General features: G+C 44.7%; 1 protein-coding gene across 1 annotated transcript; it reads left to right on the top strand.

The window, feature by feature from the left end:
* The first annotated feature begins 38474 nt into the window (after positions 1 to 38474).
* LOC123048195 (L-type lectin-domain containing receptor kinase IX.1) lies at positions 38475 to 43582 on the top strand. Its single transcript, XM_044471346.1, has 3 exons — positions 38475 to 39426; positions 42021 to 42663; positions 42764 to 43582. Exons 1-3 carry the CDS (start codon positions 38475 to 38477, stop codon positions 43371 to 43373), a joined length of 2205 nt encoding a protein of 734 aa, XP_044327281.1. The 3' UTR covers positions 43374 to 43582.
* The last annotated feature ends 28507 nt before the right edge of the window (positions 43583 to 72089 follow it).

Below are 72089 nucleotides of genomic sequence, written 5' to 3'. Positions count from 1 at the left end.
ATGTATTGCTTGAGCCTCGTGGGCATATATATAGGAGTACATGGGCATCTTGAAGTACAAGGCAAGGTAGAATAATATCCTACGCTATCCTAGCTTTCCTAATAATCACGATACTCAACATCCCCCCGCAGTCACAACAGTAGCGACGCAGACGGTGAGACTGGAGAAGAATCCGAAGGAAAGCTGACGGACACCCCCCCATAATCGTAACGGTCGATGCATCGCGGAGTCGTGGCTGGAGTGGAAACCGACAAGGTTGCTCAAGCAAGGCGGTACCCCTTTGTACCGTTTGTCGAGGTAGCCGAGAGCGTAGGTGGTGTAGCCGTAGTCGAGGTAGCCGTGCGAAGAACGCCGTGGTCGGTGTCGATTCGGGGGTCGTCGGTGTCGAGGTAGTCGCCGTGGAGCCGCGGAAGAAGAGCAGCGGCGGCGGCGGCCTAAGGAGGCGGTGGCGGCGGCGGCTAGAGAAGGAGCGCGGCGGCGGTGCTCGAAGTAGGCGATAATGAACCCAACAGCGTGACAAAGACCGGCGCGGACAGTGACGTTACCGCACCAAGGGAGCCGGCGCGACGCATATCACGTGGAAGTCAACGCGCGTGGACGGCGATGGACAGCGTGCCGCAGCGTTACAACCCGAAGGGGCCACGCAACGGCGGCGGGCAGGTCGGAGCGACGGCGGGGAAGACCTCAGGGCGGTTGCAGGGATCGCGTGCCACGCTCGCTACGGCCCGACAGGGTGACGTAGCGGCAGCGCGAGGGTCGGTGCAGCCTCGGGGATGGCCTGGAGCAGACGGCCTCGGTGCGGCAGTTGACCGCGGGCCGCGGCAGTACGACCCGAAGGGGCGGCGCAGCGGCAGCGCGTGAGGTGGTGCAACCACGGGAACGGCCTCAGGGTGGCGACTGAGATCACTTGCCGCAGCACTACGGCCCGAAGGGGCGACGCAGCGGCGGCGCCGATCGGTGCAGCCACAGGGAGAACCACGGGGCGGCGGCGCTGCGGCCCGACGGGGCGACGCAGTGGTAGCCTGTTGCTCGATCGGCGGAGGGGCGCGCTGAACTCGGGGACAAGGCGGTGATGGCCGGCGTAGATCGACGAGCGGGCCGACGCGTGGACGACGGCCGTGAGGGCAACCTGTCGAGCGAGGCCGCCGGGTCGGGGCGACGGGCGGGCAGACGTGCGGACGACAGCCGTTAGGGGCCGCCTGTTGCGCGAAGCCGCCGGGTCGGTGAAGAGGCCGGCCGGTTACGCCGGTGTCGGAGTAGAGGCGCACGGGGTCAACGGCGGCGACGGGTGACACAAACCGATCAAGTATAGATCGGAAAACCAAAAAAGAGAAACGCCGATCAAAACGACCGGCGAGAGAGCGAAAACCCCCGAAGCAAGGGCTCGGGAAAAAGACTCTCTAGGGCAGCCGGTCAACACGACTGGCGGATGAACCCTAGATACGGGCGGCGCGGCCCCTAGGCTGACCGCCCCGGAGGCGGCGCGCGGGTGCGGAAGCGGCGGCGGTTAGGGTTTAGAACCCGGAAACTGATACCATGTTAGAAGGGAGAGAGATGGATTGCTGCGGAATATGATTTGATGGAATCATTTGTTCGGTGTATTGCTTGAGCCTCGTGGGCATATATATATATAAAAGTACATGATCATCTTAGAGTACAAGGTAAGTAAGAATAATATCCTACGCTATCTTAGCTTTTTTAATAATCACGGTATTCAACAGCCCTGAGGTAGTTATATGGCGATTTGCTAGTACCCCATATATGGGATAGCGTTGTCGAGGCATCGCCAGAGGAAGATTTTGATTTTCTCCGGAACCGAACCTTAAGTTTCCAGAGAATTTCCCAAACCGGGTGAGGTGTCGAACCCCCACCAGCAGTATGGTTATTTGTAGAAGGCATATTACTATCTTCCCACCGCCTGTAATAAGCTGAGCGAACGCTAAAAATGCCAGATTTTGTTAGATGCCATGCCACAAAATCTTTCGTTTCATTATGATAAATTGGAATTTGTAAAGGCAGTGCTGGGCGCCGGCGCACCGGCCCAACAGTTCGGCCGGTCGCACGCCAGCCGCCCGATGCAGCGCGCCCCAGCCGTTCGATCTGCATCTTCTTCGATCTCTTCCCGTGCTGGCCCCTCTCGTATAGACCTCCTTCCTCCGCCGCCCCCTCACCTAGATCTCCTCGCTTCGTCGCCCCGTGCTGCCAGGTGCCGTCCTCACCGCCGGTCGCCGTCCTCACCGCCGGTCGCTGCCCTCACTGCCGCTCGCCGCCGTCGTCTCCTGTGTTCCTCGCCGGCTCTGTGCATGCAACAGCTTGTACCCATGGTTGCAGCTCTCGCGACAACGGTCGCAGCTCCGGTGGCGCCTAGCACAACTCCGGCGTGCGTCAATTGCAGGTCGCAGCACCTCCGGCGACGAGCTCGCAAAAAAAAAGTACTCTCCCTCGGTTGCCGGTAGTAGCAAAACAAACGGGCGGATGTAGCAAAAAAAGGATTGGTTCTAACAAATTAAAGCTCGTTGGTGCCGCCTGTCATCGCCATTGTAGCAAATTAAATCAAATACATGGATGTAGCAAAATTTGTCTTCGGTTCTAGCAAAATCAAAACATGGTTGTAGCAAAAAACTCAACCGGAAAAAACATCACATTTGCACATTCCAAGCAAAGAAAACACTCGCCGATTTCAACAAAAATCAACGCCGGTCGTAGCAAAATTGAAAGCCGGATGCAACAAAAATTGCAGAAACGCTCAAGAACAGCTTCTGGTCCAGCTCGGGGCTTCGCCGGTAGTAGCAAAAATCGACAATGGTTGCAGCAAGAAAAACATAGTCACGATCCTCGGTATCCTCATGAAAAAGGATGTAGCAAATGAGAGCGTCGGTAGTAGCAAAACGCAAAACTATTGTAGCAAAAAGTGGTACACAAGGTTCCAGCAAACAAGCAAAGCAACAAAATTTTGTTTAGTTCCAGCAAAAAACGAAGATGGTGGTAACAAATTGCTATACTAGTTCCAGCAAAAAAAACAAACATAGTTGCAAAATCTGGGTTGATTCCAACAAAAAAAAATCAAATACAATGGTAGCAAAAATTAGAGCTGGTTCCAGCAAAAAGCCTTCGTGGTTCCAGCAAAAAAACTCGCCGGATCTCCAGCACTTGTCGCCGCCTCCACCTCCGGCAGCTGCTGGTTGTAGCAACCATGGCTGCTGGTTCCAGCATCGTCGGACTCTGCTCCAGCACCACGGCCTGCCCCCTGATGCGGCAGCCGCCGTCTTGAGCAGTTGCGGATGCAGCTGAGAGAGAAAAAACTAGGGCATGGTGTTGGGTCGACGGTTGACTTTGTGGTGCTCATGGGAGGAGAAGATGGGCGAGAGAGACAGAGAAGAGTAGGAGATAGCTCAGGCAAATAGAGGAAGAAGAAAACATGAGTGGGCGAGAGTGATTTGCGGGAGAAGATAAGGCGAAGGAGGAGCGGTTGCTGGACCCACAAAAAAAGCGGTGTGTTTCATTCGTGTACAGACGTGCGATCTGTTTTGATCGAACGCACGCCGCGGGACCGGCCAAACTCTCGGCCGGCGCGCCGGCTGCAAACGTTTTCCTTTGTAGAAGGCATATTACTATCTTCCCACCGCCTGTAATAAGCTGAGCGAACGCTAAAAATTCCAGATTTTGTTAGATGCCATGCCACAAAATTTTTCGTTTCATTATGATAAATTGGAATTTGTAAAATACGGTCGGCGTCGAGGGCCCAAAAGGTATCCCAGATCAGCACTTCATCCCACGTACCAGACACTGGATCAATAAGCTCGTTAACTTTTGTGAGAACACGGTTACCCGGAGGAGTAATGATCTTTTTAGAGCTGCTATTTGGGATCCAGCAGTCCTCCCAAATGTTTATTTTCATCCCATTTCCTGCCCTCTAGATACAACCTTTCTTGAAGGTTTGGATTCCTGCCCAAATACTCTGCCATACATATGAGGAACCCTTCTTCAAATCACAATTAAGAATGTCTCCACTAGGATAATAGTTTGTTCTAAGGACCTTGGCACATAGAGAGTCATACTGGTCAATCAACCTCCAGCACTGTTTTGCAAGCATAGCCAAATTGAAACTGTTTATATCCCGGAAACCCATGCCACCATTATTTTTTGGAACACACATCTTCCACCAAGCAAACCAATGCATTTTACACTGGTCTTCACCGTCACCCCACCAATAGTGTGATATTGCATCAGTGATTCCCTTGCATATTTTCTTTGAGAATTTAAATACACTCATCGCATATGTTGGGATGACTTGAGCCACCGCTTTTATCAAGGCCTCCTTATCACCATAAGAAAGTGTCCTCTCCTTCCACCCATTGACCATTTTTTAGATTCTTTCTATGAGGTGTTTGAAGCAATCCACCCGGTCCACTCCGATCATCGAAGGGAGGCCCAGGTTCTTATCAGAAAGAGACTCCATCATAATATCCAGAATTTGGCACACATCCACTTTATCATCAACATTTGTATTAGGACTGAGAAATATAGATGACTTGGCAGCACTAACCATTTGACCTGAAGCAGCACAGTAATCATCCATAATTTTCTTCAGGGTATTAGCATTAGCGGCATCTGCCTTCATCAAGACAAGTGAGTCATCAACAAATAATAAGTGTGAAATAGTGGGTGAATCATGGCAAACCTTTACCCCTAGTAGTCTCCCACTCTCTTCTTCATGAGCAATAAGCGCGGAGAGGCCTTCGGCACATAAAAGAAACAAATATGGGGACAAGGGGTCCCCTTGCCCGAGGCCTCTCATTGGACTGAAAGGTGTAGTCTCATTTGAATTGAATCTGACTTTGTATTCCGCCGAGGACACACAAGCCATAATAAGCTGGACCCATCTATAATCAAAACCAAGTTTGCTCAAGATAGCTTTCAGAAACACCCACTCAACACGGTCATAAGCCTTGTGCATATCCAGTTTAACTGCACAGGAGCCAACCTTCCCTTTCTTCTTCTTCTTCATCGTATGCACACATGCATAGGCCACAATGACATTGTCAGTTTTAATACGACCAGGGACAAAAGCACTCTGGTTTTCACCAATAATATCTGGGAGGAAAACTTTTAACCTTGCTGCCAGCATTTTAGCAATGACCTTATATACCACGTTACAAAGACTTATTGGTCTAAATTGCGAGACTCGTTCCGGAGACTCAACTTTCGGAATCATAACGATTGTAGTGGTGTTCCATCCGTCCGAAATCACCCCACTATTAACTGCTTGAAGAACCTCCCTCACCAGATCGTTCTCCACAAGGTGCCAAAACTTTTTGTAAAATAGCACATGCAATCCATCCGGTCTAGGTGCCTTCAAATCACCAATGCTGAATAATGCGTGTTTCACTTCCTCTGCATTGTAAGGTGCAAGAAAGGCCTCATTCATATAAGGTGTCACCTTCGGTTGTACTTTGTTAAGAACTTCAACATTTGGTTTTGTCACCCCTGATGTGAAGAGGTTCTGGAAGTAGGCATCAATCAAACTTTTCATCGTCTCATTATCCTCCCTCCAAGTCCCATTCTCATCCATTAGTCTACGAATGAAATTTCTTTTCTTTCTTGCTATGGCAAAGTTACTGAAAAAATTCATATTACGATCACCATACTTAAGCCAATTTGCCCTACTCCGTTGGACCCAATAGATTTCCTCTTTTTCCATTGTTTCTTCAATCTACACGAGTAACTGCCTTTGCCTGTCTGCTGACTCGTCAATGAGAGGCCCCAACCGCAAAGATTCCAACTCCTCCTTTAAAGACTTGAGCCGACGCTGAGGTGATTTTAACATAGCCTTATCCCAGGCGTGTAGAGCTGCATGGACAGCAGCAGTGCGTTCGGCAAGAGATGCCGAACCAACAGCCCTCTCCCAAGGCTTCTGTAACCTGAGTTAGGATCTCATTTTCTTTAAGCCACCGTGCTTCAAACTATTTCACCCCTCCATGCCTATGATTATTAGCATCCACTTCTCCATCTGTGTCCAACACAATAGGCCTACGGTCTGATTTTAAGTGTGGTTCATTGGTTATAGTGGCGTTTGGAAACAGACCATGGAAACTGCCATTATACACCATTCTGTCAAGTCTTTCTCTTATTCTCCTTCTCCTCCATGTAAACTGGTCCCCCGAGAACCCCAAATCATCCAACTCGCAATCCACCAAAGCATCTCGAAAGTCTTGCATCATGCACGCCGGTCTTGGGGCTCCCCCTTCCTTTTCATGTGAGTAAAGGATTTCATTGAAGTCACCCGCGACGACCCACGGTAGGTTGCCTTGTGCGTATAAACCTCGCAGGTAACCCCATGAGAGGTGCTTGTATTCCCATCAGGGCTCCCCATAGAAGCCTGTAAATCGCCATCTCTCCTCTGGTAAAGCGCCCACCTTAGCATCAATAAAGTTCTTAGTTTTTGCAGTGATTTCTAACACCACAGAGTTCCGCCAAAACAAGATGAGACCGCCAGTAGCACCAACACTTTCTACCACCTCCAACTGATCCATCTTCAACTTTCTCAAAAGTTTCCCTGCCCTTGCTGTGTCCAGATGTGTCTCGGACAAGAAAAACACATCCGCCCCCACTGCTTCTGGATATCCACTAAACCACGGCAATTCCAGCACAAGATTTTCATGGCGTGCAGTGATCCTCCTCGCGGGAGAAAAAAAAACCTGCTGTAATCAGAACGATACGGAGGGACGAAAAACCGATCACAACACCTTGCAAGGCAATGGAGTTGCACTGGGAAAGACAACCAGCTTCGCGAGACGCGCGCCAGGACGTGGAGCTATGCCGACGACTGACCATTCAAAACAACCAGGTAGCAGACCACATCAACCTAGAGAAGGCCAGCTCACAAATCTTCACGATTCATTCAACTTCCTACAAGACATGCTCCTCGGAAGCTCAGGAGCCAGAAAAACGAATCTACCTTGAGTTGCAAGATAGCAGTAACCCAGGGAAGAGATTAGAAACCAGCCATGGTGACTCTGGGACGCCATCCTGGGACAAGAATGTGTTGGGGAACGTAGTAATTCAAAAAATTTCCTACGATCACGCAAGATCTATCTAGGAGATGCATAGCAACGAGAGGGGAGAGTGTGTCCACGTACCCTCGTAGACCGAAAGCGGAAGCGTTTAGTAACGTGGTTGATGTAGTCGAACGTCTTCACGATCCAACCGATCCAAGTACCGAACGTACGGCACCTCCATGTTCAGCACACGTTCAACACGATGACGTCCCTCGAGCTCTTGATCCAGTAGAGGGCCGAGGGAGAGTTCCGTCAGCACGACAGTGTGGTGACGGTGATGATGAAGTTACCGGCGCAGGGCTTCGCCTAAGCACTACGACGATATGACCGACGTGTTAAACTGTGGAGGGTGGCACCGCACACGGCTAACAGATTGTTGGTTGTGCTTTGGAGTGCCCCTGCCCCCGTATATAAAGGATGGGAGGAGGAGGCCGGCGGCCTAGGAGGGGCGCGCCATAGGGGGAGTCCAACTAGGATTCCCAATCCTAGTTGGACTCCCCTTCCTTTTCCAAGAGGGGGAGAGAGAGAAGGAGGAGAGGAAGAAGGAAAGAGGGGGCGCCGCCCCCTCCCTAGTCCAATTCGGACTTGCCATGGGGGGAGGGGGGCGGCCACCCTTGCAGCCCTCCTCTCCTTTCCACTAAGGCCCATGAAAGCACAATACTTCCCCCCTGGGGGGGGGGGGGGTTCCGGTAACCTCCCGGTACTCCGAAAAATATCCGAATCACTCCGGAACCATTCCGGTATTCGAATATAACCTTCCAATATATCAATCTTTATCTCTCGACCATTTCGAGACTCCTCGTCATGTCCGTGATCTCATCCGGGACTCCGAACAAACTTCGGTCATCAAAACACATAACTCATAATACAAATCGTCATTGAACGTTAAGCGTGCATACCCTATGGGTTCGAGAACTATGTAGACATGACCGAGACACATCTCCGGTAAATAACCAATAGCGGAATCTGGATGCTCACATTGGCTCCTACATATTCTACGAAGATCTTTATCGGTCAAACCGCATAACAACATACGTTATTCCCTTTGTCATCGGTATGTTACCTGCCCGAGATTCGATCGTCGGTATCATCATACCTAGTTCAATCTCGTTACCGGCAAGTCTCTTTACTCGTTCCGTAATGCATCATCCTGCAACTAACTCATTAGTCACATTGCTTGCAAGGCTTATAGTGATGTGCATTACCGAGAGGGCCCAGAGATACCTCTCCGATACACGAAGTGACAAATCCTAATCTTGATCTATGCCAACCCAACAAACACCTTCGGAGACACCTGTAGAGCATCTTTGTAATCACCCAATTACGTTGTGACGTTTGATAGCACACAAGGTGTTCCTCCGGTATTCGGGAGTTGCATAATCTCATAGTCAGAGGAACATGTATAAGTCATGAAGAAAGCAATAGCAATAAAACAAACGATCATTATGCCAAGCTAACAGATGGGTCTTGTCCATCACATCACTCCTAATGATGTGATCCCGTTCATCAAATGACAACACATGTCTATGGTTAGGAAACTTAACCATCTTTGATTAACGAGCTAGTCTAGTAGAGGCTTACTAGGGACACAGTGTTTTTGTCTATGTATCCACACATGTATCAAGTTTCCGGTTAATACAATTCTAACATGAATAATAAACATTTATCATGATATAAGGAAATATAAAATAACAACTTTATTATTGCCTCTAGGGCATATTTCCTTCAGTCTCCCACTTGCACCAGAGTCAATAATCTAGTTCACATCGTCATGTGATTTAAAACCAATAGTTCACATCTTTATGTGATTAGTTCATCGCCATGTGACTAATACCCAAAGGGTTTACTAGAGTCAATAATCTAGTTCACATCGCTATGTGATTAACACCCAAAGAGTACTAAGGTGTGATCATGTTTTGCTTGTGAGAGAAGTTTAGTCAACGGGTCTTCCACATTCAGAGCCGTATGTATTTTGCAAATTTTCTATGTCTACAATGCTCTGCATGGAGCTACTCTAGCTAATTGCTCCCACTTTCAATATGTATCCAGATTGAGACTTAGAGTCATCCGGATCGGTGTAAAAGCTTGCATCGACGTAACTCTTTACGATGAACTCTTTATCACCTCTATAACCGAGAAATATTTCCTTATTCCTCTAAGGATAATTTTGACCGCTGTCCAGTGATCTACTACTGGATCACTATTGTACCCATTTGCCAAACTCATGGAAAGGTACACAATAGGTCTGGTATACAACATGTCATACTTTATAGAACCTATGGCTGAGGCATAGGGAATGGCTTTCATTCTCTCTCTATCTTCTGTTGTGGTCGGGTTTTGAGTCTTACTCAACTTGATACCTTACAACTCAGGCAAGAACTCCTTCTTTGACTGATACATTTTGAACTCCTTCAAAATCTTATCAAGGTATGTACTCATCGAAAGTCTTATCAAGCGTCTTGATCTATCTTTATAGATCTTGATGCCCAATATGTAAGTAGCTTCACCAAGGTCTTTCTTTGAAAAACTCCTTTCAAACACTCCTTTATGCTTTCCAGAAAATTCTACATCATTTCTGATCAATAATATGTCATTCACATATGAAGGCTGTAGTGCTCCCACTCACTTTCTTGTAAATACAGACTTCAGCGCAAGTCTGTATAAAACTATATGCTTTGATCAACTCATCAAAGCATATATTCCAACTCCGAGATGCTTGCACTAGTCCATAGATGGATCGCTGGAGCTTGCACATTTTATTAGCACCTTTAGGATTGACAAAACCTTCTGGTTGCATCATATACAACTCTTCTTTAATAAATCCATTAAGGAATGCAATTTTGATATCCATTTGCCAGATTTCATAAAATGCGACAATTGCTAATATGATTTGGACAGACTTAAGCATCGATACGAGTGAGAAAGTCTCATGGTAGTCAACTCCTTGAACTTGTCGAAAACATTTTGCAACAAGTCGAGCTTTGTAGATAGTAACATTGCCATCAGCGTCAGTCTTCTTCTTGAAGATCCATTTATTCTCTATGGCTTGCCGATCATCGGGCAAGTCAACCAAAGTCCATACTTTGTTCTCATACATGGATCCCATCTCAGATTTCATGGCCTCAAGAAATTTTGCGGAATCTGGGCTCATCATCGCTTCCTCATAGTTCGTAGGTTCATCATGGTCTAGTAACATGACTTCCAGAACAGGATTACCGTACTACTCTGGTGCGAAACGTGCTCTGGTTGACCTATGAGGTTCGGTAGTAACTTGATCCAAAGTTTCATGATCATTATCATTAGCTTCCTCACTAATTGGTGTAGGCATCACTAGAACTGATTTCTGTGATGAACTACTTTCCAAGTCGAGAGAAGGTACAACTACCTCATCAAGTTCTACTTTCCTCCCACTCACTTCTTTCAAGAGAAACTCCTTCTCTAGAAAGGGTCCATTCTTAGCAAAAAATCTTGCCTTCGGATTTGTGATAGAAGGTGTACCCAACAATTTCTTTTTGGGTATCCCATGAAGATGCATTTCTCCGATTTAGGTTCGAGCTTATCAGGCTGAAGCCTTTTTCACATAAGCATCGCAACCCCAAACTTTAAGAAACGACATCTTAGGTTTCTTGCCAAACCATAGTTCATACGGTGTCATCTCAATGGATTTAGGTGGTGCCCTATTTAACATGAACGCAACTGTCTCTAATGCATAACCCCAAAACGATAGTGGTAAATCGGTAAGAGACATCATAGATCGCACCATATCTAATAAAGTGCGGTTACAATGTTCGGACACACCATTACGCTGTGGTGTTCCAGGTGGCGTGAGTTGCAAAACTTTTCCACATTGTTTCAAATAAAGACCAAACTCGTAACTCAAATATTCGCCTCTGCGATCAGATCGTAGAAACTTTACTTTCTTGTTACGATGATTTTCTACTTCACTCTGAAATTCTTTGAACTTTTCAAATGTTTCATACTTATGTTTCATTAAATAGATATACCCATATCTGCTCAAATCATCTGTGAAGGTCAGAAAATAATGATACCCGCCGCGAGCCTCAACACTCATCGGACCGCATACATTAGTATGTATTTTTTCCAACAAGCCAGTTGCTCGCTCCATTGTTCCGGAGAACGGAGTTTTAGTCATCTTGCCCATGAGGCATGGTTTGCAAGTATCAAGTGATTCATAATCAAGTGATTCCAAAAGTCCATCATCATGGAGTTTCGTCATGCGTTTTACAACAATATGACCTAAACGGCAGTGCCACAAATAAGTTGCACTATCATTATTAACTTTGCATATTTTGGCTTCAATACTATGAATATGTGTATCACTACAATCAAGATTCAACAGAAATAGACCACTCATCAAGGGTGCATGACCATAAAAGATATTACTCATATAAATAGAACAACCATTATTCTCTGATTTAAATGAATAACCGTCTCGCATCAAACAGATATAATGTTCATGCTCAACGCTGGCACCAAATAACAATTATTCAGGTCTAAAACTAATCTCGATGGTAGATGTAGAGGTAGCGTGCCGACGGAGATCACATTGACTTTGGAACCATTTCCCGCGCGCATCGTCACCTCGTCCTTAGACAATCTTCGTTTAATCCGTAGCCCCTGTTTCGAGTTGCAAATATGAGCAACAGAACCAGTATCAAATACCCAGGGCTACTACGAGCATTAGTAAGGTACACATCAATAACATGTATATCAAATATACCTTTCACTTTGCCATCCTTCTTATCCGTCAAATATTTGGGGTAGTTCCGCTTCCAGTGACCATTCCCTTTACAGTAGAAGCACTCAATTTCAGGCTTAGGTCTAGCTTTGGGTTTCTTCAGGGGAGTGGCAACTGTTGGGGAACGTAGTAATTTCAAAAAATTTCGTACGCACACGCAAGATCATGGTGATGCATAGCAACCAGAGGGGAGAGTGTTGTCCACGTACCCTCGTAGACCGACAGTGGAAGCGTTATCACAACGCGGTTGATGTAGTCGTACGTCTTCACGATCCGACCGATCAAGTACCGAACGTACGACACCTCCAAGTTCTACACACGTTCAGCTCGATGACGTCCCTCGAACTCCGATCCAGCCGAGTGTTGAGGGAGAGTTTTGTCAGCACGACGGCGTGGTGACGATGATGATGTTCCACCGACGCAGGGCTTCGCCTAAGCTCCGCGACGGTATTATCGAGGTGTAATCTGGTGGAGGGGGGCACCGCACACGGCTAAAATATCGTATATCAAGTGTCTTCTTAGGTGCCCCTGCCCCCGTATATAAAGGAGCAAGGGGGAGGCCGGCTGCCCTAGGCGCGCCAAGGAGAGAGGGGGAGTCCTCCTCCTAGTAGGAGTAGGACTCCCCTTTCCTAGTCCTACTAGGAAAAGAGGGGGGGAAGGAAAGAGAGGGAGAGGGAGAGGGAAAGGGGGCTGCGCCCCCCTCTCCTAGTCCAACTAGGATTCCCCTTGGGAGGGGGCGCGCCACCTCCTGGCTGCTGCCCTCTCTCTCCCCTCAAGGCCCACCAAGGCCCAATACTTCCCCGGGGGGTTCCGGTAACCCTCCGGCACTCCGGTTTAATCCGAAACTTCTCCGGAACACTTCCGGTGTCCGAATATAGTCGTCCAATATATCAATCTTTACGTCTCGACCATTTCGAGACTCCTCGTCATGTCCGTGATCACATCCGGGACTCCGAACAACCTTCGGTACATCAAAACATATAAACTCATAATATAACTGTCATCGTAACTTTAAGCGTGCGGACCCTTTGGGTTCGAGAACTATGTAGACATGACCGAGACACCTCTCCGGTCAATAACCAATAGCGGGACCTAGATGCCCATATTGGCTCCCACATATTCTACGAAGATCTTTATCGGTCAGACCGCATAACAACATACGTTGTTCCCTTTGTCATCGGTATGTTACTTGCCCGAGATTCGATCGTCGGTATCTCGATACCTAGTTCAATCTCGTTACCGGCAAGTCTCTTTACTCATTCCGTAATACATCATCCCGCAACTAACTCATTAGTCACAATGCTTGCAAGGCTTATAGTGATGTGCATTACCGAGTGGGCCCAGAGATACCTCTCCGACAATCGGAGTGACAAATCCTAATCTCGAAATACGCCAACCCAACAAGTACCTTTGGAGACACCTGTAGAGAACCTTTATAATCACCCAGTTACGTTGTGACGTTTGGTAGCACACAAAGTGTTCCTCCGGTAAACGGGAGTTGCATAATCTCATAGTCATAGGAACATGTATAAGTCATGAAGAAAGCAATAGCAACATACTAAACGATCGGGTGCTAAGCTAACGTAATGGGTCATGTCAATCACGTCATTCTCCTAATGAGGTGATCCCATTAATCAAATGACAACTCATGTCTATGGCTAGGAAACATAACCATCTTTGATTAACGAGCTAGTCAAGTAGAGGCATACTAGTGACACTCTGTTTGTCTATGTATTCACACATGTATTATGTTTCCGGTTAATACAATTCTAGCATGAATAATAAACATTTATCATGATATAAGGAAATATATAATACTTTTTATTGCCTCTAGGGCATATTTCCTTCAGTCTCCCACTTGCACTAGAGTCAATAATCTAGTTCACATCGCCATGTGATTTAACATCAATAATTCACATCACCATGTGATTAACACCCATAGTTCACATCTCTATGTGACCAACACTCAAAGGGTTTACTAGAGTCAATAATCTAGTTCACATCGCTATGTGATTAATACCCAAAGAGTACTAAGGTGTGACCATGTTTTGATTGTGAGATAATTTTAGTCAATGGGTCTGTCACATTCGGATCCGTAAGTATTTTGCAAATTTCTGTGTCTACAATGCTCTGCACGGAGCTACTCTAGCTAATTGCTCCCACTTTCAATATGTATCTAGACCGAGACTTAGAGTCATCTAGATTAGTGTCAAAACTTGCATCGACGTAACCCTTTACGATGAACCTTTTGTCACTTCCATAATCGAGAAACATATCCTTATTCTACTAAGGATAATTTTGACCGCTGTCCAGTGATCTACTCCTAGATCACTATTGTACTCCCTTGCCAGAATCAGTGTAGGGTATACAATAGATCTAGTACACAGCATGGCATACTTTATAGAACCTATGGCCAAGGAATAGGGAATGACTTTCATTCTCTTTCTATCTTCTGCCGTGGTCGGGCTTTGAGTCTTACTCAATTTCACACCTTGTAACACAGGCAAGAACTCTTTCTTTGACTGTTCTATTTTGAACTACTTCAAAATCTTGTTAAGGTATGTACTCATTGAAAAAACTTATCAAGCGTCTTGATCTATCTCTATAGATCTTGATGCTCAATATGTAAGCAGCTTCACCGAGGTCTTTCTTTGAAAAACTCATTTCAAACACTCCTTTATGCTTTGCAGAATAATTCTACATTATTTCCGATCAACAATATGTCATTCACATATACTTATCAGAAATGCTGTAGTGCTCCCACTCCCTTTCTTGTAAATACAGGCTTCACCGCAAGTCTGTATAAAACTATATCCTTTGATCAACTTATCAAAGCGTATATTCCAACTCTGAGATGCTTGCACCAGTCCACAGATGGCTCGCTGGAGCTTGCATATTTTGTTAGCACCTTTAGGATTGACAAAACCTTCTGGTTGCATCATATACAACTCTTCTTTAATAAATCCATTAAGGAATGCAGTTTTGTTTATCCATTTGCCATATTTCATAAAATGCGGCAATTGCTAACATGATTCGGACAGACTTAAGCATAGATACGAGTGAGAAACTCTCATCGTAGTCAACACTCTGAACTTGTCGAAAACCTTTTTGCGACAATTCTAGCTTTGTAGACAGTAACATTACCATCAGCGTCAGTCTTCTTCTTGAAGATCCATTTATTTTCAATGGCTTGCCGACCATCGGGCAAGTCAACCAAAGTCCATACTTTGTTCTCATACATGGATCCCATCTCGGATTTCATGGCTTCAAGCCATTTTGTGGAATCTGGGCTCACCATCGCTTCTTCATAGTTCATAGGTTCGCCATGGTCTAGTAACATGACCTCCAGAACAGGATTACCGTACCACTCTGGTGCGGATCTTACTCTGGTTTACCTACGAGGTTTGGTAGTAACTTGATCTGAAGTTACATGATCATCATCATTAACTTCCTCACTAATTGGTGTAGAAGTCACAGGAACAGATTTCTGTGATGAACTACTTTCCAATAAGGGAGCAGGTACAGTTACCTCATCAAGTTCTACTTTCCTCCCACTCACTTCTTTCGAGAGAAACTCCTTCTCTAGAAAGGATCCATTCTTAGCAGCGAATGTCTTGCCTTCGGATCTGTGATAGAAGGTGTACCCAACAGTCTCCTTTGGGTATCCTATGAAGACACATTTCTCCGATTTGGGTTTGAGCTTATCAAGATGAAACTTTTTCACATAAGCATCGCAACCCCAAACTTTAAGAAACGACAACTTTGGTTTCTTGCCAACCACAGTTCATAAGATGTCGTCTCAACGGATTTAGATGGTAGCCTATTTAACGTGAATGCAGCTGTCTCTAATGCATAACCCCAAAACGATAGTGGTAGATCGGTAAGAGACATCATATATCGCACCATATCTTATAAAGTACGGTTACGATGTTTGGACACACCATTACACTGTGGTGTTCCAGGTGGCGTGAGTAGCGAAACTATTTCACATTGTTTTAACTGAAGGCCAAACTCGTAACTCAAATACTCTTCTCCACGATCAGATCGTAGAAACTTTATTTTCTTGTTACGATGATTTTCCGCTTCACTCTGAAATTATATGAACTTTTCAAATGTTTCAGACTTCTGTTTCATTAAGCAGATATACCCATATCTGCTCAAATCATCTGTGAAGGTGAGAAAATAACGATATCCGCCACGAGCCTCAATATTCATCGGACCACATACATCTGTATGTATGATTTCCAACAAATCTGTTGCTCTCTCCATAGTTCCGGAGAACGGTGTTTTGGTCATCTTGCCCATAAGGCACGGTTCACAAGTACCAAGTGATTCAAAATCAAGTGATTCCAAAATCCCATCAGTATGGAGTTTCTTCATGCGCTTTACATCAATATGACCTAAACGGCAGTGCCACAAATAAGTTGCACTGTCATTATTAACTCTGCATCTTTTGGCTTGAACATTATGAATATGTGTATCACTACGATCGAGATCCAACAAACCATTTTCGTTGGTGTGTATGACCATAGAAGGTTTTTATTCATGTAAACAGAACAACAATTGTTCTCTAACTTAAATGAATAACCGTATTGCAATAAACATGATCAAATCATATCCATGTTCAACGCAAACACCAAATAACACTTATTTAGTTTCAACACTAATCCCGAAAGTATAGGGAGTGTGCGATGATGATCATATCAATCTTGGAACTACTTCCAACACACATCGTCACCTCGCCTTTTACTAGTCTCTGTTTATTCTGCAACTCCCGTTTTCGAGTTACTACTCTTTAGCAACTGAACCAGTATCAAATACTGAGGGGTTGCTATAAACACTAGTAAGTACACATCAATAACATGTATATCCAATATACCTTTGTTCACTTTGCCATCCTTCTTATCCACCAAATACTTGGGGCAGTTCCGCCTCCAGTGACCAGTTCCTTTGCAGTAGAAGCACTTAGTCTCAGGCTTAGGTACAGACTTGGGCTTCTTCACTTGAGTAGCAACTTGCTTGCCGTTCTTTTTGAAGTTCCCCTTCTTCCCTTTGCCCTTTTCTTGAAACTAGTGGTCTCATCAACCATCAACACTTGAAGTGGTCTCGTCAACCATCAACACTTGATGTTTTTCTTGATTTCTACCTTCGTTGATTTCAGCATCATGAAGAGCTCGGGAATTACTTTCGTCATCCCTTGCATATTATAGTTCATCACGAAGTTCTACTAACTTGGTGATGGTGACTAGAGAATTCTGTCAATCACTATTTTATCTGGAAGATAAACTCCCACTTGATTCAAGCGATTGTAGTACCCAGACAATCTGAGCACATGCTCACTAGTCGAGCGATTCTCCTCCATCTTTTAGCTATAGAACTTGTTGGAGACTTCATATCTCTCAACTCGGGTATTTGCTTGAAATATTAACTTCAACTCCTGGAACATCTTATATGGTCCATGACGTTCAAAACGTCTTTGAAGTCCCGATTCTAAGCCGTTAAGCATGATGCACTAAACTATCAAGTAGTCATCATATTGAGCTAGCCAAACGTTTATAACGTCTGCATCTGCTCCTGCAATAGGTCTGTCACCTAGCGGTGCATCAAGGACATAATTCTTCTGTGCAGCAATGAGGATAATCCTCAGATCACGGATCCAATCCGCGAGCTATTGATCTATAACATAATTTGCAAAATACTATCAGGACTAAGTTCATGATAAATTTAAGTTCAATTAATCATATTACTTAAGAACTCCCACTTAGATAGACATCCCTCTAATCATTTAAGTGATTACGTGATCCAAAGCAACTAAACCATGTCCGATTAACACGTGAGATGGAGTAGTTTCAATGGTGAACATCACTATGTTGATCATATCTACTATATTATTCACGCTCGACCTTTCGGTCTCTGTGTTCCGAGGCCATATCTGTATATATGCTAGGCTCGTCAAGTTTAACCTGAGTATTCCGCGTGTGCAACTGTTTTGCACCCGTTGTATTTGAACGTAGAGCCTATCACACCCGATTAACACGTGGTGTCTCAGCACGAAGAACTTTCGCAACGGTGCATACTCAGGGAGAACACTTTTATCTTGAAATTTTAGTGAGATATCATCTTATAATGCTACCGTCAATCAAAGCAAGATAAGACGCATAAAGGATTAACATCACATGCAATCAATATAAGTGATATGATATGGCCATCATCATCTTGTGCTTGTGATCTCCATCTCCGAAGCACCGTGCTTGTGATCTCCATCTCTGAAGCACCGTCATGATCACCATCGTCACCGGCGCGACACCTTGATCTCCATCGTAGTATCGTTGTCGTCTTGCCAACTTATTGCTTTTACGACTATCGCTACCGCTTAGTGATAAAGTAAAACTATTACATGGCGATTGCATTTCATACAATAAAGAGACAACCATATGGCTCCTGCCAGTTGCCGATAACTCGGTTACAAAACATGATCATCTCATACAACAAATTATATCACATCATGTCTTGACCATATCACATCACAACATGCCCTGCAAAAACAAGTTAGACGTCCTCTATTTTGTTGTTGCAAGTTTTACGTGGCTGCTACGGGCTTAGCAAGAACCGTTCTTACCTACGCATCAAAACCACAACGATAGTTTATCAAGTTGGTGCTGTTTTAACCTTCGCAAGGACCGGGCGTAGCCACACTCGGTTCAACTAAAGTGAGAGAGACAGACACCCGCCAGTCACCTTTAAGCAACGAGTGCTCGCAACGGTGAAACCAGTCTCGCGTAAGCGTACGCGTAATGTCGGTCCGGGCCGCTTCATCTCACAATACCGCTGAACCTAACTATGAGATGCTGGTAAGCAGTATGACTTATATCGCCCACAACTCACTTGTGTTCTACTCGTGCAAAGCATCAACGCATAAAACCTGGCTCGGATGCCACTGTTGGGGAACGTAGTAATTTAAAAAAATTTCCTACGCACACGCAAGATCATGGTGATGCATAGCAACGAGAGGGGAGAGTGTTGTCCACGTACCCTCGTAGACCGACAGCGGAAGCGTTATCACAACGCGGTTGATGTAGTCGTACGTCTTCACGATCCGACCAATCAAGTACCGAACGTACGGCACCTCCAAGTTCTACACACGTTCAGCTCGATGACGTCCCTTGAACTCCGATCCAGCCGAGTGTTGAGGGAGAGTTTCTCCAGCACGACGGTGTGGTGACGATGATGATGTTCCACCGACGCAGGGCTTCGCCTAAGCTCCGCGACGGTATTATCGAGGTGTAATCTGGTGGAGGGGGGCACCGCACACGGCTAAAATATCGTATATCAAGTGTGTTCTTAGGTGCCCCCCTGCCCCCGTATATAAAGGAGCAAGGGGGAGGCCGGCTGCCCTAGGCGCGCCAAGGAGAGAGGGGGAGTCCTCCTCCTAGTAGGAGTAGGACTCCCCTTTCCTAGTCCTACTAGGAAAAGAGGGGGGGAAGGAAAGAGAGGGAGAGGGAGAGGGAAAGGGGGCTGCGCCCCCCTCTCCTAGTCCAACTAGGATTCCCCTTGGGAGGGGGCGCGCCACCTCCTGGCTGCTGCCCTCTCTCTCCCCTCAAGGCCCACCAAGGCCCAATACTTCCCCGGGGGGTTCCGGTAACCCTCCGGCACTCCGGGTTTAATCCGAAACTTCTCCGGAACACTTCCGGTGTCCGAATATAGTCGTCCAATATATCAATCTTTACGTCTCGACCATTTCGAGACTCCTCGTCATGTCCGTGATCACATCCGAGACTCCGAACAACCTTCGGTACATCAAAACATATAAACTCATAATATAACTGTCATCGTAACTTTAAGCGTGCGGACCCTTTGGGTTCGAGAACTATGTAGACATGACCGAGACACCTCTCCGGTCAATAACCAATAGCGGACCTGGATGCCCATATTGGCTCCCACATATTCTACGAAGATCTTTATTGGTCAGACCGCATAACAACATACGTTGTTCCCTTTGTCATCGGTATGTTACTTGCCCGAGATTCGATCGTCGGTATCTCGATACCTAGTTCAATCTCGTTACCGGCAAGTCTCTTTACTCGTTCCGTAATACATCATCCCGCAACTAACTCATTAGTCACAATGCTTACAAGGCTTATAGTGATGTGCATTACCGAGTGGGCCCAGAGATACCTCTCCGACAATCGGAGTGACAAATCCTAATCTCGAAATACGCCAACCCAACAAGTACCTTTGGAGACACCTGTAGTGCACCTTTATAATCACCCAGTTACGTTGTGACGTTTGGTAGCACACAAAGTGTTCCTCCGGTAAACGGGAGTTGCATAATCTCATAGTCATAGGAACATGTATAAGTCATGAAGAAAGCAATAGCAACATACTAAACGATCGGGTGCTAAGCTAACGTAATGGGTCATGTCAATCACGTCATTCTCCTAATGAGGTGATCCCGTTAATCAAATGACAACTCATGTCTATGGCTAGGAAACATAACCATCTTTGATTAACGAGCTAGTCAAGTAGAGGCATACTAGTGACACTCTGTTTGTCTATGTATTCACACATGTATTATGTTTCTGGTTAATACAATTCTAGCATGAATAATAAACATTTATCATGATATAAGGAAATATATAATACTTTTTATTGCCTCTAGGGCATATTTCCTTCAGCAACTTGCTTGCCATTCTTTCTTGAAGTTCCCTTTCTTTTTCCCTTAACCCTTTTCTTGAAACTAGTGGTCTTGTTAACCATCAACACTTGATGCTCTTTCTTGATTTCTACCTTCGCCGATTTTAGCATCGCGAAGAGCTCGGGAATCGTTTTCGTCATCCCTTGCATATTATAGTTCATCACGAAGTTCCAGTAACTTGGTGATAGTGACTAGAGAACTCTGCCAATCACTATCTTATCTGGAAGATTAACTTCCACTTAATTCAAGCGATTGTAGTACTCAGACATTCTGAGCACATGCTCACTGGTTGAGCTATTCTCCTCCATCTTGTAGGCAAAATACTTGTCAGAGGTCTCATACCTCTCGACTCGGGCATGAGCCTGAAACACCAATTTCAGCTCTTGGAACATCTTATATGCTCCGTGGCGTTCAGAACGTTTTTGAAGTCCTGGTTCTAAGCCGTAAAGCATGGCGCACTAAACTATCAAGTAGTCATGATACCGAGCTTGCCAAATGTTCATAACGTCTGCATCTGCTCCTGCAATAGGCCCGTCACCTAGCGGTGCATCAAGGACATAATTCTTCTGTGCAACAATGAGGATAATCCTCAGATCACGGACCCAATCCGCATCATTGCTACTATCATCTTTCAACTTATTTTTCTCTAGGAACATATAAAAAATAAACGGGGAGCTACATCGCAAGCTATTGATCTACAACATAGATATGCAAATACTATCAGGACTAAGTTCATGATAAATTTAAGTTCAATTAATCTTATTACTCAAGAACTCCCACTTAGATAGACATCCCTCTAGTCATCTAAATGATCACGTGATCCATATCAACTAAACCATGTCCGATCATCACGTGAAATGGAGTAGTTTTCAATGGTGAACATCACTATGTTGATCATATCTACTATATGATTCACATTCGACCTTTCGGTCTCATTGTTCCGAGGCCATATCTGCATATGCTAGGCTCGTCAGGTTTAACCCGAGTATTTTGCATGTGCAAAACTGGCATGCACCCGTTGTATGTGAACGTAGAGCTTATCACACCCGATCATCACGTGGTGTCTCGGCACGACGAACTGTAGCAATGGTGCATACTCAGGGAGAACACTTATACCTTGAAATTTAGTGAGGGATCATCTTATAATGCTACCGCCGTACTAAGCAAAATAAGTTGCATAAAATATAAACATCACATGCAATCAAAATATGTGGCATGATATGGCCATCATCATCTTGTGCCTTTGATATCCATCTCCAAAGCACCGTCATGATCTCCATCGACACCGGCTTGACACCTTGATCTCATCCGTAGCGTCGTTGTCGTCTCGCCAACTATTGCTTCTATGACTACCGCTATCGCTTAGTGATAAAGTAAGCAATTACATGGCGATTGCATTTCATACAATAAAGTGACAACCGGCTCCTGCCAGTTGCCGATAACTTTTACAAAACATGATCATCTCATACAACAATTTATATCTCATCATGTCTTGACCATATCACATCACAACATGCCCCGCAAAAACAAGTTAGACGTCCTCTACTTTGTTGTTGCAAGTTTTACGTGGCTGCTATGGGCTTCTAGCAAGAACCGTTCTTACGTACCCATCAAAACCACAATGATTTTTCGTCAAGTGTGCTGTTTTAACCTTCAACAAGGACCGGCCGTAGTCAAACTCGATTCAACTAAAGTTGGAGAAACAGACACCCGCTAGCCACCTGTGTGCGAAGCACGTCGGTAGAACCAGTCTCATGAACGCGGTCATGTAATGTCGGTCCAGGCCGCTTCATCCAACAATACCGCCGAATCAAAGTAAGACGTTGGTGGTAAGCAGTATGACTATTATCGCCCACAACTCATTGTGTTCTACTCGTGCATATATCATCTACGCATAGACCTGGCTTGGATGCCATTGTTGCGGAACGTAGTAATTCAAAAAAATTCCTACGATCACGCAAGATCTATCTAGGAGATGCATAGCAACGAGAGGGGAGAGTCTGCCCACGTACCCTCGTAGACCGAAAGCAGAAGCGTTTAGTAACGCGGTTGATGTAGTCGAACGTCTTCACGATCCAACCGATCCAAGTACCGAACGTACGGCACTGATACGTCTCCGTCGTATCTACTTTTCCAAACACTTTTGCCCTTGTTTTGGACTCTAACTTGCATGATTTGAATGGAACTAACCCGGACTGAAGCTATTTTCAGCAGACTTTCCATGGTGTTATTTATGTGCAGAAACAAAAGTTCTCGGAATGACCTGAAACTCCACGGAACATCTATTTGGAAAATAAGAAAAATACTGGTAGAAAAAGCCATGTTAGGGGGCCCACACCCTGTCCACGAGGGTGGAGGGCGCGCCTGCCCCCCTAGGGCACGCCCCCTACCTCGTGGGCCCCCTGACGCTCCACCGACCTCAACTCCAACTCCATATATTCACTTTCGAGGAGAAAAAAATCAGGGAGAAGGATTCATCGCGTTTTACGACACGGAGCCGCCGCCAAGCCCTAAAACCTCTCGGCAGGGCTGATCTGGAGTCCGTTCGGGGCTCCGGAGAGGGGAATCCGTCGCCATCGTCATCATCAACCATCCTCCATCACCAATTTCATGATGCTCACCGCCGTGCATGAGTAATTCCATCGTAGGCTTGCTGGACGGTGATGGGTTGGATGAGATCTATCATGTAATCGAGTTAGTTTTGTTAGGGTTTGATCCCTAGTATCCACTATGTTCTGAGATTGATGTTGCTATGACTTTGCTATGCTTAATGCTTGTCACTAGGGCCCGAGTGCCATGATTTCAGATCTGAACCTATTATGTTTTCATGAATATATGTGAGTTCTTGATCCTATCTTGCAAGTCTATAAGTCACCTACTATGTGTTATGATCCGGCAACCCCGAAGTGACAATAATCGGGACCACTCCCGGTGATGACCATAGTTTGAGGAGTTCATGTATTCACTATGTGCTAATGCTTTGTTCCGGTACTCTATTAAAAGGAGGCCTTAATATCCCTTAGTTTCCATTAGGACCCCGCTGCCACGGGAGGGTAGGACAAAAGATGTCATGCAAGTTCTTTACCATAAGCACATATGACTATATTCGAAATACATGCCTACATTACATTGATGAATTGGAGCTAGTTCAGTGTCACCCTATGTTATGCTTGTTACATGATGAACCGCATCCGGCATAATTCTCCACCACCGATCCAATGCCTACGAGCTTTTCATATATTGTTCTTCGCTTATTTACTTTTCCGTTGCTACTGTTACAATCATTACAAAACCCAAAAATATTACTTTTGTTACCGTTACCACTACTATCATATTACTTTGCTACTAAATACTTTGCTGCAGATACTAAGTTATCCAGGTGTGGTTGAATTGAAAACTCAACTGCTAATACTTGAGAATATTCTTTGGCTCCCCTTGTGTCGAATCAATAAATTTGGGTTGAATACTCTACCCTCCAAAACTGTTGCGATCCCCTATACTTGTGGGTTATCAAGACTATTTTCTGGCGCCGTTGCCGGGGAGCATAGCTCTATTCTTTGAGTCACTTGGGATTTATATCAGCTGGTCACTATGAAGAACTTGAAAGACGCTAAGACAACAATTTATCCCTCAACTACGAGGGGAGGTAAGGAACTGCCATCTAGCTCTGCACTTGATTCACCTTCTGTTTTGAGTAGGCTTGCGACACCTAAACCTGATTCTGCTATTCGTTCTGATATGTCGCATGTTATTGATGATGCCACTTCTGCTATGCATAATACTTATGATGAAACTACTTCTATGCTTGATACTACTGTGCCACTTGGTGAATTTCTTGATGAACAACTTGCTAGGGTTAGAGAGAAAGAAATTATTGAAACTGATAATATTGATGAAAGTGATGATGAAGACTCTTCCCCTAATAAATATGAATCTCCTGTTATTCCTGAGGGTTATGTTTTTGAAAAAGAAGCTGCTTTAGCTATTTTAGCTTGCAAAGATAGATATGAGCTCAAGAGGTTATTAGCTAAATGGAAGCAGCAATCTCTTAATGCTAGAATGAAACCCGACCCTGCTTTTGCTACTTCACCTATCTGTGTTACTGATAAGGATTATGAATTCTCTATTGATCCTGATATAATTACTTTGGTTGAATCTGATCCTTTTCATGGCTATGAATCTAAAACTGTTGTGGCACATTGAAAGATCGTGGATGTCACCTAGAGGGGGGGGGGGTGAATAGGCGCTTTAAAATAATTACGGTTTAGGCTTGAACAAATGCGGAATAAACCTAGCGGTTAATTTGTCAAGCACAAAACCTACAACAACTAGGCTCACCTATGTGCACCAACAACTTATGCTAAGCAAGATAAACTACTAGGTGATAGCAAGATATATGACAAGAAGCAATATGGCTATCACAAGGTAAAGTGCATAAGTAAAGAGCTCGGATAAGAGATAACCGAGGCACGCGGAGACGACGATGTATCCCGAAGTTCACACCCTTGCGGATGCTAATCTCCGTTTGGAGCGGTGTGGAGGCACAATGCTCCCCAAGAAGCCACTAGGGCCACCGTAATCTCCTCACGCCCTCGCACAATGCAAGATGCCGTGATTCCACTAAGGGACCCTTGAGGGCGGTCACCGAACCCGTACAAATGGCAACCCTTGGGGGCGGTCACCGAACCCGTACACTTTGGCAACCCTTGGGGGCGGTCACCGGTACCCATCAAATTGCTCGGGGCGATCTCCACAACCTAATTGGAGACCCCGACGCTTGCCCGGAGCTTTACACCACAATGATTGAGCTCCGAACACCACCAACCGTCTAGGGCGCCCAAGCACCCAAGAGGAACAAGCTCGAGGGCACCAAGCACCCAAGAGTAATAAGCTTCTCAACTTGTAACTTCCACGTATCACCATGGAGAACTCAAACTGATGCACCAAATGCAATGGCAAGGGCACACGGAGTGCCCAAGTCCTTCTCTCTCAAATCCCACCGAAGCAACTAATGCTAGGGAGGAAAAAGAGAGGAAGAACAAGAAGGAGAACACCAAGAACTCCAAGATCTAGATCCAAGGGGTTCCCCTCACATAGAGGAGAAAGTGATTGGTGGAAATGTGGATCTAGATCTCCTCTCTCTTTTCCCTCAAAAACTAGCAAGAATCCATGGAGGGATTGAGAGTTAGCAAGCTCGAAGAAGGTCAACAATGGGGGAAGAACACGAGCTCAAAAGATTAGGTTCAATGGGGAAGAAGACCCCCTTTTATAAAAGGGGAAAAATCCAACCGTTATGTGCTCAGCCCGCACACGAGCGGTACTACCGCTCTGGCGGAAGAAGCAGGGAAAAGGAGCAACCAAACATGAACCTTGGGGCGGTAGTAAGCGGTACTACCGCGCACCCTAGCGGTACTACCGCTGGAGGAGCAGAACACGGGACCAAAAATGCAGTAGCGGTACTACCGCCCGACCGGAGCGATACTACCGCTTACAGGCGGTACTACCGCCCATCGGGGCGGTACTACCGCTTATAGGCGGAACTGCCGTGCCTTACTGCCGTGCAACTACTGCAAAACTCGACACGAAAAATGCAAGACCCAAAATCGAGGCGGTACCAGCGCGGAACCATAGCCGTACTACCGCTTATGGCCATAGGCGGTACTACTGCTTTGGACAACGGTACTACCGCTTGGGGCGATAAGTGGTACTGCCGCTCTGGCCGCGGTACTACCGCAGGGAGAAAACCAGAACTGCCATAACTTCTTCATATGAGCTCCGAATTGAGCAAACTCAAGCTTGTTGGTTATAGTAAGAAGAGGCAGGGGAGGTATGCCAACAAATAGAGGAGTGAAACCTCCAACCGAGAAGAACCGGCATAACCTCCAACATCGAAAACATCATAGAAGATGCGAGTGAACTCCGTTTTCGATGAACTCGAGCTTGTCATCAAGATGACCATAAGCTCCAAAACTCACAAAGAGAAGAACCAAACAAGAACCAACAAAGGTGATTCAAGGATGCAATGGTTTGAGCTCTCTATGAATGATACGATCAAGCTACTCATCGAGAGCCCCCCTTGATAGTACGGCAATCGATCCTATAACCCGGTCTCCCAACTACCATCATGAGACCGGTAAAATAGAAAACCTATCAAGAGCAAACCTTTGCCTTGCACATGGTCCACTTGAGCTAGATGATGACGATCTTGACTCCCTCAAGTTGGACCACCTTTCTTGGTTGTGTTGGCTCGATGAAGACTAGTTGATTGCTCCCCCATACTCCACTATGGGTGAGCCACTCTTCCGCACATCTTCACAAGTCCATTGTCACCACAATGGACCGCAAGCTTCAAGCATTTGATCTCGTCATGATGCTTCACTTGAACTTGCACACCGCAACATCTTCACAAGTCCATTGTCGCCACAATGGACGGCAAGCTTCAAGCATTTGATCTCTTCATGATGCTTCACTTGAACTTGCACACCGCAACCTAACCCCACAAAGAACTCTCACGAAGATCATGGGTTAGTACACAAAGCGTAATTGACAATGCTTACCACACCATGGGATCGCTTGATCCCTCTCGGTACATCTTGTGCGCTTTGTGTGTTGATCAACTTGATTCACTCTTGCCTTAGTCTTGATCAACCTTGACTCTTTCCAACTCTCTTCATTTGGATGATGTCTTGAAGGTAAACATGAATGATCACAAAATCTTCTTCTTCAAGACATGCTTGCAATAAGCTCTACTCTCACATGACCAATCTTTGGATAATTCCTTAATAACACCTTGGTCACCACATAAACTCCTTGAAACCAACACATGGACTTCAAGAAAAGCCTATGGACAAATCCTTCAAATATAACTCAAGGCAACCATTAGTCCATAGGGATTGTCATCAATTACCAAAACCAAACATGGGGGCACCGCATGTTCTTTCACACATCTTACTAAATTAAATGATATAGCCACCCTGTTCACTAATGATGAGAAATCTCGCTATCTTTATATCCTTAAAATATTTCCGTTCTCATTAAAGGGTGATGCTAAGATATGGTTTAATTCTCTTGATCCTGGTTGTGTGCGTAGTCCCCAGGATATGATTTATTACTTCTCTGCTAAATATTTCCCTGCTCATAAGAAACAAGCTGCTTTAAGGGAAATATATAATTTTGTGCAAATTGAAAAAGAGAGTCTCCCACAAGCTTGGGGGAGGCTTCTCCAATTACTTAATGCTTTGCCTGATCATCCTCTTAAGAAAAATGAAATACTTGATATCTTTTATAATGGACTAACCGATGCTTCCAGAGATTACCTGGATAGTTGTGCTGGTTCTGTTTTCAGGGAAAGAACACCGGATGAAGCTGAAATTCTATTGAATAATATGTTGACAAATGAAAATAATTGGACACTTCCTGAGCCAGCTCCTGAGCCTATTCCTAAACCAACTCCGAAGAAGAGAGGTGTTCTATTTCTCAGTCCTGAAGATATGCAAGAGGCAAAGAAATCTATGAAAGAAAAGGGTATTAAAGCTGAAGATGTTAAGAATTTACCTCCTATTGAAGAAATACATGGTATTAATTTACCGCCTGTTGAAGAAACATATGATCTTAATCCTCCACCTATTGAAGAAACTCATGGTCTTGATAACCCGACACAGGTAGTAAAGGTAAATTCTCTCTATAGATATGATAAAGCTGAAATCCCTCCTACTAAATTGCTAGCCAATGCTTGGATGAGTTTGATAACTTTATGGTTAGGCAAGAAGATTTTAATGCTTATTTTGGTAGATAATTAAAACAAAATGCTTATATGATTGAACACTTGGGTGATTATATGTCTAGAGTGAAAGGTGAACTTAAACTCATTACTAAACATGCTTCTATGGTTACCACTCAAGTAAAACAAGTACTTAAAGCACATAATGATTTGCTCAATGAATTGAATAGTAAGAAAAATGATTATGCTGTTAGAGTGGCTACTAGAACTGGTAAGATGACTCAGGAACCTTTGTATCCTGAAGGCCACCCCAAGAGAATTGAACAAGATATATTGATGCACCTAGTTCTTCTAAAAAGAAGAAAAAGAAAAATGATAGGACTTTGCATGCTTCTAGTGAACCTATTGCTGAAACACCTGAGAATCCAAATGATATTTCTATTTCTGATGCTGAAACACAATCTGGTAATGAACATGAACCTAATGAAAATGTTAATGATGATGTTCATGATGATGCTCAACCTAGTAATGATAATGATGTAGAAATTGAACCTGCTGTTGATCTTGATAACCCACAATCAAAGAATCAACGTTATGATAAGAGAGACTTTGTTGCTAGGAAACATGGTAAAGAAAGGGAACCATGGGTTCAGAAACCCATGCCTTTTCCTCCTAAACCATCCAAGAAAAAGGATGGTGAGGATTTTGAGCACTTTGCTGAAATGATTAGACCTATCTTTTTGCGTATGCGATTAACTGATATGCTCAAAATGAATCCTTATGCTAAGTGTATGAAAGATATTGTTACAAATAAAAGAAAGATACCGGAAGCTGAAATTTCCACCAAGCTTGCTTAGTATACTTTTAAGGGTGGAATACCTAAGAAACTTGGAGATCCAGGGGTACCCACTATACCATGCTCCATTAAAAGAAACTAGGTTAAAACTGCTTTATGTGATCTTGGAGCCGGTGTTAGTGTTATGCCTCTCTCTTTATATCGTAGACTTGATTTGAATAAGTTGACACCTACTGAAATATCTTTGCAAATGGCTGATAAATCAACTGCTATACCTGTCGGTATTTGTGAGGATGTGCCTGTTGTGGTTGCAAATGTTACTATTTTAACGGACTTTGTTATCCTTGATATTCCCGAGGACTATAGTATGTCTATTATTCTTGGAAGACCTTTTTTGAATACCGCAGGGGCTGTTATTGATTGCAACAAAGGCAATGCCACTTTTCATGTTAATGGTAATGAGCATATGGTACACTTTCTGAGGAAACAACCTCAAGTCCATAGTATCAATTCTATTGGAAAAATTCCATCAATTATTTTTGGAGGTTTTGAATTTCCTCTTCCTACTGTCAAGAAGAAATATGATGTTCTTATTATTGGGGATGTGCATATCCCCGTTGATGTAACATAGTGTTATTCGAATTTTCTCCAGTTCCATGTTATTCGGAATGAGTTTGTTAACAAGACTTGATCAACCTTGTTAGTGGATTCCTTTTGATGAGCATGAGATGGATGAAACTAGAAGCACAACCTTCTGTACCCCCCTTTTACTTTCTGTTATTTAGTTGAAATAAAGTAAAAATAATATTTTTCTGTCTGTTTCCTGAATTATCCGTGCAATATAAAAATACCCCGAAAATAAAAGTTCTCCAAATGCCCTGAAAATGGAATATGATTTTTTCTGGAATATTTGAGAATATCTGCTACTGAGAACACAGCAGGAGGGGCAAGCACCTGGCCACGAGGGTGGAGGGCGCGCCCTACCCCCTGGGCGCCCCCTACCTCGTGGGCCCACGGTGGCTCCCCTCCACTTATTCCTGCACCCACACACTCCTTCTTCCTCCCAAAAAAATCACCATCCAGCTCAAGCACGAGTTCTAGCTCATTTTGCTGTGATTTTCGATCTCCTTGCTCAAAGCACCTCTCACAAAACTGCTTGGGGGGGTTGTTCCTTGGTATGTGACTCCTCCACCGGTCCAATTAGTTTTTGTTCTAGTGCTTTATTCATTGCAAATTTGTGCTGCCTAGGTGACCATGTTCTTGAGCTTGCATGTCAAATTTATATGGTTCCAAGTAGTTCTAATGCTTGATATAGGCTCTAGGCACTTGTAGGAGTAGTTGCTATCAATTTTATTGAGTTTGGTTCATTTTTATTTGAAGTTACTAAAAATTTCAGATTTTTTCAGAAAATAATGAAGAGATTTTTGAGGGGCTCATCGAGCCAAAGCTCGAAGGAAAAGCTGAGTGAAGAAGCACAGAGGCCCAAATATAATTTGCCTCGCACCGCGGAGGTCCGGCCGTGTGAATGGCCCTCCAATGATTTCTTGAGAGAAGCCGTGATTTATGATGATTTTTATGAATTGGCTGAGAATGCAGGCCTCACCGACTTCCTCCACGACCAACGCAATCAGTATCTCTTACTCACCAATACTTTTGTGCAAAACTTCTACTATTATCCTAAGGAATCACCTCCTTCAGTAGAGTTTCATTTATATGATGTTGTTAAGAAGATGCCACTAGATGAATTTTGCAAGGTTTGCAAAATACATTTTGAGGGTAGTTTAGAGTAACCACATCGTAAAGATGTGGACGGGTTTATTGATACTATTACTGTGGGGGAAACTAGGAAGGTTTCCGATGCAAGAATCACTAGCATGCATTTTCCTGTTTTACGCTACTTTGCCATATTTGCTAGTCGTTGCTTAATTGGTCGCGGAAACTGTGGAAACCTTAGTGTTCCTGATATTATCATTTTGTTCCATGGTTTATTCTGCGATAACACTGTTAGTATGGGCGGTATTATTGCTAAATGGTTAAGTTTGAACCGTACAAAGGGCCCCATCTTTGGAGGTATTTATGCTTCACGCCTTGCTGCAGATACTAAGTTATCCAGGCGTGGTTGAATTAACAACTCAACTGCTAACTTGAGAATATTCTTTGGCTCCCCTTGTGTCGAATCAATAAATTTGGGTTGAATACTCTACCCTCGAAAACTGTTGTGCTCCCCTATACTTGTGGGTTATCAGGCACCTCCGTGTTCAGCACACGTTTAGCATGATGACGTCCCTCGAGCTCTTGATCCAGTAGAGGGTCGAGGAAGAGTTCCGTCAGCACGACAGCGTGGTGATGGTGATGATGAAGTTAACGGCGTAGGGCTTCGCCTAAGCACTACGACGATATGACCGAGGTGTTAAACTGTGGAGGGGGGCACCATACACGGCTAAGAGATTGTCTGTTATGCTTTGGGGTGCCCCTGCCCCCGTATATAAAGGAGGGGAGGAGGAGGCCGGCAGCCTAGGAGGGGCGCTCCATAGGGGGAGTCCAACTAGGATTCCCAATCCTAGTTGGACTCCCCTTCCTTTTCCAAGAGGGGGAGAGAGGGAAGGAGGAGGAGAGGGAGAAGGAAAGAGGGGGGCGCTGCCCCTCCCTAGTCCAATTCGGGCTTGCCAAGGGGGGGCACCCTTGCGGCCCTTCTCTCCTTTCCACTAAGGCCCAATACTTCCCGGGGGGGGGGGGGGGTTCCGGTAACCTCCGGGTACAAAAATACCCGAATCACTCCGGAACCATTCTGGTGTCTGAATATAACCTTCCAATATATCAATCTTTATCTGTCGACCATTTCGAGACTCCTCATCATGTCCGTGATCTCATCCGGGACTCCAAACAAACTTCGGTCATCAAAACACATAACTCATAATACAAATCGTCATCGAACGTTAAGCGTGCGGACCCTACGGGTTCGAGAACTGTGTAGACATGACCGAGACACATCTCTGGTCAATAACCAATAGCGGAACCTGGATGCTCATATTGGATCCTACATATTCTACAAATATCTTTATCGGTCAAACCGCATAACAACATACTTTATTCCCTTTGTCATCGGTATGTTACTTGCCCGAGATTCGATCGTCGGTATCATCATACCTAGTTCAATCTCGTTACCGGCAAGTCTCTTTACTCGTTCCGTAATGCATCATCCTACAACTAACTCATTAGTCACATTGCTTGCAAGGCTTATAGTGATGTGCATTACCGAGAGGGCGCAGAGATACCTCTCCGATACACGGAGTGACAAATCCTAATCTCGAAATACGCCAACCCAACAAGTACCTTTGGAGACACCTGTAGTGCACCTTTATAACCACCCAGTTACGTTGTGACGTTTGGTAGCACACAAAGTGTTCCTCCGGTAAACGGGAGTTGCATAATCTCATAGTCATAGGAACATGTATAAGTCATGAAGAAAGCAATAGCAATAAAACTAAACGATCATTATGCTAAGCTAACGGATGGGTCTTGTCCATCACATCATTCTCCTAATGATGCGATCCCGTTCATCAAATGACAACACATGTATATGGTTAGGAAACTTAACCATCTTTGATTAACGAGCTAGTCTAGTAGAGGCTTACTAGGGACACAGTGTTTTTATCTATGTATCCACACATGTATCAAGTTTCCAATTAATACAATTCTAGCATGAATAATAAAATTTACCATGATATAAGGAAATATAAAATAATAACTTTATTATTGCCTCTAGGGCATATTTCCTTCAGAACACTGGCGCCAGCGCCCCCGCCGGGGAGGCGGCCGGCGGCGGACTAGCCAACCCTAGGTCGGCAAAACCCTACCCTCCCGCGGAGCCACCCGCGAGGCGGACGGGTAGGGCACCCAGATCCTCCCGCCGCGAGCCTCCCCTGCTCCCTCGCCGCCACCAGGGGGCGTGGCCGGGCGAAGCCCGACCGGCGGCGGCGGTGGCGGGGCTTGTTCTTCCTCCAGTGCGATGGGGCGGCGCGGGCTTCTTCATCAGGTGCGGGCGCGGGGCGCTGCGGCGTGGCGGCGCGTGGCCTCCTGGCGGCTGTGGCGATACGTGGACGGTTGCGCGGTGGTGCGCGCCTCGACTGCGGCCGGATCCGTCCGGCAGGCGGCGCGGGCCGTGAGCGGCGGCTTGGGTCCGGCTTCGGGATCCCGACGGCTGCGATGATTTCTCTTCGTCGCGGGCGTGCGGCGGTGGTGCGGCTCGACCGGTGGTGGTCCGGCGACCTGGTGGTGGTGGCTGGCGTTGCGCGTGGTGGTGGTGCTTCCACTTGGCGGCTCTCTTTGCGGGGAGGCAGGGGAGCGGCTTGGACAGGGGCGGCGGCGCCGACGGCGTGCCAGCTGCAGCGCGAAGGCAGGAACTTTACGGGCCTCGGAGATCCCGGCCGGGCCTGTGCGGCCATGGGCCTGGTATGTTCCTGCCATTGCGTCCGGCCAGCTACCGTCATCGACGGAGGAGGTGGGGCCCTCCCGCGTGCCAACGGTGCTGCTGCCCTAGTCCCGGCTCCTATTCTTCATTGTGCAGGCCATGCTTCTTGGTGCCGTGGTGAGACAGCGTGGGAAGCTTCATGACCGGGTTGGCGCAGGGTGGTGGTCAGTTTGGTGGCGAGCTCCGGAGTGCCTGAGGTGAAGGTTGGGATCGGGAGAAATCCCTGTTGGCTTGGCCGACACCGACGCGGTGGCGCATGAGGGTGCCGCCGGACCTTCCTGGAGGGCATCGGGGTTACCCTTCCTCTCTCCTCACCGCGTACCGGGGGAAACCCTTGGCAGCAGCGTTGTCATCGTCGCGTCCCTTCTTGGAGGTGTTGATTGGTACCGGTGCTCTGGAGGCTCGGAGCTTGGCGGGCGATCTCCGGTAGATACATCGGCCACGAGGCTTCTTCGTGTTTTGTCGATCCGCCGTTGTCGGCATTTGTTTCTCTTGTATTTTCTTTTTCATTTCTTTTGGGCGTAACTGTGCTGCTTTCGCCCCAGCACCTATTGTTGGTTGTCTTGGTTGATTGCTTTGTATATAAAGCGGGGGAAACCGTTTTTGGTAACCCTAAGTCACCTTTGATCCTTTTCTTTCACGGGGCTGATACATCCAAGCCCGCCGACCTCTTGATTCCATGATATGACAGATTTTGGAGGCATTTTGTTCAGTCCACATCTTGACCACCTCAACACGTACGTAGATGACTTGGCAAACCAGGGTCCTGTACGCATCACCACATATATACTCCCTCAGTAAACTAATATAAGAGCATTTAGATCACTGTTTTAGTGATCTAAACGCTCTTATAATAGTTTACAGAGGGAGTACTATTTTTTTCTTCTAAAACTGAAGGGGATACAAATCCACAACGTTGCACCATTTGTTTTTGCCAATTGCACCAAATATTGATAGTCACTTACAGTGGCGACTCCACATCTAAGCTGTGGGGTCAGTTGACCTCACAGCTTTTTTGATTACAGCTTACTTTTATTCATATTTATGCAGAAAATTAGGGCATTTAAGAGAAATCACTCTAGCTGATCTTATACTGCCAAAAAATGGAAGTCTTTATGGATGTCATGTGGACAGGAAATGAGTATAGTCCATCAAACTGCAAACTTGCATGGTGTAATTTTTCGACGATTCGGAGTGGGTATACCTTTTTTTTCTTCATATTTTCTGGAATGAAAGGCCTTACTGGTCATAGCTAGCCTCGCATAGGTCAATTGTTATTGTTGAAAAATGAACATTTCAAGCGTGTGCGCGGGATAAGAATAAAATTCTGCAGTTGGTACCATGGATACGATGGGATCTGAAGGCAGTTGTTCCCACATCAACATCTTGCTTGCAAAAAGACTTGGAATTCTGTGCCAGCTTAGTCATGTGGTTCCTGCATCACCAACTCATCACTAGTACACAACCTTGTATTGTAGTGAGTCTGTGGAGTTGATTTTCACTAAAATTATGGCAACCCGTTGTACTCCCTCCGTTTTAGTTACTCCACATAGATATTAGTTTTGACCTAAGTCAAACTTTATAAAATTTGACCAAGTTTATCAAAAGCAATTTAAGTTTACACAAGAAAAAATATATGTGGCATGACAATATATTGAATGATGATTCTAATGGTGTTGATTTGAATTATGGATGCTATTTTTTATTGTATAAACTTAGTCAAATTTTAGAAAGTTTAACAAGATATGAAGATAATATGCAAAGTAAATAAAACGAAAGGAGTACTTGTGATTAAGGGACACACCATATTGTAAATAAATAATTTGCTACAATGATAAGTTATTCAGAGTTATTATAGTTGGAATTGGTTGAAATTTTCAGCCGAATGAGATATTTGACCAGGATAACTTGAGCTAAGACCATTTCTACATTCCAGACCCAAATCGCCACATGCTGACCTTAGCACTTTTTTTTTCTTTCAAAAAGAGGATCAGTCCCCGGCCTCTTTGATGCTTCTAGCATCACTGGAGGGCGTGTGAAGGTGTGTCTCCAGTGGATCTCATGGGATCCGATCGGTGTTTGTCTTTGGTGGATCCCTTTGGATCCAGTCTTCGTTCGTCTCCATCCGTGTGCCTGTAGATTGGATTCTACTGATCTACACTTCTCTTCATTGACGACGGTTGCTGTTCTAGTGCGCTGGTGCTATGGGACCTTAGCACAATGACTTCCTGACTATCCACTACAACAAAGTTTGCCCAGCTACGATGAGGAAAGGGTGATGACGGCAGCGCACCTTCAGCTCGCTACAAAAAAGATGCACACAACCATCTCAGCAAGGATATATAAGTCTCATCTTCCTAAACGTCGCTTTCTCTCTCCTGTCCTACTAAGGTGATGGTGCACTATGTCCAAAAAAAAAAAAACCTTGGGTGAAACCTGCCCCTCAGCGCATATATACAAGTCCCCTGATGGAAGTTTAATAGGTTTTGAGTAAGTGTGTGGCACACAAGACTACTCTAGTTAGGTCAACATTGCATGAAAGATAAGATCATGCATGTTCTTACTAATTTCTATGACATCCAGTTGCATACCTGCATTTCCAACAGTCAAGCTCTGTTTGATCAAGTTAATTTAATCAGGAGTAAAAGCACATATTTCGCGCCACAAGGAAACACGTTTTGAGCCTACGAGATTGGAGTGTTATGTCAGACATGATATTAGTGATCATGTTTACTAGCATTGAAGAGGGGAGCCTCTATTTGTCAAGTACCCCCTCCGTTCCTAAATATAAGTCTTTTTAGAGGTTTCAAATGGACTAGAACATACGGATGTATATAGACAGATTTTAGAGTGTAGATTCACTCATTTTGCTCTGTACGTAGTCCCTTATTGAAATCTCTAAAAATGCTTATATTTGGGAATGGAGGGAGTACCTGGAATAAATGATTACCTTAGTTACTTTTTATATGGACCGTCAGATTTTCATCCAACCGCCCGAAATAGATCTCGCCCAGTTCATCTTCTTCCTCCTCACAACGCCTGCCCCGCCCTAACCGCCGATCTCCATCACCCACGGCCGGCGAGCGCTACCGCGCACTGCCTCACTGTTATGCATCCCCGACCATCCCTCTAAGCCCCACCACACCAATGAAGAACTCTGGTGATCTCCCGCACCCCCACTCCTAAGGGTCGATAAGGTGCAATGGCTTCCCCTTAAGATAGATAGTGGGGTTGCCTCTTCTCCACTGAGCTCGGGATGAACTAGAAAAGGTGACTGCCGCACAGAAAATTTCCAGGCACATGAGATATAGCAAAACCGAAGAGTAATTTTCCAAACCCCATCATAATTGCGGACGACTTGTCAAATATCCATCATTTTGCTAATGGTTTTCAAAAACCACCAATTTTGAGTATTTTGTTTTTGCCAAAAACACTAAACGCTTGGTTGAGTGTGCTTTGACATGAAATTTGAATGGTGGGTCCCGCCGTCATGCCTATGTGGCACAAGGAAAACAGAGGGAGGAGACTGCCGCTAAGTAGAACCGATCAACCCCTCTTCTTCCTCCCAGAGTGTTGTTTGGCATTTCCCCGAACACCTAGATGGCGCACGCCAGTGGTGCTGCTTAGACGACCCAGTTGCTGATGTCGGTGGTGAACGACAGCAGGGCGAGAAGACCATTGGGGCATGGTCCAGGTCAACATGAGCGGAGCTAGCGCATCAGGCACGGCTTCGGCACGGGCGATGGCTGCTTGCGAGGCCATGGCTTCTAGGAGACAAGCCACGTCCGAGCGGTGAGGAAGCTCGCATGTGGGGCTCCCGTGACAAATATGATGATAGGGGCAGTGCGAGGGATGGATCTGGGTGCCTCTACCGAGGGAATCGACACCGAGCACCGACATAGCATAAAGGGCGGCTCTACTGGGAGGTCACCGTGCACGGCCCCATGTCTCTTTGGCGGTTGTGGGCTAGATGACACCGGTCCAAAGCAGCACCATGGTGGTGGCATACATCATCCATATCTACCAATGCAGTGACGGTGAACAGTACTACATCTTGATGTTCAGCTCAGGGACTCCCTGACCGACATTGGGTCACCGACAACTAGCTCGTGTCCAGCCCGCTCTCCTTCACCATCGTCCGTTGCTTCTCGTACGACATGACCTACTTCCACCACCACATAGGATGCTGCTCCGATGGCCACCACCGACGGGAGCCTGAACTTGCCCGCCTCGGCCACCTCGAGGTCTAATGCCCTTGACAGCGGGACCCACCAGTCAATTTCGTGTCAAAATGCCCTCAACCTCGACAAAAAAAAAAATCACACAAAAAAACCCGGTGGTTTTTGCAAACTGATAGCGAAACGGTGGTTTTGTGAGAAGTTGCCTACACTTATGATTTTTTTTTGGCAATTTACCGAAGATTGAACGAGTAGATTATTCAGCCTATGTGAAGGCACACGCAGTCATCGCTTGTTTGGTTTGGCTCTTATATTTCTACAGTATATAATGTAGTATAATAAATATAACAAAACAATACTACTTCTTTTTGCAGGTGAACAAATAATACTTGAGCAGACAAGACATGGCCATGCATGCAGCTGGATGATTCTCCGTACAGTAGTTAGTGGCGTCATTTTCAGTCCTAGGTCGGGACACGAATTAAGATTCCTTTCACTGAGCATGCACACTCGTCCGAGTGGACTGTTCGTTCTGAGGTTGACGGACAGGCTGGCCGATGGTGTCACGGAGGTGACTCCAAGAGTTGCCGCGTCAGATCGGCCGGCGACTGCCGACGACTTGGACCAAGGAGGCAATGCGACTCACCGGAGCAGCCGAGCCGTGCGGTTGTCATGGCGTCGGTTGGCGAGTTGGCGTTGATGCGTCCCGCCGTCGCCTATAAAATGCTCGTCGCCGATCGAGCAGTTAATCTCACCACGTCAGTACTACTCCAGTCAGTCATTGACTCATTGTGGCCATGGGCTCGCCTGCTGCAAGCAGAAGCAGCGCCCACCTCCTCCTCCTCCGCCTTCTCCTTCTCCTCATCGCTGGCTTGCACCTATCTGGAGCCCAATCTCCCGTCCCCGCCCCCGCTCCGGCTCCCGCTCCAGTGACAGTGGCCCCTCCTACCCCTCTCGCTCCGCCCGCCGATGCCCTCCCCCCTCCCGCTGTAGTCGCAGATGCCTTCTCGTTCAGCTTCGACTTCACCGACAAATCCAACTACCGCCATGATGACCTCAAGTTCGAGGGCGACGCCGCCGCCCACACCAACCAGGTCGACCTCACCTGCAACACCGAAGGTTGCGATAATGTGGGACGCGTGTCGTACGGGCACCCCGTGCCCTTGTACGACAGCGCCACCGGAGAGGTGGCCAGCTTCCAAACGAGATTCACCTTCAACATCTCCACCGACAACTACGCTACCAGGGGAGATGGCATGGCTTTCTTCCTCGCCTATTTCAATTCCACGATTCCTTCGTCCTCGTGGGGCTGCCTCGGCCTCACGTCCCTAGATGGAGGCGGCAGCAATTGCCTGACCGCCTTGGGCACCGACCAGTTTTTGGCCGTGGAGTTCGACACGTTCCACGACACCTGGGACCCCTACGGCAACTACGACCACATCGGCATCGACATCAACTCCATGATCTCGCTGAACACAACAAGCTTGACGAGCTTCAACATCAGTTACGGCAACTCCATGACGGCCATCATCACCTTTAACAGCACCACCCAGGTGCTTGTCGCCGACCTGTCCGATGACGCTGGTAACTATCCCCCCGTTCAGGTGAGCAAGCAGTTACACGAGCCGCTCAACACCATGTTCCCGGCTCTAGTGGCTGTGGGGATTTCTGGGGCCACCGGCGACAGCATGGCGCAAAATGGGATACACTCGTGGTCCTTCAACTCGTCCCTTGCTCTGCCCCACAAAGGTATTACTCTTATACACAGTTATTTACTTATTTGTTCAATTCAACGCAATCGCTGGGAAAACATGATAAATCAAACCAAAATTCGGCCATATATTTAACTACAAGTAACAGAGTAACATGTATTCTATGTTGCACTGAACAAAATCATAACTTCTCATAAGATATCTTTTCACACACACACACACACACATAAAATATAAACTTCGAAACATTTTTTGCCACTAGATAAAGTGGAAATTCGCACTGGCACGCAGGTGCGGCGTCACGCACCTGCCTAGCCCTGCCTGACCATACATCCGATTGCCTCGCGATTCGCAAAGTAGTTAGATCCGCACGAGGACACGTAAGTTCTAGGTTTTAATAGTTAAAACTTACGATTTTCAGTGGAAATTTATGATTTTCTAGGCTGTTTGTATCAAGTTTCAGAGGTGAAACTTTAAGCAAAAATAATAATATTTGTTGGTCACAGGTACTAAATTTGTGATTTTATTGGTCGCCCGTACTAAGATTCAATTGTTAAAACTTATTTTAGAAAAACTCAACAAAACATATTCAAAATGGATCTTATTTGAAAGCCTTGGTCACGAGAAACACGGATATGAAAATAGAACGTAATTTAAACTTTTCATTCAAAAGATATGAAAGATTAAAAATCGCAGCAAAAGAAAAGCACATGAAAGGAACTCGGTGCCCGCGCACCTGCATGGGACAAATCCCCTCATATGGATAAAAGGGCATGCATGCATAGAGACAACGAGACAATGAGACAATGACTGCACCTCTAGCTTCCAGACATAGATTTGTTGTATCAATCCACCTATAATGAAAATATTTTTTAGCGGAACCAATTTCTACTGGACATGTTGCTGCCGTCCATCATTGTTGGGATGTGTACACATATTAATGTATTAGTTGCTATGTCATGCATTGTATGATACATATACGTCATACTACCTTCTCTCTTCTTCAACCCATCTACATTTCTTACCCACGTATGTCACGTGTGGGATAACTAGTGAGGAGGCCCCACAGCAGAGTAACTAATGGGTATGTTTGGAGTCAAAAGATCGTTTTACATCTCACCCACCCGCTATATCTTTTGAACCAAATATCAGATAGACAAACTGTTTGGATATTAGTATTCATAATATTTAAATTTTAAAAACAGTAACAATATTGAATACATTTGAAACAATACCAATTCCAAATTATGAAACTACATTGAAATTTACATGAAACTATTTCACATGTATTTCATCATTTTTTGCATGTTTCCCTATTTTTTAGTTACATGTTTTCATTGCTTTTTCATTCCGGATTTTAGTATGATTTCACTCAGGTTTTATTTCTACTATTACAACTTTCAAAAAAAAAATCCTATCATCTTGTTACATTATCTTTCATGGTTTTGTTGGGCTCTAAAAGTATTATCTTCACATATTTTAAATACAATTCCATTTCCGTGACATTGCAATTTTATTGCCATTATTTTCTGATACGTTCCGTTTTGCAAGTTTTTTGTTATTTTTTCATTCCAAAATTCATCAAATTTTTATCCCAGATTTGTTATAAGTTTTATTATGGTTTATTACATTCTCTTTAGTATGTTTTCAATATTTGATCATTCGAGTTTCATTATTATATCATTCATATTTCATATGAGTTTCATTATCATATCAAAATCTGAATGTACACTTGCTCAAAACATGTGCAACTTTCATCTTATTTTAAAGATTTGAATATCATGAACACAAATCTGCAAACGGATTGTAAATTAGATCATTGGTTCAAAAGTTAAAAGTGTTACACACTGTAGCATCAAACAAAAAGTATGATTGGATGTATAGTTAGGTGAAAGAATAAAATATGTTGAGTGCAATAAAGTCCTGCTCCTAAACAGTGGGTGGGTCCTAGGAAGAAAGGAGAAATCATATATATGAAGGAAATGAATCAAATACTTCGTATGTGATATGTGAACGTGAACACACATACTTTGATTGGCTAGGAGGACACCGGTAGAGACCTGTTCCGCTAGAAAATCCTCTCTCGTCACCTCTAGCTTCTTCTGGCCTGCATCTCCATAGAGACAATGACCGCACAACTCCCTCACCCCCTGCCACTGCTAACCACTCTTGTCAGCGATATGGATCTATTTTGCGTCCTCCTTCCACCCTACTTTGTGGGCTCCCATCCATAGCATCCCAAGCTCCTTGGTTCCTCTTCTCGAAGCACACAAATATAGATCTCGATAGAGCATCTTCTTAGATTTCAACCACGTTGTCCACTTAGGTGTCTCTACTGTCAACGCGGAATTCCATGGATTTCAAGCACTCTGTCATGAGTAGGATGAAACTAATGGGAGAAGGATGGCCACCGGAATGCATATCAGAATCTGCAGTTAAGAGATGTGCATCTACCCATTTCTTTTACGAAAATATGGATACGGGACTCATTGTTTTATCTAAAATTTAATCTCTAAGCTTTGATATTCATAGTATGGAGGTAAGTATCTATTAATACGGAAGAGGAAAATTAACTTGGACAACTGAATTAACATTATTAATTAATAGCTAGAGCTATTTGCACGCATGCAGGTAAAGAGATGAAGCCAGCGATAATTGGAGGGTCAATTGGAGGAGCTGTGGCATTGGTGGTTGTGGTTTGGTGTATCCTCTCGTGCTTCAGGTGGAAAAAGAGCACTAAAAGCCATGATTTTGTGACACGAACTGGAGGACCTAGACAGTTCGACTACCGTGATCTGGTTGTTGCAACGGACAACTTCTCAGGGGAGAGGGTTATTGGGCGAGGTGCCTTTGGAGTAGTCTATAGGGGTACCTTGATCTCCAAGGGATCATCATCATCATCATCATCATCAGTTGTGCACTCGAGAGAACCGGATGCATTGTCCTCCATGGAATCGGGTGCGTCATCGAACATCGAACCGAAGGAATCAGACAGCGGTCAGGTGGCTGTAAAGAAAATCTTGAATGAGCCAAGGGGAGGAAATCTTGACTTCGTCGCGGAGATGAGCACCATTAGTGCAGCAAAGCACAAGAATCTCATCAAACTGAAAGGTTGGTGCTGCAAAGAAAACAGCCAAAACATGCTTGATTTCATGTGTTGGTCCTCCAGGAAGAAGAAAGATGACGAGCTCTTCCTTGTCTATGAACTGGTGCCTAATGGTAATCTGCATTACCACCTACGTGAGAGTGAGCAAGTGATAGCATGGCCAACAAGGTACTACTATGTACCATTCATTTTTTGTCTTTCTTATATTTTTTGAGGGGATTAAAACGGATGGTAATGTTATTCATTAATTTGCCCGTCTGTTTGTCAGGTACCAAATCATCAAAGACATTGGCTCTGCTCTTATTTACCTCCACCATGATTGTGCTCCTTATATTCTGCATAGAGATATCAAACCAAGCAACATACTCCTAGACAACAATTTCAACGCCAAGCTTGCTGACTTCGGGTTGTCGAGGATCGGCAACCAGGACAATGCAACATTATTGACAAACGCCATAGGGACAGAAGGGTACATAGATCCAGAATGCAGGAAAGTTGGAAAAGTAAAGTTCTACCCGAGCTCCGATGTCTACAGCTTCGGAATCGTCCTGCTAGACATTGTATGCACAGGGAAGTCGAGGGAGCAAGTCTGGGAGTTGTACATAAGAGGAAAGGTCATGGAGGCTGCAGATGGAAGGCTTCATGGCGGCGACGACTTGGACAAGAGGCAGATGCAGCGCGTGGCTATCCTGGGACTCTGGTGTTCTCTTCTTGACAGTTCCATGAGGCCTACCGTTAGGAAAGCAATGGAGGTCTTGGAACGTGACGAGCCGTTGCCTGACCTGAACTACTTGGTGAACACTTCGGTGCCCTCAGCACAACAAGACACCTACACCATTAACTCTGACCAGCATGCACTTATGATAGATGAGAGCTAGATCTTTCAGTGCGTCACAAGCATGACTTTTCGGATCGTTACGTCAGTCAACGCGGACTACTACACTATATATAGTTATATACACATGCATGGATATAGCATGCTCTCAATGTTCCTACTTACCAACGATCAACGTGGGGTGCATACTTCTCATGCATCTCAGGGTCAATCTATATTGCTTTTGCGGTTTGCAGCATGTATTCATGTTGGTCTTTGTCTGCATTAAATGTTGGTTTGGCTATATGGGCAAATGTAATAAACAGATATGATACTCAAATGTATGCATGTTTTTTTTTTCATTCATGTTGGTTTGACTATATATAGAACGTGTGGGTGTAACAAAAGGTTATATGAAACGTGCATTGATGTTTACTCGCTGGTCTTGTTTGCATTTGTATTGGTTTACAGTTGTGTGCGTGCGTGCGCGTGCTTGTGCACTTCTGACAAAGACGAGCTAGCTGCTCCGGCGTCGGCGGATATGGAGAGCGTTGACGACCGCGACGCCTCCCTCATCATTTTTCTTCGGCCCTCATGCTCGGTGGCTGAGATAGTGGAGCAAGCTAGTAGGGTTGTGTGGTGCCCATTGAAATTTGAAAGTTCGAGTTTTGAAAAATCTAACTCTAGGAGAGAGAGAGAGAGAGAGAGAGAGAGAGAGAGATGCATACCTGGCTGCTGATGGAGTTGTCACCTAAGAGCATCTCCAACAGCCGCGCTATATAAGCGCCGCGCTAAAAAATCAGTGTTTTTTTGCGCGCGCTACCGCTCCGGGCGCTCCAGCGGAGGCGCAAAGACCGCGCGTGTGACATATCTAGTTCAGCGCGCGGGCCGAAACGCCATCGCACGCCGCTTATTTGCTGCGCCCGCTCCCGCACGCTGGACTCTCGAGCGCTCGCTCGCAACTCCACCTACCGCATACAGTCCCGACGTCGTCGCCGCCTGCACCACCCCATTTAATTCCGGCGACCGGGGCGCTTCCCCGGCCTATCCCCACGCCGCGACGTCTGCCTCTGTCTTCCTCTAGTCACCGCTGCGGGGCAGTCCTTCGACGAACAGCGCCCAGCCGCTCACTGCCGCTCGGCGCTCGCAAGGTGTCTGACAAAACGTCCGCAAGGTATGTATTGCTCAAACTTCATGAATTTGGTGCATATTGATTGTAGTTTTTATAGCCTAGTTTATATTGAACATTGTAGATGAGTTCGTCGTATGATTCTTCCGAAGAAGAATTTGATATGGAAGAGGAGGAGGATCTTGCAATGATCCTAGCTATGCACATCAATGAAAAACCGAAGCACGGTGGTTCGGTTATGGGTCGGCAAAAAATTTGGAGGCATAGGATCGGTGCCCATAACAGATTGATGAGGCACTATTTTGGGAAGAATCCCACATACCCGGAGTCGTACTTTCGTCGCCGGTTTAGGATGAGCACCGGGTTGTTCAGGCGCATTGCAGAGAAACTAGCGAGTCATGACCGGTTTTTTCAGCAAAGGAGGAATGGCGCCGGAGAGCTCGGGCATAGCACCTTTCAGAAGGTGACAACCGCTTTGCATATGTTGTCATACGGTATCCCTGCTGATCTAGTTGATGATCACTTGGCCATGGGTGTGAGCCAAGCCATCATGTGTGTCAAGCGCTTCGCAGTCGGAATTGTTCAAGTGTTTGGCCAGGAGTATTTGAGATCTCCCAATGCTGAAGACGCCGCAAGGCTATTGAGATCTCCCTGCACGCCTGCTGTAGAACCTGCTCCCTCTCTCCCCACTAGCACCTATCTACATGCGTTTAGGATTGGGCGCGACTATGTGCCGCTTACTGTGAGGCACACCGCTGCCTCGCCTACAGGGCGTGGTGATGGGTTGGCCCAGTAGGACGTGACTCATAAGCTGATGTTATGTTGACGTCACTCTTTTTTTTTTACTTTCATCTACATTTTAAATGCAACTATACCAGTATAAAAGACCCAAAGGGGTGGATTGAACTAATCTCGGCAATTACACCAGGTCAACTCGACGACTTAGGGAAAGTACAATGGTTGATAAGATAGTCTTATCTTAAATTTTGCATGTAAATTAGAGATGACAAAAAAACATGTCTACAATGGGCCATCTCTTAGCTTTATCTTCAATAATTAGTTGTTCCTAAAAATATGGTGAGACAAATTGTGCTAAGAGATCATCTCTTGTCTTCTCTTAAATAAGATAAGACAAGCCTTCTCTTATGATTTCTCTCTCCTCCATCTCACCATTTATCCTACGTGGCACTCTTAAGATAGAACCATTGTACATGCCCTTAGACTACTCCAATGGTGAGCGCTCAACATGTTTAGCGTGTAATTAATACCGTGTCAAATAACAATGTCAACGTTAATCACATAATTAAAACACAAATAATATCCTACCTCATATATGCAAGAGATTAATATACTGCCTAATATCAATGTGTATTGCACGTACGCATTTACTAGTATAGTTTTAAAACATAAATTTGTAGGAGATATGCCCTAGAGGCAATAATAAATGATATTATTTATCTCCGAGTTCATAATTATGTTTATGTTCCATGCTATAACTGCTATGGTTCTCGAGTCTGCAATAACCACGAGGCTCGGAGGAAGACTCATATGCACGTGTGGAATAATAAACGGTAAAATGTATTCCTAGTCTGGCCTCTAAGACTAGCTCAAGTGTTGCATGATGTGTTTTCCTGATCATGGGCATGTCTATGTCAGCAACCTTGAGGGCATAATGTTAAGAGAACATTTGTGTTGAATCGACCCGGCATGATGTTATGCTATGAGATTCATTCGTCACAAGTTTATTGGTACATAACACAGAGATGGTTAACGTTTGCATGATTCCTTAGACCATGAGAGTATCGAGTTTCTTCATGCTTGCTTCATGAACTTTGGGGTTTGTTAAACGTCATCCGTAATTGGGTGGCTATTACGGCGGCTTACGGGTTCATGGAAAAGTGTGTCAAGTAACTTGATAGCTCAAGATTGGGATTTGCTCCTCCGACGATGGAGAGATATCTCTGGGCCCTCTCGGTGTTACGGTATCCATCATCGTCTGGCCAGACACTTTGTGATTTGATCACGGGGATGCCGGAACACGATAACGAGAAAAGAGAACAATACCGGTAACGAGGTAACTAGCATAGTGGACAAGTTGTTGATCCACGGGAATGCCAACATGTCTCACCTCGGGTATTTGTAACATATCGCGAAGCAACAGGAATAGCACACGGCAACTGGAGGTTCACTCGAATATTTATTCGTGTGGGTATAGGGGTCAATATGGGTGTCCACGGCTCCGATGTTGATCATTGATCGGAAGGGGTTCCGGGTCATGTCTATACTTCACCGAACCTATAGGGTCACACACTTAAGGGTCATCTATCTGCTGAATACTAGACAGGGAGTCTGAGAGAAAATCACCGAAAAAGTTTCGGACACCGAAAAGTTTCGGACAGCGGAATCGTACCGCAGAGAGAGGTCATCGGATAAGTTTCGATGATACCGAAAAGTTGTTTCGGGATACACCATTAAGTCAAATTGGTTTCGGCACATGCCTGATAATTCTTGGAGGATGCCAGAATCATTCTGGAAGCTTTTTGGAATTTTCTGAGATAAAAACCGGAAATGTTCTGGAGCTGCCGAAGCCACATCAGATGCGTTTCGCAGATGAAAATCACTAAAACCGGAATTGTTTCGGAACGCGTTGAAAATCATTTTAGTGGGTACTGGAAATGTTCTTAGCCCACATAAATATTTTCAGTTCGATCAGACGCTGAAAAATGTCGTCGTGAATAGTGAAAATCAGCTTTATGGTTACTTTATGGAAAGCCACCTTTTTGGGGCTTTGCTCCAAAAGATCTTGGGGATGACATGGATGGATATGAGCCATTTTTTGGGCCCCTCATGAGGGTGTGGCCGGCCACATGGGGTATCCCCCCTTGGGGACCCTCTTGTTCCTTGGTTTCACTCCTAGGTCCTTGTGGAAGGACTTCATTCATGTGCATTTTGGGTTTTTTGTGAAACTACCCTACCCCCTTGGGATTTCCTATAAATAGAGGTGGAGGGGCAGCCCTCCACACTCATCCCTTGCTCTCATACACATGCCATGCATTATCTGGCTTCTTCTCTCCCTCCCACGAAAAGAGTTTCGTAGAGCCGTAAGGCTGTCTGGGTTCCGGCAGGAACTAGTTCTGGACGGCGAAGCCCTGCCGGATAGATGACACCGTATGTGTGCAACTCTGTAGAGAGATCGTAGTTTCGGTCTTAGTTCGTGAGTGCCTCCCGAAGGGCTGTCCGTGTGACCGTCCGAGTTTCGAAGGTCCTCCCGAAGGGCTGTCCGAGTGACCGTTCGAGTTTCGAAGGTCCTCCCGAAGGGCTGTCCGCGACACCGTCCGGGGGGCTGTTCGACCGCCTCCTGGAGGGCTGTCTGAGGAGCAGATGAGGGTATACATCCTCGCGGTTGGGAGGTTGTAAATCCTAGCTGCGGGGATCTGCACCGCCGATCGTCATCGACTCTACTTCCCGCTGCACTACGAGTCGGTAACAAAAAAGATCAAACCATGTATGCAGTCTCCATAGTGGTCCTGGGCTGGTGCGTAGGTCGGAAATTTTTTGTTTTCTGCTGCGTTCCCCTACAGTGGCATCAAGAGCCGTGCTATGCGTAGATGCAGGTTTCGATCTAGAATACATGGAGATGTATGTGTATTGCATAATATAATTAGGTAGTAGATGAGATCTATTGCTGAAAATTATTTATGCGGGTGACAGATGAAATCTGTTACCCGAGGTTCTTGTTGCTTCCCTAGAATTTGCGTTTGCTCAATCTCGAGACAGCATGGTGGAATTTGACAAAGTTCTGGCAATCCGTGATCCTGATTGATCATGGAAGTGCTATCAGTTCTTTGGGTTCTGCCGTAGTCAAAAGAAAGATGAAATTCGCAGATGAAAGGGCATTGCAGATATTATCTGCATGGGGGTCATGCGTATGACGAAGTTTAGTATGGGGCTCGAGATTTAATTATCTCGTGTTTCATACACCCCGAGATGTTAATGTAGCAACTTGAATAATCATACTTGATGATAAAACGTTGGTAGCTGCGGTTTAAGTCAAAACCTTAGAAGCCACGTAAAATAAAATTTTGCATAAACCTATTAGAGGCGTCTAACTTGGTTTTGCAGGATGTGCATGTGATGTGGTATAGCAGTGCTCATACTAATTCGATTATGTATGAGATGACTATATGATGTAATTTGATTAACATGACCTGCGTGTCATGATTCGGCATGATGGCTGGAGCCATATGATTGCACTTTAATGACCTGCGTGTCAACCTTGTTGTAATGCATTATTTTGTTAGCTATAGAGATAGCAATATTATCTGGTGCATCAACAAGGTGGTGGCAATCTTCGCGAAGGTGAACACCGACGCGAATGCCGAAGACGAAGAAATGAAATACTTCTCCGTCAGAAAGGGCTATACCATATCATGCTATTATGAATTGCCTGAGATGTTTATCCCTTATGATGCACCCTTCTTGATTGCGCGGTAGTCGCTTTTATTAGGGTGATCTCTCACTTAAAATATCAAGTAGTTAGTGTTCTCCCAAGTGTAGCACCGTCACGGCACCTATCTTTTCGAGGTGCGCCATGGATGCATGGGTACGAACGACTAGAGAAGTGTGAGGCGGGTGAGGTCAGACCTCGCAGCAAGATCACTTGGTTGTCTTGACGTTCATGGCAGGATCGTCCTGAGCTCGGAACACATGCATCGAAAGATGAGCAAGAGTCACATAGAGATGTGATCGGCAAGTTGGCCTACCGATTAAAATTCCCGTTATGAGATGATGATTCTATGGCGATGAATTGAAGTCTGGATCTTGTATCACTCAAAATTAATTGTGAGAGATATTGATTTGAGTGGGAGCGCACTGTTGAATTAACATGTTTAATTCTCAGTGCAATTAATTATGAACACTGTCTAAGTGTTTCTTGCAAAATAGTTGTAGAATAATGGTTCGCGTTTCCACCTTCCCTATTAAAATTGAATAACTGTTAAATATCTGGTTAAAACTTTACGATTGGTAACGTAATATGAGGATTGTCCTCAAAAGTGCCGAGAAGGACTTTGTCCTATCGCATGCTTTCCGTATCCTCCCGCTAAAGCTATGGATCATGTGACTCTCGTCCTTTGATCCAAAAGCTATAATTCCGTTTCAGTCAAGTGCAATATGTTTTCTTCCATGAAACCCAAACTTCGAAAGTTGGGATAGTTATATGATATTCATGGAACTGAAAATTATTTTCAGATACAAACAAAGTAATGTTTGTTTGCAAGTATTAGTAAAAGTGTTTACTATGCATTTGACTGTTGGGAAAGGGATCCAGAAGAACGCCTGTCATATAATGAAAGGTGAATAAAACAACAACTTAAAGATAAAGGAAGTGTCCAAAGGGTGTTAGTATGACTTACACGCCTAGGAAGTCCGGGGCTAATGCCACTCTTAAGTTGGGTGCTTCTTCTGAGAGTAGGAGAAATACTAAAAGTTAAACTGCTAGAAGTATAAAGGCAAAAGGAAAGAAGACTGGAATATCTAGCTCATGTATGAATGTCATACAAGTTTTTGATGTATAGAAGGCTGGTCAAAGATATAGTTCTTGCGAATTATGGTTAAACATGTTAATCACTAATTCTTGGGTATTGTGAGTTCATCACAAAAATGCCCGCTCGATTGCAGTCTGTTGCAACTCGATGTAAGAACTACTATGGCATGAAAGACTAGCTAGAAATGAGGTTAAGGTATACACATGGAACATAGTAAATGTTACTATACCTTCCATCGGTGTATTGCCGTCTGTATTTATTTTCATAATTCATTTAGAGTTTTACAAACTCTATCCCATTGCATAAGGCATCTTGCAAGAAGGTTGTTCATAAGAGAACTTTTTATGTTCGATGTTATGAATAACACAAGGGCCATACTTTCATTATGAATGAGATGTATGTTATGAATATTGATAATAATACAATACCTCTGGGTTTACTTTTCATAATTCATTTTAGAGTTTCATACACTCTAGCCCATTGCACAATGTTTGTTGCAAAAGAGTTGTTCATAAAAACAACAATTGTTGTTAAGTATTATGAATAACATAAGGGCCATACTTCCATTATCGATGGGACGTATGTTATGAATATTGAGGGTAATATGATACATCCATAACACTGACGCTAAATGTCGCAAGACTAAAAGAATACCACACAAGTGTGGCACTACATTTGGTCACATTGGAGAAACCCGCATGGAAAATTCCATTATGATGGATTTTGAAGTCTTTTTGATTTTGAATCATCTGACACTTGCAACTTTCCTCCGAAAAGTGAAGTGACTAAAATACCGTTCACAGGCCATAAGGAACGAACAACAGACTTATTAGTGATCATACATTTGATGTGTGTAGTCCGATAAGTGTTGTTAGTGGTGGATTTATTTATCTTCAGAAATGACTCAAGTAGATATATGGATATTTACTTGATGAGACGTAAGTCTGGATCTTTTGAAATCATTCGAAAGGTTCTCAAAAATGAAGTAGAAGTTATTGTAACAAGAAAATTATGTTTCTGCAATTTGATTGCACAAAGGAATATTTGAGTTACATGTTTAGCGAATGTCTGATGAGTTGTGAAAGGGGTTTCATAACTTGCACCTCCCGGAACACCACTGCAAGTGGAAAGTCCGTGGAGATGTAATCAAACCATTTATGACATGGTAAGGTCAAAGATGACATAAATAAATTTGCCATTATCCCTTTTAAAGTGATGCTTTAGAGACTGCGGCTTTTACACTGAAAAGAGTTACATCGGGTCTGTTGAAATGAAGCCATGGTATGGTACGCCCAACCATGTTATATCTTTTCTTAACATTTGGAATATGGGGCTTGTGTAAAAGGTTACAAACCTATTCCAAATCAGACAAGTGCTACTTTGTAGGTTATACCAAAATGTTGGGTATTCCTCCCTCACTATACCGAGGCAAATAGTTTTGCCGCGAAACGGTGTGCTTTTAAAGAGAATGGTTCTTTCAAAAAGGTGAGTGGGAGAATAGTGCAACTCGACGAGATAAACAGTATCTAAGTCATCAGATCAAAGGAAAGAGACCTTGGAAGTAATTCCAGAGTTTCCTACTGCGACTGATACGGAAGTCTCTACAATAAAATGTATGAACTTCGGTCGAACTTGCAGCTGAACCACGTAGGCAAGGCTCGTGCAAACCTCTCAGGTGCGCAAACGAGATATTGTTGTTAGACAACATTATACCTATGATACACAAGGAAGCGTTGATGGGCCCTGACTCCGGAATTGGCTAAATGCCAATACAACCCAAGTTGGTTTCCATATAAGTGATTCAAGATTAAAACCTTGATACACCTTTCGGAAGACTTAGAGTCTAACGAATATTTATGGAACTTAAAACTGATATGGATAAAAATGTTTTATCCATAAAGCTCGACTTGTTGAAATAACAAGTTCAAGAGTTGACTACGATGAGGTTGTTTTCATCGTAGCGATGCTTAAAGTCGGTTCGGGTTGAACTAGCAATTAATACATATTTCAATCATGAGATATGAAACATGGATGATAAAAGGATTTCCATCTGATGGAAATGAAAGCTAGGACTTGTATATGATACAGTCCAAAGTAACTTGTCGATCCAGAGGATGCTAGTAGGTATGCAAACTTCAGAGTTCCAGCAATGGACAGAAGAGAGCAAAATGGAGTTGGAATCTTCGTGTTTTGATGAAATGGTCAAAGGGGTTTTGACTTCATCAATGGGTAACGAAGATGCTTGTAATTCAAGAAAGTAAGTGGGAGCGTAATAATATTTCTAAAAACCTTATGTGCTTGGCACATTGGTAATTGGAAATAAATTTCTTGACACGAATTAGGACTTCATTTGAAAATAGTTTTTTGATGAAGTGCTTAGGCTAAATAGCCTCAATATTAGGCATGATGATCTATGGAGATAGATTTACCTAATGGGGCTAAGCAATGAATACATATTGACAAGATGCTAAAACCTTTTAGCATTTAAAACGCCAAGGAGTGATTCTTGCCAAAGTCACATGGAAGGAGTGTTTGCAAGACTCGGTGTCCCAAAACACTGATGAGTAAAATACATGATGCAGATTCCACACACTTTTGTGGTTGGATTAATCATGTATTCCATGGTATGTAGAACAACCAGATATGTCCGATACTCCCAAGGTGTTGCGAGTATGGATACTAAAGTGATTAAAGTACTGATCGTGGGACAACAGTGAAAGATGTCATTGAGTACTAGAGTAAGTACTGATGATATGTTTTCTTGCAAGCGGAGATCATGAAGAGTTCGTTGTAAAATGTTACATCGATAGTCTTCATCTTTTCACCGTGCGATTTTCGATTTAAGTTAAGGGTTTTGTGTAACACACAATGTGGTGGCACAGTTAGTTGGAACTTGTTCAAACTAGTTACTGTGGCGAATTCTATAACAAGGGCTAAGTATGTTGATGCTTTAGAAGCGACAAAGAAGATGTTGAATCATATAGTTCATTCATGAACTTAGTATAGTTCCAAGATGGCTTTTGACAATGGGACACTACTGCAGGTAGTTGCTCCATAACTCAGTCTGAGGAATCCAGGTTCGACCTGTGATTCACATACATACAAAGCCAAGTCCACACAAAATATGAATTTTTGTGAAAACGTGAAAACGCGAGGACATGCAAAGATACACACGGAACTGAAGTCGTCAGATCCGTTGGACATCAGGCTATACCACAAGCGAAGCATATTTACACCGGTGTGCCACAGGTGTAAAGTGCATTAGCATTAACTAGATTATTGACTCTAGTGCAAGTGGGAGTCTGTAGGAGATATGCCCTAGAGGCAATAATAAATGATATTATTTATCTCCGAGTTCATAATTATGTTTATGTTCCATGCTATAACTGCTATGGTTCTCGAGTCTGCAATAACCACGAGGCTCGGAGGAAGACTCATATGCACGTGTGGAATAATAAACGGTAAAATGTATTCCTAGTCTGGCCTCTAAGACTAGCTCAAGTGTTGCATGATGGTTATGTTTTCCTGATCATGGGCATGTCTATGTCAGCAACCTTGAGGGCATAATGTTAAGAGAACATTTGTGTTGAATCGACCCGGCATGATGTTATGCTATGAGATTCATTCGTCACAAGTTTATTGGTACATAACACAGAGATGGTTAACGTTTGCATGATTCCTTAGACCATGAGAGTATCGAGTTTCTTCATGCTTGCTTCATGAACTTTGGGGTTTGTTAAACGTCATCCGTAATTGGGTGGCTATTACGGCGGCTTACGGGTTCATGGAAAAGTGTGTCAAGTAACTTGATAGCTCAAGATTGGGATTTGCTCCTCCGACGATGGAGAGATATCTCTGGGCCCTCTCGGTGTTACGGTATCCATCATCGTCTGGCCAGACACTTTGTGATTTGATCACGGGGATGCCGGAACACGATAACGAGAAAAGAGAACAATACCGGTAACGAGGTAACTAGCATAGTGGACAAGTTGTTGATCCACGGGAATGCCAACATGTCTCACCTCGGGTATTTGTAACATATCGCGAAGCAACAGGAATAGCACACGGCAACTGGAGGTTCACTCGAATATTTATTCGTGTGGGTATAGGGGTCAATATGGGTGTCCACGGCTCCGATGTTGATCATTGATCGGAAGGGGTTCCGGGTCATGTCTATACTTCACCGAACCTATAGGGTCACACACTTAAGGGTCATCTATCTGCTGAATACTAGACAGGGAGTCTGAGAGAAAATCACCGAAAAAGTTTCGGACACCGAAAAGTTTCGGACAGCGGAATCGTACCGCAGAGAGAGGTCATCGGATAAGTTTCGATGATACCGAAAAGTTGTTTCGGGATACACCATTAAGTCAAATTGGTTTCGGCACATGCCTGATAATTCTTGGAGGATGCCAGAATCATTCTGGAAGCTTTTTGGAATTTTCTGAGATAAAAACCGGAAATGTTCTGGAGCTGCCGGAGCCACATCAGATGCGTTTCGCAGATGAAAATCACTAAAACCGGAATTGTTTCGGAACGCGTTGAAAATCATTTTAGTGGGTACTGGAAATGTTCTTAGCCCACATAAATATTTTCAGTTCGATCAGACGCTGAAAAATGTCGTCGTGAATAGTGAAAATCAGCTTTATGGTTACTTTATGGAAAGCCACCTTTTTGGGGCTTTGCTCCAAAAGATCTTGGGGATGACATGGATGGATATGAGCCATTTTTTGGGCCCCTCATGAGGGTGTGGCCGGCCACATGGGGTATCCCCCCTTGGGGACCCTCTTGTTCCTTGGTTTCACTCCTAGGTCCTTGTGGAAGGACTTCATTCATGTGCATTTTGGGTTTTTTGTGAAACTACCCTACCCCCTTGGGATTTCCTATAAATAGAGGTGGAGGGGCAGCCCTCCACACTCATCCCTTGCTCTCATACACATGCCATGCATTATCTGGCTTCTTCTCTCCCTCCCACGAAAAGAGTTTCGTAGAGCCGTAAGGCTGTCTGGGTTCCGGCAGGAACTAGTTCTGGACGGCGAAGCCCTGCCGGATAGATGACACCGTATGTGTGCAACTCTGTAGAGAGATCGTAGTTTCGGTCTTAGTTCGTGAGTGCCTCCCGAAGGGCTGTCCGTGTGACCGTCCGAGTTTCGAAGGTCCTCCCGAAGGGCTGTCCGAGTGACCGTTCGAGTTTCGAAGGTCCTCCCGAAGGGCTGTCCGCGACACCGTCCGGGGGGCTGTTCGACCGCCTCCTGGAGGGCTGTCTGAGGAGCAGATGAGGGTATACATCCTCGCGGTTGGGAGGTTGTAAATCCTAGCTGCGGGGATCTGCACCGCCGATCGTCATCGACTCTACTTCCCGCTGCACTACGAGTCGGTAACGAAAAAGATCAAACCATGTATGCAGTCTCCATAGTGGTCCTGGGCTGGTGCGTAGGTCGGAAAATTTTTGTTTTCTGCTGCGTTCCCCTACAAAATTTACGTAAGAGTTTAAACCTGGATTAAAAAAATATTCACCTAGTTTGCATAATCTAAAAGAATGTTTCAAAAAAAAATGTTACCTTGTTTAAAAAAAAGAATGCAACATTACAAAATTCTGTATGTAAGGTAAAAATAATGTTTGCATAATCTAAAAGAATGTTTCATACCATTAAGAAAATTTATGTGACATTTTATAGAAATATTCTTGCGTTTCAAAAAAAATGTTTATGACATTTAAAAAATGTTATACACAATGTGTAGAAAAGTTTGCATAAGTTAGAAATATATTTGTTTCAACTAAAAAATATATCTGAAATTTTTAAGAAATAATCTTGTGTTTCAAAAAATCGCTCCTGAAAATTTGAAAAAATGGCTATACTATGAAAAAATTAATTGCGAGGTTTAGAAAAAATGTACAACAAGCAGTTGAAAATATGCTACAGTGTATTAATAAAAAAGGTGTTTATGTCATGTACTTAAAAAATAGTATATCATGTATTTGAAAAATATTCCGCGTGCATCATAAAAAGATTCACGTGTATTAGAACATGCACATTGTGTTCTGAGAAAGAGACATGTGTTGAAAAAACCCTCGGTAAAAACCGACAAACAAACAGACAGAAAGCTAAAAAACCAAAGAAAACAAAGAAAGAAACAATAGAAAACCAAAGTATAACAAAGAAAGGAAGAAGCAAACCAGTGAGAAAACAAATAAAAGTGAAGCAGAATGAAGAACCAAAGAAAATCAGAAACCGGGTGAAAAAACATATACAACCAAAGAAAAAAAGAAAAGGATAAGAAAAATAAAAATAATAATCATGGAAAATCGGAGCTGAACGAACCTACAACGCTGCGAACAAACCATGCTACTGAGCCGACCCACCAGAAGTTGCTTGTAGGTGATTCCTATTAGGAATTGGTACGGGCGACTTATGGCACTGGCGATTTCCTGTGGGGTTCATCGATTGCTTTGTGTTTGTTGCTGGGCTAAGTTGCAGAGGTGCGGCTATGTGCCGCTTACTAAGGGGCAGACCGTTTCTCAAAAAAAAAAAAAAAAGAACTAAGGGGCACACAGCTGCATCGCCTACAGGGTGCGATGGTGCGCTGGCCCAGTAGAACATGCCTTATGCTGATGTAACCAGATATTTTCTCTTTTGTTCTATTTTATATTTTATATTAAATGCATATATTTGAAAAAAAATTACTTAAGAAATTTTGAAATTTGAATTCAAAAAATGGTAAAATAGTATGAAGAATTTGTTAGCATAGTTTTAAGCAAATCTTGATACTTAAAAAAAATGTTCGTGACAATGGAAAATTGTTCCCGCGTTTAAAAAAGTTGTTTGCAAAATTTTGAAAAAAATGTGGACACAATGTAAAAAAATGTTTGTGTAATGTAGAAAAATGTTTCATACCATTAGAAAAATGCATGATCTTTTATGAAATATTCAACCATTTCATAAAAATGTCCATGATATTTTCCCATAATGCTAAAACGATGTTTATTTCCATAAAAAAAATCTATATGACATTTTAAAAGCAAGCGTTTCCAAAAAATATCCATGGGATTAACATTTTTTTAGTAAAAAGCATAAAAAAGGTTCGCATTGTTTTACAAAATGTATCTTGCCATTACAAAATGTACAACATATATTTGGAAAATGTTACAATCTATTCGAAACAGTCTTCAAAACATGTATTTAAAAACATGGACATCATGTATTTGAAACTTGTCCAAGATTTATCATAAAAATTTATTACGTGTGCTTTAAAATTGTACATTTTGTACTGAGAAAAATTAGACATTTTATGAAGAAATACAACTCAGAAAAAAAAATTAAAAATAAAAGCAAAAAACCCAAAAAAACGAAGAAAACCAAGGAAGCAACAAAGAAAAAAAAATAGAAAATTAAAATCAAAGAAAAATAAAAAACCCAAGAAAACCAGTAAAAAACAGCAGAAAAAGAAAATAAACCGGACGTGAACGAACCTACACGGCGCAGCGAACAAAGACGCGCTACCTAGGCTGGGCCCTAGACGTCGCCCTTAGGCCCCGTAAAATACTATTCATGGCTTTGTCATCGACTAGGCCCATGCAGCAACGGAAAACCGATATTCTTTCATATTTCCTGTCGTTCTACTATGGTTTTGTTTCCTTTTTCATTTCTGATTCCATTCTGGTTTCTTTCCATTATTCTGTTGGATTTGAAATTGTGGCTGTTATTTTTCCTCTTCTATTTTTTTTCATTTTCTTCGGTTTTGTTGGGTTTCTATTCTCATCAGTTTTTTTTAATTTTCTTCTTTTTTGGTTGGTTTTTACTATTTAAAAAAATGTTTACTGGCCTTTAAAAAGGTTTTTAAGAATATGTTCATGAATTTCCTAGATTACAAATCTGCACAAAGTCTGTAAAAGTATACTTTTATTAAAATATACATACTGTTTTTAAGGTTTTCACCTTTTTAAGAAAAATTGTCACACACTAAATAGTCAAGTTTTTATGGAATGAATACCCAAAATAATAGATAAATTGCAAAGCCCATAAAAACGTTAATGTTGCTTAAAAACCTAGAGCAGCAACACTCAGCCTATATATAGCGATTGATATGTGTGTCATGTCGACCATACTACGTACAATCCGGCTTTTTTCACACACACACACACACACAAAATCCGGCTACACGTCACGCCGTTCCCTGCAAGTGGTCAAAGCTGAACCCAGTGCAAGTTTCAAGAAAGGCTTAAGCGGATAGTAAGATATTTGTATAGTTTGATTCCAATTAGTAGTCCCAACTTCTCTATCTCCATTCAGACTTTGGGAGCAGTGAAAGAAGCACAACAGGGACCTCACTTACATAATGAACTGGTTTGGCAACTCATCATTAACAGGTTTCAGATCACAAACAGTGGCTTTCGCCAGCTAGTTGATACATGATGTTCGCTGCGGTGAACAAGTTATTCCAGACTTGCAGAAAGCTAAGTGCAGACCAAGACGGTACAAGGTAGCTGAATGCTGATGAAGGCTTCAGCAGTGAGAGCCAGTGCCTTCATGACATCACGCGTAGCCAGTTCACGGTCGTCAAACTGAAGCTGGAGAGCGGGTGCAGTGAGTCAGTGACTTACATGTGGCTTGACAAGAGCACTCCCATCTTCGGGGAGTACTAGATCATTGATGGCACGCGTTGTCGTGCCCGTCTATTTGGAATTTTCTTAAATATAGAAATACATGAATTATGGACCTTAATTAAATTTGCATCTTTGACTTATATATTTGTTAGCTATAGAAGAGATATATGAATAATTGATTATGCAAGAAAGTATCGGTGTAGTATGTCCAATGAAAAAAAACATGCTATGACAAAATAGTGTGGCCCTTAAAATACGCTATTAATGTGCTATATCGCGCTATTAGAGAGACATTATACACTAATTTTCTTAGCAAGATATTTCTTGAGATGCTATAGCGCGCTGTTTTTTTCATTGAGTATGTCAGAACATTGTTTTTCCTTTGGTCTAATTGGCTTCAGTTGGTGCAAGGACAATCGACAGATGACGGGGTAGATAACTAACAAAATATTAAAGGAAATTATGCTTCAAATTTGGGACTGTAGATTAGTACATGACGGTTCAACAATTACTTGAGGCATCGTTCCCAACAATAGAAGATATTGCGGGAAATAACGGAACAACTTAGATGGGCCAACTATTGAAAATTCATGAGTATGGAAGTTTCAGATTCGGTCGTTTTGCCTACGTAGAAAATGTTCCCATTATGAGTAAAGTTTACTTAACACTTAACATGAGCCATCCATCTAGTAAATTTGTGCAATGGGGGAACTTAGATTGTACAGTATATGCTCTGTAATATCAACTTCCATAAAGGCGCTATATGACGATATGGACATTATGCCGATTTTTTGTGCATACAATGCTAATCTTTATGTTAGGCAAACAAGAAACAAAAATAAACTACCGGAAAACAATAACACTGATCGAACAACCTATACATAATTCAGAAACAGAGCTAGCCATAATTTGAGCAGGTCGGTGTTTATCTTGTTGCAGTGATTAGTTATAAATTATATCTCAAATGTGTAACTACAGCACAGTTGCACTTTTGTAAATAACCAAACTTTGTGCGGAAACTACCATTCCCAACCATCGATTTGAATTGCTTAGTGCTGCCAAATATCCCCTCGGCTTCTGCAATAGCAGCAATCATCTAAAACCCAACTTGTGTGCAACAACAGAATGATGACAACATGAGATAATAGTGATATAATGTAGTCCACACTATAGGTTAATTAACAGAACCTCTGCTATTCTCAGCTGGAAGTATTGATGAGTCCAGGACAGCAGAGTTAACTGTATGCCAAGAGTTTATAGCGTCAAGAAACCAAAAAGATAACACCTTTACCCTGAGAAGAGCTTGGCCTCAAGCCTAAGTAGCCTTTTCCAAGCATGTAACATCAATTTTGGTGGACATTGTTAAAATGGCTCAGCAATTTTTAATTTCTAGCAACTACGATTTATGAATTGCATCATGATTAACTTAGACGGTCGACAGGGGCTACCAGCTGAGAACGCACAGCTCCTTCGGAACAAGCGACGCGAGATCCAGGTAGATAGAGCGGCAGAATTAAGAACAGTCTCAGAATTCTCAAAAAAAAAAGCTATCTAAAATCCCAGTGTTATCCATAAAAAAATCTCAGTGTCATGAAATCTATATAAGAAAGTCCCGCAAAAAAATATATATAAGAAAGGCTATGCTACTACAGACATTACATGGCTTTGCCATACCAATGAAAGTAGCACAAAAAGTAGGCCAGAACGTCAAGCTTCTAGCAAACCGAGCCTACCCACTGAGTTGTGCGATTAGATTGAAGGTAGCAGGCACCAAGTTTGATCACAAATTACACCAACTAACTTCTCATTAACAGTATCTGGTCTGGAATGAAGTGTGGTACACAGGCCAAGTCAGACAAGATCTAGTGATCCAGTGCATAGGAATAGGTAGCGTCCCTTCGGAATAATTAATCACTAAACTGTTGACAGAAAGATGTAAGTTTAGCATAACTAAAAAGGATCATAAGAATCAGTAAGTAGGTATATACTTTCTAGCACAGAGAGGAGGATGTGATCAACAATGGCAAAAGCAAATCTGCACATAGTAAATAACTTGATACAGTAAGACGTTACATTAAGAAAATGATTCACAAAATGTACAAAATTAACTCTACATCCTCCTGTGCAGGCTATAAAAAACTTAAGAATTTCTTTTCTGAACTTTTGCTCAACTTCAGTACTCAAAAGTTCCATTTGCATATTGCTGATGCACTTCCCACAGATCTCTTTTATATTCAGCAGTAAATCCTTGCCTCAGCCCATTTATTGGTTTCTCTTGGTCGTGATCAAGCCACCATGAAAAATCATGTTGAAGGGGTCGCAGCCCTGCCCGAGGAAAAGCCACGGTTTCTGGGCTGCCCCGCTGCTGCCGTCAGTGGCCGGACGACGATTCGGTGGTGCTGCTAGCGGGGTCACTTGCCCACATGCTTCTACGGCTCGAGAGGGCAATGCTGAAGGTGTTGTGCTGCTGGAGTAGAGAGGGTGAGCGAACAATGGCAGGGGAAGAAGCATATATACACGTACCAATTGGAAACTGAAGTGTCCAGCAGATGAGACGTCGGCCCTCGCCATGAATGCGTGTGATGTATGAGTGGAGCCGTTTCCAGGAGCTGAGGCACAATTATCGCCCGGGTCTCCCCAACTTTCTACCTCGCAGGCGGATCGCGCGACGGCTGGATCGATCCGCCCCCGATTCACCCGCATCCGGCGCTTCCGCTGGATCCCCCCTCCATTCGCTGCTCGGCTGGATTCCACCTCAGGCCGCCCGCGTCGCCCGCCGCATTTGTGCGCCTCGCATCGGGACTGGATGAAACGCACACGGGTCGCTCGTCTCTATCCCTCATCGACGGACCCAAGCGCAGATGCTTTGATGAATGGGCTGGTATGGCTGGCCGACAACCCAGTTAAGAGCTGTTAGGGACCAGCTATCAATTCACTTCTCTCAACCACGAATTCGAATTACAAGCTTGATACACAAGGAATTGCTAGAGTTCAGAGAACAAGGAGGAAGAGGGAGGGAGGAAGGAGGAAGAAAGGTAGGGGGTGCCAGGGAAGCCGCCGGATGGCTGTTCGCTGCGTCTTCGGTAAGCACTTGTAGTCTACATTCCCTGGAGTGGCAACTCGTCCGGCCCGGCCCATGCGCTGGTGGGCTACTATTTTTGGGTAGCTGACATCCCCTCCTCCTTAACAACCGGCTTCCCTCAAGCCGGTGCTGGTTAGCCGCTGGTTCCTGAAAGCTTCTGTCTTGCAGATGCAGTTGGAGCATATGTGAGGTGCCATCAACGAGCCGGGGAGGAGAACACGGGTCTTGATGTTCTGCATATCTGCAAAAGTCAATCCTCCTGGATCCCATGTCATTCCCAACTTGGTGGTGCCCGTGCCACACTTCCTCATATCAACACTTTGATTTGGTCTGGCCGTCAGAAGTAAGCCTTTCATGCTATTCTTTCTTGCAATCTCAAAGGTCCATAAGCACTCACACCAAACAAAGGAACATCCAGGGATGTTATACGAGGGTACACCATTTTCTTGTTGTATTGTCTTGTATGGAGGTAGAGTGGATGCTGTGTTGCAGAAATCAGCGGAATGCATGGCAACCCTGTAGAGTGAAACTAGACCGTGATATAGCTTCAACATTTGACATCCCATCGCCCTGAAAGAGCTTGCTGACATGTTGTTGAAAAGACCATCTTCCTTGTGCGCTAATAAGCTGAAATGCATTGATTCAGCAGGACATTCAGTAAATTGTATTTTCAGGGTTGTAACAGTTGCATTTATGCAGAGAGATTCATGGCGAGTGACATTAGGAAAGGTGTGTGGCAGATGATCCAGATAGATAGGAAAATCGATGGACTCCACGTCTGCCATTCCACTAGCATTGGGTAGTCCTTCATGCTGAAAACAACTTACGGGCTCCTCCATTGGAATCAAATCACAACAATATGCTGGAAGAGAAGCCAAATCTCTGAACCGGAACACAACAAGCCCGTAACTGAACCATGAAACATAATGTGGCTGATTGTGTATGCCAGAACATGGTTCTGCAGCGCAGCAGGCATCTGAATGGTAATTGAAAGCTAGGCCATGGTTTTGGTCTGAAGGGGTCCGTAAAATCAGGAATATTTAACTGAAATTCTTCTAGACGCAAAAATGACCACCCCACCGACATGCTCATAATCCCCATTGCCTCTTGCAATTTGCCAGGCCTATGAGTACTACACACAGTAGCATGCTCCAGCACAAGATGCTCACAAAAGTTGCCCTACTCCTGAATTTTATACACAGAATCTCTTGCGCCCCACAATTCCTCAAGGCAAAAACTACTAGCTAATTTTGGGTCGCTGACAAGAGCATCTCTAGTGGATCATCTATATGGACGTGTATAGCAAATATACACGATGCGAGCTGAAAAACTGCTCCCAGCAACTCGTGTAAAAGGGCGTGTAAACATCCACGCCCAGACCACGACGGTACGAGGCGTGGAAATATACACGAGCAAGCCACGCTCGTGAGCTCGCGAAAAGGAGACCGCTGCTTCGTCCCGCGCCCGCCCGGAGGAAGGATCGGAGGAGCTCGCCCCCAGGTCGCCATCACGTTTCTTCTCCGGCCGTCGCCCAAGGTAACAATTTCTTCCTCTCCGGCCTTGCTCACGAGCGGGAGGGCGGGGACGGGGGGACGCACGCCCTGCAACTAGATCTGGCGGCGGCGGGAGGTCGGCCGCGTGGGGAGGCTGTGCGGGCGGCGGGCGGCGCTAGCTGCGGGCGACGCTAGCTGCGGGCGGCGTGGTGCGAGATGCGGGCGGCGGGCGGCGTTGTGCGGACGGCGGCGTGCGGGATGCGGGCGGCGCTAGCTGCGGGCGACGCTACCTGCGGGCGGCGTGGTGCGAGATGCGGGCGGCGGGCAGCGTTGTGCGGGCGGCGGGGTGCGGGATGCGGGCGGCGCTGTTCGGGCGGCGGGGTGCGGGATGCGGGCGGCGGAGTGCGGGGTGCGGGCGGCGCTAGCTGCGGCCTGGGGAGAGGTAGAAGGTCGACGGGCTGGGGAGGCCGGCGGCCTGCGGCCTTGGGAGAGCAGTGAGGTCGACGGGCAGGGGAGAGGCAGCGTCGGAACCGAAGCAGTGAGGCCGAGTGGGTGGGGAAAAGCAGGAAATTGCAATGCTTTCTCCATCTGGTGTTGATATTTGGTATTTGTCTATTGCAAATTGTTGCTTGGCCATGTCAATTTGATGTCAGATTGTGGTCTAAAATAGCTGTGCATTGGTTGCTTGCAGATGGATGGTGACCGAAGCTTCTTGGACACCATTGGTTTTGGTTACACACAAACACAACCAGATAATCCAATTGGAGAGCAGGCAACTCCATCAACTTAGCATCGTTATGCAATAACAGAGAAAGGAAAATCCAACAAAGGAAAAAATTGGTCTAGTGATGAGGACAAGTTTCTCATAGCAGCATGGGCAAATACAAGTTTGGATATTGTTGGGACAGATCAAAACCGAGATGCTTATTGGGATAGAATTTCAGAGTACTACAACACACACAAGGAATCATCATGGCCGGAGCGTACTGCTAATGCAATCAATTGCCGTTACACAACGATTAACAGAGAGACCTGCCTTCAGCAGATTTTAAATAGGCAAGAAAGTGGAAGGACTATAGAAGAAAAGGTATGCGCCTTTCTTGTAATTCTATATGTGATGTGCGATATTCTATATGTGTTGTGCTTATTTTAACAACATATTTATATGTGCAGACAAACGATGCACACATTTTGTTCAAGGAAATGGATCTTAAAAAAAAGAAGCCTTTCACACTGATGCATTGCTATGTAGAGTTTTCGAAGTATCCAAAGCGGCAGACAAGAGAAGTTGAAACTTCTCTTAAGAAACAAAAGAAGACCATTGATGCAAGTCCAGGCACAGCCACCAATGATCCGGCTGATGCATCCTCGGTACGTACTGATGCTACCTCGATACGCACTGATGCTCTTGAACATGAGAAAAGACCTGATGGTGTGAAGAGGGACAAGAGAGGTAAAGCTGATGAGAGTGCTTGCAAGCTGTCATTAGAAACTGTGTGGGCAGCAAAGCAAGAGAAGGATGAGATCAAAGAGGCGGCAAGCTGTCATTAAAAACTGTGTGGGCAGCAAAGAACATATATATCATTTAGAGACCCTGGTAAACCAAAATAAGCATGCCAAATCCAAAGATCTTGTGAAGCAACTGCTTCCAAGATCATAGTGGGCTCGCTCACATGGCCTTTAAACATGCCATGCCATTTTTTGGGGCAATTTTTCCACCCCCAGTGCATGCAATCTATGCTCCCTAACATACCGGGAAATCCTCTTTCCTCCCCTATTGCAAGTAACCCAGCAATGTCTTCTTCATTTGGAGATCTTAGGTACTTTTCCCCAAAAACTTCACAAACTTTGATCACAAATTTCTTGCAAGACTCTAAATTAGTAGACTCAGCGGACCGGATGTACTCATCAACACCATCAGCTGCTATTCCATATGTTAGCATCCGCATTGCCGCGGTCATCTTTTGCAGGGGATGTAACCCAAGAGCTCCAGAAGCACTTCTTTTTGGCGTAAAATAACCATCATAGTCATGCTCAAGTATACCATCAGCTATGCGGTTGAACAAAGTACGCGGCATCCTAAATCTGTGCATAAAAAGTAAATGAGACAGGGAAATGAAAAAAGGACCAAAGCAGAGAAGTGTACTAATTATGAACCTTCGTCGAAACAAATGTTCGGGAAAGCGAGGAACTTCTTTGAAGTAGTCGTCCCACAGAAGAAGAAATCCGGCATCTCTTCCTCGATCGATTGACTGACGTCCATGCTTGGAACCGCCATGGCGTTGAGCGTTCTTCCTCTCTTCCTCCTCGCGCTCGGCGAATGCTGCAAGTATGAGTTCATCGTCGCCAGATGAAGATGACGAAGAAATCATGTCCCAAGTGGACGTGTTCATTGTGTTGCGTGAGAAACGATAGAGAAATCTAGGTGAGAAGAGAAGTCACAGGTAGAAGTGTTCTGGAAGAGAGGTGGTAGTGCTGGTTTATATAGATTGGAAATATGGCTGTTGGAAATATAGTCGTTGGAAATATAGCCGTTTGATAATATAGCCGTTGGAAATATAGCCGTTTGAAAATATAGCCGTTCGAATATACACGTCCTAATTTACACGTTCCACTAAAAAACTGGAAGGTGTATAATTTAGCAAGGTGTATATGAACGTGTATATGGAGATATACACGTCCAAATTTACACCATCCACTAGAGATGCTCTAACTAGAGGGCTTCCTTTCAGCCTGTAGAGCAGCAACCCATAGGACAGCTGGGCCAGTTGCGGTAGACATGGATCCGACGGCCAGAAACGTATAGATCGTGAAAACGAACGATCAGAAACACAAATCACCAAGAAGGCTCGCTTTAGCCTCGGTTTTACTGTCCTTAATGTCTCATGGTCTGGGCATGATTCCAATCATTACTGGGGAGTATGTCTCGTGGTCTTAACTAAGCAATCAATCTCGCTGTGTATTGCAATATCTGTTTACATGTACATATAGTAGATCAGAAGCCCTACGTCCAGGGCACGTCCCGGATGGTGGCGTTAGACTAGGACTATCCTTAAAGACTAGGGCTACCTTGTTACAACGAAAAGAGATGTACAACAATGCAACGTTACAACATGTCGTGACAGTTCAACATGCGCTGAAACTTTCGAGGACAATCAGACCCTTCACTTAATAGCATCTCCAACAGCGCAGCCAAATATCGCGCGCGCGGGAAAAGCTAGTTTTAGCGCGCGCGGAGCGGGTTCGCGCGCTCCAGCGGGTGCGGGAAATTCCGGCGCGCGGGAAAGGCGGCCCTTCGCACGCTAAATTTGGCGCGTGACGTCCGGCGCGCTATACAAAAGGCGCGCGTCCGATGCAGCCAGCCGCACACTCGACCACTCCCGCCCGCCGCACACTCGACCAATCTCCTCGCCGCCCCTCTCTTCTTGGCATCCGGCGCCCCACTGCCGCTGCCGACAGCCGCCGCGTCGCTGAAGCAGCTTGGGCTACCGCGGCGTCCGCATCCGCCCTTCCGGCTGGTTCTACGGCAACATGGGTCTCAGTCTCGGGATGTTCGAGACCGGGCACGAGGCCGCCCGCGCCTACGACGCTGCGACGTGGCGCCTCAGCAGGCCACACTCGCAGATGAACTTCCACGACGCGCAGACGTGCAAGCAGGGGCAGGACCTTGCGTCGCCGCCCCGTCTTATAACGGACTAGGACCGTGAGGAACACCGCAGACGCCAGCGCCGCCTGCTCATCGCCGAGGCGGACGAGCTAGCCATGGCGGAGTGGCGCCAGTGCTACCCGCAGGACATTGCCGACGAGAACGCCTTCTGGGCGGAGAGGACGGCAAAACGCCGCGCGGAGCGGGCCGACAGGCGTCGGCGGAAGGCACTCGCGGAGGCGCAGTGCGATCTCATTAACACGGGTGGGGAGTCGTTCTTTGACTCAGACGATCCTTGTTGGGAAGACGCGTGGCTCGATAACTCGAACGACACCAGCGGGAATGATGAAGACGACTCGAAGTAGGTTCTAGTTGCACACTAGTTTTTATCTAGTTGCACCGTGTTGGACTAGTTTTTTTTATCTATCTATGCTATTATGAACTAGGTACGCTATGTGAACTATCTATATATCTTTTTTTAATCTATTTTAATCTATGCCTATGTTTTTTTATATTTGTTCGGAGTGCATATGTTGTTTGTGCGAGAGCGCGCATGCAGTTTTTTGCAGCGGCTGCTGGAGCGGCTCGCGCGCGCTAAAATTTGCAGCGGCCGCCGGAGCAAACGCACCCCGCCGTGCAAAAACAAGCGATCCACGCGCTGCAAATGGGTTTTTAGCGCATCGCGCGTAGCGCGGCTGTTGTAGATGCTCTAAGGTCCAGTTCTTTTGGTAACTTTTTTGGACTTCTAGAATAAGCTGCCTCCTACCAACTTATTGTTGAAGCCCAACCAAAAATATTTTTTTAGAAGCATACTAGTCAAGCCTTAATTAGTAAGCTTCTAACAGATATATTTTGTTGGGAATCTAGTATAAGTGTAGGGACCAGCTTATTCTAGCTTATTCTGGAAGCCAGCAAAAGAACTAGCCCTAATACATTCATCGACCACACTAAGGAAGTTGATGCAAGATAGCACATAGGCAAGCTTGGGATGTTTTTAACTTCTACTGTAATGTAAGAGATTTTATTTTCATTTTCTCTGGTGTTAGACATGTCAAGGGTTCATGGAGTGTCCTTCATAACGTGTGTATCACTATAGGGCCCGTTCGGAAGTGCTCCAGCTCCGCGCTTCTCCGGAAGAGGGCGAGGAGCTGGCCGAACGCCGCAGCTTCGAGAAGCCCGCTCCCGGAATCCGCTCGGCCCGCAGTGCAAAAAACAGAAGCGACGCTCGCCCAGCTCCTGGAATACGAGAAGCGGGAGTTGCTGGATATTACATGGAATGCCCTCCCGAAGTGCCTCAAGTCGAAGCGTTTTCCTCTCGCTACAGGGCACGGCGAACCGTTTTTCTTGCTACAGGGCGCGGCGAAGCGTTTTCTACTGCCGAACGATCGCTGGCTCCCGCGAGAAGCTAGCTAGCGCTGGCTCCTGGAGAAGCTGGCTCGTTTGGGAAGCCAGAGCACTTCCGAACGGGCCCTTAATGTGCAATCATGCACATTAGTCTCTGCGACTTGCTTAGAAGTTGAAATAAATTCCCGAAGTTAAAAAAAAAAAAACTTCTGTAGTGATGGAGACTGTTAGAATTCAAGCAAGGTAGCAACAATACCAAGAACAAATATTAACAAATTTTCATGTTTGATTGCCGGAGGAATCACTGATATGAAGTAAATAAATAAACACCCAAGGTAATTTTGGATTACCTTTTGGCTGCACCACCAAAACAGACTATGGGCGATCGTCAGAATTTCACCTGATGCAGATTAACCGCGGCGGGGGACGTCGGCATCGGAGTCCGCTTGGCTGGAGAAGATTTTTTTTTTTTTGGGAATCGGCTGGAGAAGATGGGACGATCCTTCCAAAGCATGCATGCAAAGTCTAGTTGTGCTAGCTAGTTATTTGAACGTACGTCCCTGTATTTTTAAGGCATTCATTTTCTCCTAACAACCAGTAGTGACCCAGTGACTGGAACCTAATTTGGTAAGTTTCGACGAACACGTACGGTGCACCTTAGCGGCAAGTTGTGTGTTGCCAGAGACAAGGAAAACTAGACGGGTATTGGAGTCAAGCACGCCAATTGAAAGTATCTTCGTGTACAAACAAACAACGTCCTATTCAGGTAATTTGTACAGCTTTGAGCATCGGTATTATTTGGATTTGTCTAGACACGTGTTCTTGAAATATTACGGCACGTATAATCGCTCATCAGACGATTTTATCTTATTCCATGCATGTCAAACGATAAAACCAGTACTATACAACGGATCATCTCTAACGGTTAATGCATGCATGCTCCTAAATTTATGAGATGATTAAAATTAAATTAAAAAGTACTCCCTCCGTTTCTAAATATTTGTCTTTCTAAAGATTTCTACATGTGACTACATACGGAGCGAAATGGATGAATCTACGCTCTAAAATATATCTATATACGTCTGTATGTAATAGTCCATTTAAAATCTATAGAAAAACAAATATTTAGAAACAGGGGAGTATATAACTAACACATTACATGTCATACGATAGTTATGTCTTCCTTAGGCTGGTCATAATGGTAGTATCATAACTAGTATCATGCATGCCAACTAGGCAATTTTGATGAGGTATCATAGAATTAAATTAAGAAAGAGAGACTTAAGTATCATATCATGATACCGTATCACAATAAATGATATGCTGCTATGTGTCATGTATGACAATAAATAAAGTAGTACATAATACTAATGTATGATACTATGCATTAGGGAGGTAGTATCATATAATAGTACTATATGCATGATAATCCCTCCGTTCCTTTATGTAAGGTGTATTTGTTTTTTGATAAAATTCCACAATGTAAGATGCATTTGTTTTAATTTCCTCTTAATTCCGTTTTTAGCCCTCAAAAAAAGGAAAATATCTCTCTCCTGATTACATATATCTCTCCTTGTAGCAAAACAAGAAAAGTATCACTCTCTCGATTGCATGTATCTCTTTTTTTTCCGGACTAACTAATTTACTTGTCACTAACCAACAATTTGTCAAGGGTAATTTTGTCCTAACTTGTATAATTTTGTGCCTTGATGACCGTGCCGAAACTAATACACCTTATATAAGAAACGGAGAAAGTACTAGTATATGATACTCCCTATTATAACTAGCCTTACTAAATATGTGTTCAACAACAATCTAATTGCCAGCTCGATCGGCCGAGTTCATGAGCGGAGCCAGGGCCGAACAGTCCAACTCCGCGAAGCAAGAACGGCTCTACATAGGAGCCCCTAGTACAAAATAATGGATCAGCTCTTCCTGGATCTGTTTCGTGTAGTTGAGAAAAAAAATACTCACTTGTACCGCATCCAAGTGACATTGTAGGTGTGGTTCCAGTCCACATCGATAGAGAAAGATTGTTTGGTCGGCAACAACAAGGTCCTAGCCACGGGAATAAATTGCAGAAAACCACCACTTTAAATATTAAATTTACAGAAAACACTATGTTACACTTTTTGATAGAAAACACCACGTCTTATGTATTTTTTTTGCACAGAACACTAATCAGCGGATTTGGTTTGATTGAGCATGTTTATGATAGATTGGGCCCGTCAATCAGGCTGATGTGGTACCGCTTAACATCTCACATGTAACCTTAAGGTTGGCTAACATTATCATTATGTGTGGTTGTGTGGGGTCCATTGTCATTGGAAGAAAACATAATAAAAAAAATTGTCCGTACTCTTATCTCCAACATCGTCCCGCCAGCACTAGGGCCTGCGCCCGAGACGTCGCCGCCGTCCAAACTGCTGCCGTTGCCAGGCTAACGGTTTAGAGCAGGAGGAGAGGGACCAGCCCATCAGGTGCCCATAGGGGCAAACCCCTCTTCCTCTCCCCTGTCTGCTCCAAGACACAGGAGCGCCGATACTTGGCGCCGGTGCCAGGAGACCTCACCGATAAGGCCGATCACCGCCTCGATCCGTGTGACCACTGCCGCAACGTCGCCGCCAGCCTCCGCTCGCACCGCCATGTTCCTAGGCAGGCAACCGCGCCGCCACCTCGCACCGCGCCTCTCCCGCGTAGAGGTCGAGGCAGTGACCACCGCTCATCTCGCCCCCAGGCCGAGGCAGAGGCCGATGCCCACTCCGCTCCCTGCCGAGGTAGAGAAGCCCTGACCCGGCGCTGTCGAGGGTGTGCACGCACAACCCAGTTCGGGAGGCCGAAGATCTGGCGGACACACGTTATGCTGCCTTGTCGAGCAGTGGCGAGACCTGACGTGTCCTAGCTGCGTTCGGCCTCGACTCCGAACTAGAACAACCATGGCATCGCAGCCTCGCCGGGCCCTCGGTCACGACATCATCCTCAACCTCCGGTGCTTGGCTAAGGCGCGCGACGGTGGCCGCCGGGCATTTCTTCAGTCGGCCTGTGTGCTGCACGCCAACTGCTCGATGAAATACTAAATAGAGGAGTGTTACACTAACAAATGGGGCATGTGCAGCAAAACGATTCAATGTAATGGTGTGAGAATTTTGTGCCACGTCAGCCTGATTGGCAAGTCACATCTGTCATAATCTCACTCTTTTGCGGAAAAAAACTTTCAATCTATTCATCTTCAATCAACGCACCAGAACAGCAACCACCACAGATGAAGAGTGTAGATCAAAAGGATCCAACATGAAGACACACGAACGAAGACGAACAACGAACATATCCCAGCAAATCCACCAAAGACAGATCCGTCGGAGACACACCTCAACACGCCCACCGATGATGCTAGACGCATCATTAGAACGGGAGCTAGGCGGGAGACCTTTATTCCATCTTCAGGGAGGCGCCGCCGTCTTGCCTTCCTGAGCAGGACACAAACCCTAATAAAGCTCGAAAAAAGATCTAAAATCAGAGCCCTCCCACCGGCAAGGAGTGAGATCCACTTCGCCTCCATGGCCCTAAGGCCACCGGAGACGGGACGGACCGACGCAGACGCCGGCGGAAGGCAGAGTACCCTAACTTTTTGGAGGCGGCGGCCGGCTAGTTCAAGAGGCCAAGACCAGCTATGTGGTCTCAGTATGCTGTCATAATCTCACTTAACAGAGGCAGATCCGCCGATCAATGACTTTTACAAAACGATTACACAAGATATGGTATTGTCTACAAAAGAAATATAATATACCGTCTTATGCAAATCTAGCCTTTAAACTGATGATTTTCTGCAATTTACTCTCGCCGCGGTGAAGCAGGTCGCAGTAACATGGCTTCCGCGCGGTTGTTGCCTCGTAGCCACTACTCCGGCTCTTGCGAAACAGCACGCCGGTGTCGTC

The sequence above is a fragment of the Triticum aestivum genome, chromosome 2D (assembly GCF_018294505.1).
Source record: "Triticum aestivum cultivar Chinese Spring chromosome 2D, IWGSC CS RefSeq v2.1, whole genome shotgun sequence".
Lineage (NCBI taxonomy): Eukaryota > Viridiplantae > Streptophyta > Magnoliopsida > Poales > Poaceae > Triticum > Triticum aestivum.
This window is presented reverse-complemented; position numbering and strand designations above follow the sequence as displayed.

What these genes read in the sequence shown, in the direction of transcription:
- LOC123048195 (XM_044471346.1), top strand. Translation starts at nt 38,475, where the DNA reads ATGGGCTCGCCTGCTGCAAGCAGAAGCAGCGCCCACCTCCTCCTCCTC. An exon ending in CCTTGCTCTGCCCCACAAAG is followed by an intron (nt 39,427 to 42,020) that starts GTATTACTCTTA and finishes GCACGCATGCAG; the next exon opens with GTAAAGAGATGAAGCCAGCG. An exon ending in GTGATAGCATGGCCAACAAG is followed by an intron (nt 42,664 to 42,763) that starts GTACTACTATGT and finishes TCTGTTTGTCAG; the next exon opens with GTACCAAATCATCAAAGACA.